This window comes from Oncorhynchus clarkii, chromosome 9 (assembly GCF_045791955.1).
Source record: "Oncorhynchus clarkii lewisi isolate Uvic-CL-2024 chromosome 9, UVic_Ocla_1.0, whole genome shotgun sequence".
NCBI lineage: Eukaryota > Metazoa > Chordata > Actinopteri > Salmoniformes > Salmonidae > Oncorhynchus > Oncorhynchus clarkii.
This window is the reverse complement of record NC_092155.1, coordinates 30817494-30889582: the sequence shown is the minus strand read 5'-3', so window position 1 is coordinate 30889582 and position 72089 is coordinate 30817494.

Genomic DNA, 72089 nt, shown 5'->3' with positions numbered 1-72089 from the left:
GAGTCGAAAGCCTTGGCCAGGTCGATGAACAGTACTGTCTTTTATCGATGGCGGTTATGATATTGTTTTGTACCTTGAGAGTGGCTGAGGTGCACCCATGAACAGCTCGGGAAACCGGATTGCACAGAGGAGAAGGTACGGTGGGATTTGACATGGTCAGTGATCTGTTTATTAACTTGGCTTTCAAAGACTTTAGAAAGGCAGGGCAGGGTGGATATAGGTCTATAAAAGTTTGCGTCTAGAGTGTCACCCCCTTTGAAGAGGGGGATATCCGCGGCAGCTTTCCAATCTTTAGGGATCTCGGACGATATGAAAGAGAGGTTGAACAGACTGGTAATAGGGCTTGCAACTATGGAGGCGGAAAATTGTAGAAAGAGAGTGTCCAGATTGTCTTGTATGGGTCCAGCATTTGCAGCTCTTTCAGAACATCTCCGATCTGGATTTGGGTTACGGAGAAGCTGGGGAGGCTTGGGCAAATAGCTGCGGGGGGTGCGGAGCTGTTGTCCGGGGTTGGGGAAGCCAGGAGGAAAGCATGGTCAGCCGTAGAGAGATGCTTATTGACATTTTCGATTATCATGGATTTATCGGTGGTGACCGTGTTACCTAGCTTCAGTGCAGTGGGCAGCTGGGAGGAGGTGCTCTTGTTCTCCATGTACCAAAACTTTTTGGAGTTAGAGCTACAGGATGCAAATTTCTGTTTGAAAAAGCTAGCCTTTGCTTTCCTGACTGACTGTGTGTATTGGTTCCTGACTTCCCTGAACAGTTGCATATCGCGGGGACTATTCGATGCTATTGCGGTCCCCCACAGGATGTTTTTGTGCTGGTCAAGGGCAGTCAGGTCTGGAGTGAACCAAGGGCTATATCTGTTCTCAGTTCTACATTTTTGAAAGGGGCATGCTCATTTAAGATGGTGAGGAAATTACTTTTAAAGACCAACCAGGCATCCTCGACTGACTGGATGAGGTCAATATCCTTCCAGGATACCCAGTCCAGGTCGATTAGAAAGGCCTGCTCGCAGAAGTGTTTTAGGGAGTGTTTGACAGCGATGAGGGGTGGTCAATGAGGCAATGATCGCTGAGATCCTGATTGAAAACAGCAGACGTGTATTTGGAGGGCAAGTTGGTCAGGATAATCTCTATTGGGGTGCCCATGTTGACGAATTTAGCATTATACCTGGTGTTTTCCTTGATAATTTGTGTGAGATTGAGGGCATCTAGTTTAGATTGTAGGACTGCTGGGGTGTTAAGCATATCCCAGTTTAGGTCACCTAACAGAACGAACTCTGGAGATAGATGGGAGGCAATCAATTCCCATATGGTGTCCAGGGCACAGCCGGGAGTTGAGGTGGGATTTTAACAGGCGGCAACAGTGAGAGACAAATTTTCGGAGAGATTCATTTTTTCAATTAGAAGCTCGAAATATTTGGGCATAGACCTGGAAATTATGACAGAACTTTGCAAGCTATCTCTTCAGTAGATTGCAACTCCTCCCCCTTTGACAGTTCTATCTTGATGGAAAATGTTGTTGTTGGGTATGGAAATCTCAGAATTTTTGGTGGCCTTCCTAAACCAGGATTCAGACATGGCAAGGACATCAGGGTTGGTGGAGTGTGCTAAAGCAGTGAGCAAAACAAACTTAGGGAGGAGGATTCTGATGTTAACATGCATGAAACCAAGGCTTTTTCGATTACAGAAGTCAACAAATGAGAGTGCCTGGAGACACGCAGGGCCTGGGTTAGCCTCCACATCAACCGTGGAACAGAGGAGGAGTAGGATGATGGTACGTCTAAAGGCTAGCAAAACTGGTCGTCTGGTACGTTGGGGACAGATAATTAAATGAGCAGATTTCTGGGCGTGGTAGAATAGATTCAGGGCATAATGTGCAGACAGAGGTATAGTGGGGTGCAGGTAGAGTGGAGGTAAACCCAGGCACTGAGTGATGATAAGAGAGGTCGCATCTCTGGACATGCTGGTTATACTGGGTGAGGTCACCGCATGTTTGGGAGGTGGGACAAAGGAGGAATCGAGGGCATGTACAGTGGGACCAGGGGCTCCGCCGTAAACTAAAACAATGAAAACTATCTTAAACAACAGTATACATGGCATATTGACATTTGAGAGAGACATAAAGTGAGGCATAAAGCAATCACAGGTGTTGATTGGGAAAGCTAGCTAAGACAACAATAGCTAATCAGCTAAGTAAACAACAACAGGTAAAATGGCGTTGAATGGGCAGAGAGGGTCGGTTAACTACACACAGGGCCTGAGTTCGGGGCTAGGGCCGACAAATAAACAAAGGTAAACAAGGAGGAGTACCGTGATAAATTAACAGTCCATTAGGCATCAGCTATGTAGCCAAGTTATCATAGAGTCCAGTGTACAGCATTAGATGGAACAGGGAAGCCGTGAGGTAGTAGTTGCTACGCTAGCACGCAGGAGACACGCCGTTTGAAGTTAGCAGGCCGTTGTAAGTAGAAGTGTCTGCTCCGACATCCTGCAAAGGCCGGTTGAAGGCACAGCTGATGGTATTACGTCTGCGGACCAGTCGTGGTGGTACGCCGGGGCGCCGTGTCGACGAAGGGACCGGGCCAGATGGTGAAAGAGGCATGGTAGTTGTGGTAATTTCGTTTGCTAGCCGGGAGATGCACCTGGCTCAGGGCTAGCTTCGTTGCTGCGTCACTCAGTGGCAGCTAGCTAGCTGTGATTATCAATGGTCCAAGGTTTACGGCAGGAATCCGGCGTTGTAGTGGAGAAAAATAGTCTTAGGCTGGCAGGTATTATCCAGGCAAAAAAAAACGGCTGGTGCCTGAGCAGAAGGTAAAGGCCGCTAGCAGTGGATAACAATGACTAAATAGCTAGTAGCTAATTAGCTGTCTAGCTTCTGATGAAAGTTTTGGCAACAAGGTCTAAAACTATTTTCTTCTCTTTATTTAACTAGGCAAGTCAGTTAACCTGTTGCGACGACCAAACCCGGATCCGGGATTCTATTTATAGACCTAAGCTCATTACCATAACGCAACGTTAACTATTCATGAAAATCGCAAATGAAATGAAATAAATATGCTAGCTCTCAAGCTTAGCCTTTTGTTAACAACACTGTCATCTCAGATTTTCAAAATATGCTTTTCAACCATAGGAAAACAATCATTTGTGTAACAGTAGCTAGCTAGCGTAGCATTTAGCGTTAGCATTAGCGTTAGCATTAGCGTTAGCATTTAGCAGGCAACTATCACAAAAACAAGTAAAGCCTTCAAATAAAATAACTTACCTTTGAAGAACTTCTGATGTTTTCAATGAGGAGACTCTCAGTTAGATAGCAGATGCTCCGTTTTTCCAAAAAGATTCTTTGTGTATTAGAAATAGCTCCGTTTTGTACATCACATTTGGCTACCAAAAAAAAAAAAAAAAAAAAAAAAAAAAACGAAAATTCAGCCCTCAAAACGCAAACTTTTTTCCAAATTAACTCCATAATATCGACTGAAACATGGCAAACGTGGTTTAGAATCAATCCTCAAGGTGTTTTTCCACATATCTCTTCAATGATATATCCTTCGTGGAAGCCTGGTTTCTCCTTGCTCTCAAATGGAAAAATAATTGCACCTGGCTTTACGCTCCAATTTCGACGCAGGGACACCAGGCGGACACTTGGAAAATGTAGTCTCTTATGGTCAATCTTCCAATGATATGCCTACAAATACGTCACAATGCTGCTAACACTTTGGGGGAACGACAGAAAGTGTAGGCTCATTCCTTGCGCAATCACAGCCATATAAGGAGACAATGGAAAACAGAGCTTCAGAAATTCTGCTCATTTCCTGGTTGATGCATCATCTTGGTTTCGCCTGTAGAATGAGTTCTGGGGCACTTACAGACAATATCTTTGCAGATTCTGAAACTTCAGAGTGTTTTCTTTCAAAAACTGTCAAGAATATGCATAGTCGAGCATCTTTTCGTGACAAAATATCGCGCTTAAAACGGGAACGTTTTTTATCCAAAAATGAAATAGCGCCCCTAGAGATCAAAGAGGTTAAGAACAAATTCTTTTTTTCAATGACGGCCTAGGAACAGTGGGTTAACTGCCTGTTCAGGGGCAGAACGACAGATTAGTGCCTTGTCAGTTTGGGGGTTTGAACTTGCAACCTTCCGGTTACTAGTCCAATGCTCTAACCACTAGGCTACCCTAGCGGATCCATGTCTCATTGAGTGAGGTGGGTTACCGGAAGGTGTATTTCATTTAAAAATGGAAAAAGAGATTGAAAAATAAATTGGAATATATACAAAAAATACAAAAAGTAAACAAGAGGACGACAAACCATGTCTGCACTGCTAAATCATCTTGGATTTTTTTTTTTTTTTAACTGCTCACCACATTTTATTCACTGCAGTGCTAGCTAGCTTTAGCTTGTAATTTTAGTGATAGATTCATTCTCTGATCCTTTGATTTGGTGGACAACATATCAATTCACTCTGCAAGAGCTCTGATAGGTTGGAGGATGATCTCCGGAAGTCTTCATATTTACTGTGTAAGTCTAGGGATGGGGGTGAGAACCAAGAGGCTCCTAGGTTTTGTATTGAAGCCAATGTACCAAGAGGAGGACAGAAGCTAGCTGTCCTCTGGCTACCCCATGGTGCTACCCTACCGAGTGCTGTTGATGCTACTGTAGAACGTCACTGCAAAACAGTGAGTTTTAATCAATTACTTGGTGACATGTGAATATATTTAGTCTAGTTTGTCAATGTTTTACCATTCTTTACTTTAAGAAATTCACTGAGGAGGATGGTCCTCCCCTTCCTCCTCTGAGGATCCTCCACTGGTTTTACGAGATTAGAGAACAGGTTCGGAGAGATCTTAGACCATTCCTCTGTACATAATCTTTCCAGATTCTTAATATCATTTGTCTGCTCCTATGGACTTCCCTCTTCAATTAAAACAACAGGCTTTCAATTGGGTTTAAGTCTGATGACTGAGATAGCCATTGCACAATTTCGATTTTGTGGTCAATTAACCATTGCTTTGTGTATTTTGTTTAGAGCTTGGGGTTATTGTCTTGCCTCAAGATTCACTCGTTGTCAGCCTCTCGTTTTTGTCTAAAATGTCCTCCTACTTGGTAACGTTTATGATGGTGTTGACCTTAACAAGAGCGTCAGTACCATCGGAAGCAAAATAGCCCCACAACATCAAAGATACATCACCATATTTAACAGTAGCTACATTACATTAACAAAAGTATGTGGACACCTGCTTGTCGAACATCTCATTCCAAAATCATGGGCATTAATATGGAGTTGATCCCCCCTTTGCTGCTATAACAGCCTCCAACCTTCTGGGTAGGCTGTCCACTAGACATTGGAACATTGCTGCGGGGACTTGCTTCCATTCAGCCACAAGCACATTAGTGAGGTCGGGCACTAATGTTGAGTGATTGGGCCTGGCTCGCAGTCGGCATTCCAATTCATCCCAAAGGTGTTAGATGGGGTTTAACTCAGGGCTCTGTGAAAGCCAGTCAAGTTCTTCCACACCGATCTCGACATACTATTTCTGTATGGACCTCACTTTGTGCATGGGGGCATTATCATGCTGAAACAGGAAAAGGCCTTCCCCAAATGTTGCCATAAATTTGGAAGCACAGAATTGTATAGAATGTCATTGTACAGTGTTTCCTTCTTTAAAAGTTGCGAGCTTACACCGCAGGACTGAGATGTACCCAGCTTCAAGGCTTCATTGCTCCAGACTACCACAAGGGAGAGTTAGAGCACTCATTATGCATTTGGGTCCCAAGGTTTTTATATGACCAATCATATCGAGTGGTTCCATTGACAAATTTGACGCGAGACACCCGTCCCTGGTGACTTTCTTCAGCAAAGATGGCTGACAAAACATTACGGGGAAAGCAAATGTAATGACATCATAACGAGTCAAGCTAAAAATGTACCTAGCCTATGGATAGAGTAGAATATAATGACTTTATTGTGCCAAGGATGCAAGTCCTACATACATGTACTTTTGTTATTACCACGCATGAGATCCCCACATTGTAGCCTGTATGTTGAATATATTCACTGATCATGTACTCTTCCTTGGAAAATAAAAGTGGGGTTCAGGTATGAATCTCTGAGACATTCTTTTTCAGGCATATCCATTGCCAGGTGCATCAAACTCAATTCACTGAAGTCGGAAGTTTACATACACTTATGTTGGAGCCATTAAACACTTTTTTCAATCACTCCACACATTTCTTGTTAACAAACTATAGTTTTGGCAAGTCGGTTATTAGGACATCTACTTTGTGCATGACACTATACATGTTTCCAATAATTGTTTACAGACAGATTATTTCATGTATAATTCAGTGGGTCAGAAGATTACTACATACACTAAACAGCTTGGAACATTCCAGAAAATTATGTCATGGCTTTAGAAACTTCTGATTGAGTCAATTGGAGGTGTACCTGTGGATGTATTTCAAGGCCTTCCTTCAAACTCAGTGCCTCTTTGTTTGACATCATCAGAAAATCAAATCAGCCAAGACCTCAGAAAAAAATTGTAGACCTCCACAAGTCTGGTTCATCCTTGAGAGCAATTTCCAAACGCCTGAAGATACCACGTTCATCTGTACAAACAATCGTATGCAAGTATAAACACCATGAGACCACACAGCCGTCATACTGCTCAGGAAGGAGCCGCGTTCTGTCTCCTAGAGATGAACGTACATTGGTGCGAAAAGTGCAAATCAATCCCAGAACAAAAGCAAAGGACCTTGCGAAGATACTGGAGGACACAGGTCCAAAAGTATGTATATTCACATGAGTCCTATATCGTCATAACCTGAAAGGCAGCTCAGCAAGGAAGAAGCCACTGCTCAAAAACCGCCATAAAAAAGCCAGACTACGGTTTGCAACTGCACATGGGGACAAAGATCGTACTTTTTGGAGAAATGTCCTCTGTCTGATGAAACAAAAATAGAACTGTTTGGCCATAATGACCATTGTTTTGTTTGGAGGAAAAATGAGGCTTGCAAGCCAAAGACACCATCCCAACCGTGAAGCATGGGGGTGGCAGCATCATGTTGTGGGGGTGCTTTACTGCAGGAGGGACTGATTCACTTCACAAAATAGATGGCTACATGAGGAAGCAAAATGATGTGGATATATTGAAGCAATATCTCAAGACAGCTTGGTCGCAAATGGGTCTTCCAATTGGAAAATGACCCCAAGCATACTTCCAAAGTTGTGACAAAATGCTTAAGGACAACAAAGTCAAGGTATTGGAGTGGCCATCACAAAGCCCAGACCTCAAGCCTATAGAAAATTTGTGGGCAGAAATGAAAAAGTGTGTGTGAGCAAGGCCTACAAACCTGACTCAGTTACACCAGCTCTGTCTGGAAGAATGGACCAAACTTATTGTGGGAAGCTTGTGGAAGGCTCCCTGAAACGTTTGACGCAAGTTTAACAATTTAAAGGCAACGCTACTAAATACTAATTGAGTTTATGTAAACTTCGGACCCACTGGGAATGCAATGAAAAAAATAAAAGCTGAAATAAATAATTGACTCTACTATTATTCTGACATTTCACATTCTTAAAATAAAGTGGTAATCTTAACTGACCTAAATCAGGGATTTTTTTCCCGGATTAAATGTCAGGAATTCTGAAAAACTGAGTTCAAATGTATTTGGCTAAGGTGTATGTAAACTTCCGACTTCAACTGTATGTATTAGCCATAGAAAAAGGAATCTGGTTGATATCTCATTCACTGCTCAATATGGACTCATAGGAACGCAGAGGTTTCTAAATAAGAGTCCCTTCCTGATTGGATTTTTCTCAGGCTTTCGCCTGCAATATCAGTTCTGTTATACTCACAGACAATGTTTTTACAGTTTTGGAAACTTTAGAGTGTTTTCTATCCTAACCCTAACCCTAATATATGCATATTCTAGCATCTTGTCCTGACAAAATAGCCCGTTTACTTTGGGAACTTTAATTTTCCAAAAATGAAAATAGTGGCACCTAGTTTCAAGAAGTTAATGCAACCGCTGTGTCAGATTCCAAAATAACTTTAAGGAAAAGGCAAACCATACAATAATCTGAGTACAGCATGCAGCCAAAAAGATATCTGCCATATTGTGTAGTCAAAATTAGTCGGAAATTGCATTATAAATATTCCTTTACCTTTGATGATCTTCATCAGAATGCACTCCCAGAAATCCCAGTTCCGTTCGATAATGTCCATAATTTATGTCCAAATAGCTTCTTTTGTTAGCGCGTTTGGTAAACAAATCCAAACGTGCGTTCAGGTCCAGTCGAACGTCGGAAAAAAAATTCAAAAAGTTATATTGTATATATATATGTCCGGGGGTGTCCTCGGATGGGGCCACAGTGTCTCCTGACCCCTCCTGTCTCAGCCTCCAGTATTTATGCTGCAGTAGTTTATGTGTCGGGGGGCTATGGTCAGTTTGTTATATCTGGAGTACTTCTCCTGTCCTATTCGGTGTCCTGTGTGAATCTAAGTGTGCGTTTTCTAATTCTCTCTCTCTTTCTCTCTCTCAGAGGACCTGAGCCCTAGGACCATGCCCCAGGACTACCTGACATGATGACTCCTTGCTGTCCCCAGTCCACCTGGCCGTGCTGCTGCTCCAGTTTCAACTGTTCTGCCTTATTATTATTCGACCATGCTGGTCATTTATGAACATTTGAACATCTTGGCCATGTTCTGTTATAATCTCCACCCGGCACAGCCAGAAGAGGACTGGCCATCCCACATATGCTCTCTCTAATTCTCTCTTTCTTTCTCTCTCTCGGAGGACCTGAGCCCTAGGACCACGCCCCAGGAATACCTGACATGATGACTCCTTGCTGTCCCCAGTCCACCTGACTGTGCTGCTGCTCCAGTTTCAACTGTTCTGCCTTATTATTATTCGATCATGCTGGTCATTTATGAACATTTGAACATCTTGGCCATGTTCTGTTATAATCTCCACCCGGCACAGCCAGAAGAAGACTGGCCATCCCACATATGCTCTCTCTAATTCTCTCTTTCTTTCTCTCTCTCGGAGGACCTGAGCCCTAGGATCATGCCCCAGGAATACCTGACATGATGACTCCTTGCTGTCCCCAGTCCACCTGACTGTGCTGCTGCTCCAGTTTCAACTGTTCTGCCTTATTATTATTCAACCATGCTGGTCATTTATGAACATTTGAACATCTTGACCATGTTCTGTTATAATCTCCACCCGGCACAGCCAGAAGAGGACTGGCCACCCCACATAGCCTGTTTCCTCTCTAGGTTTCTTCCTAGGTTTTGCCCTTTCTAGGGAGTTTTTCCTAGCCACCGTGCTTCTACACCTGCATTGCTTGCTGTTTGGGGTTTTAGGCTGGGTTTCTGTACAGCACTTTGAGATATCAGCTGATGTACGAAGGGCTAAATAAATACATTTGATTTGATATTACATCCCGTAGAAACTTGTCAAACTAAGTATAGAATCAATCTTTAGGATGTTTTAATCATAAATGTTCCAACCAGAGAATTCCATTGTCTGTAGACAAGCAATGGAACGAGAGCTAACTCACATAACGCTCACTCAGCTCTCATTCGCCCCCACTTCACAGTAGAAGCCTGAAACAACGTGCTAAAGACTGTTGACATCTAGTGGAAGCCATATGAAGTGCAATATGACCCCATTTACACTGTACATTGGAATGGCAAAGAGTTAAAAAACTACAAACCTCAGATTACCCACTTCTTGGTTGATTTTTCTCAGGTTTTCGCCTGCCATATGAGTTATGTTATACTCAAAGACATCATTCAAACTGTTTTAGAAACCTCAGAGTGTTTTCTATCCAATATTACTAATAATATGCATATATTAGCATCTGGGACAGAGTAGCAGGCAGTTTACTCTGGGCACCTTATTCATCCAAGCTTCTCAATACTGCCCCCCTGTCATCAAGAAGTTAAAGGAGGAACCACTGTATGCTGTAGCAATAAGATGTCCCTTCACTGGAACTTTACAGTTGACACTATGCAGTCGGGCAGGTAGAGCTCTTCTGGCATCCGCCAAACCCAGATTTGTCCGTCGGACTGCCAGATGGTGAACCATGATTCATCACAACAGAAAACGCGTTTCCACCACTCCAGAGTCCAATGGCGGCGAGCTTTACACCACTCCAGCCAACACTTGGCATTGTGAATTGTGATCTCTTGGCTTATTTGGCTGTTCGGACAAGAACCCATTTCATGAAGCTCCAGTTATTGTGCTGATATTGCTTTTCGGAGACAGTTTGGACCTCGATAGTGAGTGTTGCAACTGAGGACAGGGGAGTTTTACGCGCTACGTGCTTCAGCACTCGGCAGTCCCGTTCTGTGAGCTTGTGTGGCCTACCACTTTGCGGGCTGAGCCGTTGTTGCTCCTAGACGTTTCCACTTCACAATAACAGCAATTGCAGTTATCTGGGGCATCTCTAGCAGGGCAGAAATTATACGAACTGACTTGTTGTATGGCTGTCTGCTCGATTGCATAGCTGTGTGCTCGATTTTATACACTTGTCATCAACGGGTGTGGCTGAAATAGCCGAGTCCACATAGTTTTGTATATATATTGTATGAGGTACTTTCTGCATATGCTTTCGTTTCTCGACGCCTAATCACCATTGTTATGCTCGGCCAAATAGCTCTAATTTCATGTCATCTGACCATGGCACCTGTTATTTCCTGATAGTTACTGGATGAAAATACAATCTAAACAGGACCTTCTAATCAGCAGGTTTTGCATGGGTGGAGTTTTAGCATACCTAGTGACATCACCAGGTTGTAAATTAGTTTATAGACCAATAACAAAGAGTTCCAAACTTCTCTGCCAATAACAGCTAGTTTCCCCTTTTCACCTCCCCACCAATCCCAGTCAGTGCTAGCTAAATTCTTTGGGAAATAGGTTTTTGCCAAAAATGTATTTGTGTCCATTATAATGGAAAACGATTGCAGTTAGTCAGTTGTAGGTTGTAAATATCCTGTAAGCCTATCGTGTAACACGCGCACACACACACTTAATTAAGAAGGTCAACCCACTCCCCCCTTGGAAGATTCCTCAAGGAGCGTCACACACGTCACACACCACTTTATTCTGTCCACTCTCTACTCCCGCTTATATTGTTGCCAGGGCCACTCAATCAAACAACATTGTGAGGAGACACAAAGTACTGAGTATGTGATCTCTGATATGTGTGGGTGAGGGCCATACAGTCATAGATGCATAGATGTATAAAATAGACGTGATTCCAGCACCTGCTCATTACCACCTAGCACTGATCCCAGAAACCTCATCTTTCTATGATAGCACTGTTTTAATCACCTCCTCCAGATGTACCTATCCTTGGCCTTGGAGAGGTACAAGCCTCTGGGCTTCATACTGCTAAAATAGCAGTGTGATCCAACATTGTGTTAAGATAGAAGTAATGGGGAGAGAGAACAAAAAAAGGATTGATATTGGGAGATGGAGTGGCAGATTGTGCAAAAATTTTTCATTGAGCGAGGCTTTCTTGGATTTCACTGCAAAAACATTCTCTAATTTGAAGTCAGTCTGTTGGATCTGTGAGAGTTTGGATTGATGCTTTGGAAGACCTTGGTTCAGAGAGTGGGCTGTTGGGAGTGGGGTGTGCAAGATTTACTTAATTGGAAATGTTTGTATTATCTGTTCATATTCAGACACCCATCTATTTAAAATAGTTCCCACACAATCGGCATAACTGTTTTTTATTGTAATGGATCAAATTCAGCTAACCTTCACCACTTCTCAAGACCACAACCCCTGCAAATAATCCTGCATAAGTGTCCAATTGCTTCCTTTAGTCCTCTGAGAGATGCACTGACATTCTATTGGTATCATGCAAATGAAGGCACTGAATAAATTAATCAACCCCTTACACTCGTGGGATTTAGCCTATATGGATAGGTCTAAATTGAAATATTTCTAATTGAAGAAATATGGAAAGTATATGCATAACCATGGTAGCAATTAAAAGGGAACAGTTTGGAGATTATGGTAAAATTATTAGATTAAGGTGAGTGAGAGGTCTAACTGGTGTTTCCAAGTGGCCACACATCACTCAAGGAAGAGTCTTCAACTACACAGTAAGGTGCTTTTTTGAGCTCTCCTACCTTTTCCGTTGAAGAACTGGAGCAAGAACACTAGCAGTTGTTTTGTTTGGAACACAGCCCTGCATTCCACCTTTACACAAATAGTGTGGATGTTTATGCAATCCAGGCCATTATAAATTGTAATCTAAGTCAAATCAAATCAAGTTTATTTATCACGTGCGCTTACTTACAGGCTTACATACTTACTTACAGGCTCTAACCAATAGTGCAAAAAAATATATTAGGTGAACAATAGGTAAGTAAAGAAATAAAAACAACAGTAAAAAGACAGTGAAAAACAGTAGCGAGGCTATAAAAGTAGTGAGGCTACATACAGACACTGGTTAGTCAGGCTGATTGAGGTAGTATGTACATGTAGAAATGGTTCAAGTGACTATGCATATATGATGAACAGAGAGTAGCAGTAGCGTAAAGAGGAGTTGGCGGGTGGTGGGTGGCAGGACACAATGCAGATAGTCCGGTTAGCCAATGTGCAGGAGCACTGGTTAATCGGGCCAATTGAGGTAGTATGTACATGTGTACATGAATGCATAGTTAAAGTGAATGTGCATATATGATAAACAGAGAGTAGCAGCAGCGTAAAAGAGGGGTTGGGGGGGGGGGAACACAATGCAAATAGCCTGGGTAGCAATTAGATTACCTGTTCAGGAGTCTTATGGCTTGGGGGTAAAAATTGTTGAGAAGCATTTTTGTCCTAGACTTGGCACTCCGGTAGTAGAGACAACAGTCTATGACTTGGGTGGCTGGGGTCTTTGAACATTTTTAGGGTCTTCCTCTCACACCACCTGGTGTAGAGGTCTTGGATGGCAGGAAACTTAGCCCGAGTGATGTACTGGGCCGTACGCACTATTTTTTATTTTACCTTTATTTAACTAGGCAAGTCAGTTAAGAACAAATTCTTATTTTCAATGACGGCCTAGGAACAGTGGGTTAACTGCCTGTTCAGGGGCAGAACGACTCGGGGGTTTGAACTTGCAACCTTCTGGTTACTAGTCAAACGCTCCAACCACTAGGCTACCCTGCCGCCCTCTGTAGTGCCTTGCGGTCGGAGGCCAAGCAATTGCCGTACTAGGCAGTGATGCAACCAGTAACCATGCTCTCAATGTTGCAGCTGTAGAACCTTTTGAGGATCTCAGGACCGATGCCAAATCTTTTTAGTTTCCTGAGGGGGAATAGGCTTTGTCATGCCCTCTTCACAACTGTCTTGGTGTGATTGGACCATTCTAGTTTGTTGGTGATGTGGACACCAAGGAACTTGAAGCTCTCAACTTGCTCCACTACAGCCCTGTCGATGAATGGGGGGCGTGCTCGGTCCTCCTTTTCCTGTATTCCACAATCATCTTTTTGGGCATAATTTGAAAGCTTGTTCTATTGCCAACATGACTAGCTAAATTATAAAATATGATCTTACAGTGTTAGGCAATTTAGAGAATTAGATCATAGATCAGAATTAGATCATAATTTTGGTTTGCATATAATGAGTCATTAGTGCATCTAGATGCGTGGTACATGGCATATTTTCTTCACAATCAACATTCTATTCAGGACAATATCATGTAATCGTGTAACAGTACATCAAACATAGTGATCATAAATGTTGACACTGTATATTACCAGTTTTATGATGTGGAAATGTGACGCGCACATTTGGACGGATTTTTGCCTAGGCTGTATGACATCAAAGTGGTATTTATTGTAATCCTCAGCATCTCACCTTTCAAAATACATAGAGTCCTCATAATTTACAGAATTCTTCTCACTCAGACAACAAAACATTTGCAGAAGATGCCCAATTAGCAGGAGGGATGGGGTCAACATCTTGCTGCGCACACTTCTCAAGTTCAGAAAGGCTGTCAGTCAAAAACTATACAGATCTGTGAAGTGAAGACCCTGAGCTCTAACGTCATGTATAGCATGTTACTCTACAGCCACTGCATTCCAATTTAGGCGCTTATCAGTGTCCAAATCTGCCATTTTCAACCCGTATTCTGGGGCGAGTGTAAAGGGCTATAGGAAATGATAGCCCGGTAATGTGCTGTTACAATAGAAAATGTATCAGCTCAAAGGCCCCCTTTTGACACAGACGTGAGCTTTAATTGAAGAGGAAAAATTAACCTCGACCTATCAGAAATTGACCAATGGGAGAGCCCGAATAGAAATGTAAATGTTGGTCACTGTAAGCACGATATAAATAAGCTTATGGATTATTTCATAGTCATGTGAATGTAAATTGGTTACATCACCTGTATAAATATGTAAATACACACACCTAAGCACCAACAGGTAAAGGGGGACCAAACACACATCATGCTAGTCTCAACAAAGTACTATGCTTTCTGTCCAACTACTGTGCGTGTGTGTGGGCTTGTGGAATATTATTAGGTTCCCCCATTCTGCCCTACCAAGCAAAAAGGCAGTAACTGCTCATTTGGGGTCAATGAAATATATCCCTAGCATATCTACAGCGCTTTCACACCATGCTATGCAAGAGCTCATATTTAGGTGTCTTAATAGATGCAGTATTACAATGACAGCGTAGTGTTATCATTATGGCTGTTCTCAAAGTTGTGCTTCTGCCATACCTGTATTAGTGAATATGCCAAATGGCCAAAATTATGCTATTGGCCAGTATAGGCCCGTGACATCCTTTCTTCCTCTCGCTGAGGTCAATGGTGAATGAAAATCCTGACAGGGTTGAATCCTCAAGGTAGATTCTACAGATCAAAATGTATTGTTGAGGTTCATATCAAAACTCTTTCGTAACTCATTAACAGCCCTCCTCCACATCACAATTAAGTTGGTCATACTGGTTTATAATGCACATGTGAAAGGTCTATGTATAAATTATATGCAGTCAAAGTCAAGTTAAATCTATTCTCCCGTTCATAAAGCATTTATAGCTGAGCACTTCAATGTAATTAACTGTGCAGTTTGCCACTCTGACCTATAACAGTGGCGCAGTAGTCTAAGGCACTGCATCTCAGTGCTAGAGGCACCGACACCCTGGTATGTTTCTAGGCTGTATCACAATCGGCCGTGATTTAGAGTCCCATAGGGCGGCGCACAATTGGCCCAGTGTCTTCCGGGTTTGGCCGGTGTAGGCAGTCATCTTAAATAAGAATTTGTTCTTAACTGACTTGCCTATTTAAATAAAGATTAACATTTTTTTATTACACCAACATTACAGTTCTATGTCTGAATTCTATGTAGTCAATGTCATGTAATTTCTATGTTCCCATTCATAAAGCATTAAAACATGCCTCACTTATCAAAAATACTGTTTCCTGATGGAGCTGGAACATAAAACAATCGCTAAGGACATTGCCGAAGAATCCTACAATTGACATTTTTCAGTTAGATTTTCGATTTACAAGAATTCATATTCAAAGCATTAAAATTAAATTCCCCATTTCAGACTCATAGCAATAACTATCTATGTGAGTAAAACTTACTAACACCGTGTGGTAAAGCTAGCTAGCATTTCCCCATTACTCACTAGCAGCTAGCCCCTGGCAATGTCAACAGGTTTTCCAACTTGGTCAGTCAACTTGACAATATCAGGTAAAGCTTTACATTAAGGTGAAACTTTGCAGATATGAAACAAACAGACAATTGTAACATCAGTCAACAATATCAATATTCCCAGTTTATGCTACAAAACCAACTTCATAGGTTTTAAAAATAGCTTCTATTTGACTCAAATTCCCATTAAGTATAGTAAGGCATTGATGGCAGAATAGATTAATGCAATTCAATGCATGATTAATATACAGTATATTTGCCGAAATCCATTCAGGTGTATTTTGTGGCTTTTGGCGAATACTTTCCAATACTCTAAAGTTACGCTGTTGCTACTGCCTGTAAACACACAGTCCAGTTCAAAGTGAATGATGGCAGGCCCATGTGGTAAATAGGTTATTTGCACATAGGCCTACTGTAGCGCTGATTGGCTATGGTGCACCAGTCTTTGTAGAGTCCGGTCCTGATTACCCTTCTCCTAGCAGCACAATTGCAGAATTTCCCTGCAAACACATGCTTAACTTTGGAAATATCTATATATTTGTTTGCACTCTAGTGCAGTACATCTGTTTTTTACAGCATTGCAAGAACCTCTGGAAAAAAAATGTATGTGTAATTTGACATATTTTATATCAGCATTTATTTTGAATGTATTGTAACGACCCTGGGCTTATAAGCGTGGATATCGATTCTGCCGCTCGAGCATGCTTTTGGGGCACAGTCGACAGCGTGCTGGACTTCGGGCTAGAAGGTTGAGGGTTCGAGACCTGCTTCCTGCTGTTTCATTACATTGGTGTCAGAAGTGATCGGACCTTGCATCCACGACAGTGCGTGTTCTTGGCCGGTGAGCGCGATCCTATAAGATGTTGAGTCGCAAGCTAGAGCAAGGACGCGCTCTTAGAAAGGAGGGAGTAGTGTAACGACCCTGGGTTTATAAGTGTGGATATCCACTAGAGCATGCTTTTGCGGCACAGTCGATAGCGCGCTGGACTTCTGGCTAGAAGGTTGAGGGTTCGAGACCTGCTCCCTGCTTGTTTCATTACAGTATAGACAAATACTGGTTTGTTTCAGTGGTTGGGGGGACCACTGAAACTTACCTTGTGAGTTTCTATTGAATTATTTGTCCTCATTTAAGCCCAGCCGGCTGTGAAAAGGTATATGTGCTTAATGAGCAAGGCCATGTTTAAAGTAGTTCTTTCTCTCCCTCGCCTTTTCTCTTTCTCTCCCTCCCCATTTCCTCCCTCGCATTCTCTCCCAGTCCCCACCTCTCTCATTGCTGCTCTCTCCCTTTTTTACCTCTCCCTCCCTCCCTCCCTCCCTCCCTCCCTCCCTCCCTCCCTTCTATCTCTTTCTTTGTCATGTCGAGCAGGGCTTGTCTCCGGTTCCTGCTAGCTTGTTTGTTTTCCTATTTGGGTAAGGGACAGATTTAGAATGAGTTCACTCAGGTCACTGTTTGTCCTATTCCCCTTGGGAACATGCTCGCACACTCCCGTCCCAACTCTACACTCAGCTCCCCTCCTTTCAGTCAAGCTGAAATTGGGATATGGTGGTGGGTCTCTTAGCAGGCTGTAGACCTCCTCTAAATAGCATGGAACAGAGGTTAGAAACAGCTGGATCTAATACCTGGTCTTGGTTGACAGAAACTTTTATAATGTGAATGATACCCATAGAGAGGCTGGTGATTCCCTTAGATGGTGTGGGAGTATGAGTGCTGAATGGCTTTAAATGCTGGAAGGCACAAACATGTAACAGATGGTTGTTTCAGAAGCATCATAAAGCATAAATGCACACACTGATGGTGTACAATTATGAATAGCATTCAATATGCTCTTATCACTTATCATAAGATTGAAAACTGAAGTTAAAGCTTTCCACTATAGTATGGGAGGCAAATAATAATGCTTGAAGAATAGTGTAGATTTGAAGTTTGGTAACAAAATGACAGTCTGTGCCATCGGTCTTTTACCAAACTCTGCATCTGCACTTTTCAAGTAAATGTGTTTTTGTAAATGTTTAGTGGAAATTGTTCAATGTAATCTTTATGCACAGAGGTTTGACTTTACGTCATACATTTTAAAGTGAAAAATCTGAATCTCAGCATCACTGGAATTGCTAAAGTGTAAACACATAAATCAAACCAAAAGATACACAGTAGAACATCTGACAATAACAACAAAAACACAATAGGGGGGACAAATCAGTCAACACAAGGTGGTGTGCTTCTCTTTGCTCTTTCCTTTCTTTTGTCTCTCTCCTGATGCCAAGGACAGTGTGGACCTGATCCAGACTGGACGAAGCCCCCCAGTGGACACATAGTATTGCAGACATACACAGAACAAACCCTGAGTTCTTAGACAAGGCATCACAGAGAGCAAATAGATTTCCACTTCAAATGACCCACAACTGGTAAGGTAAGAAGGGCTTTATACAATCATTTTGTTTGATTCATTGATTAATTGTCCCAATGCAGAATGTGTCATTTCAAATACTCCTAACTGGATTGCTAGTCTCGCGTCTTCCTTACAAATCTTTTCAATGCTAGAAACCTGGGCACAGCGGAAACTGGAAAGCTAACTGTGTGTTGATTTGGCTGTGAGAGTTGACTTGGTTACGAAGCTAATATGAAGCTGTTTGTTATAAAAAATTGCCCTTCAAAATCCCATTCTTCCCTGTAGACTCCCTCCCACGACTTCTGGCTCTGGGGCCAGAGCAACACACACAAAATTGCAGGTGATGTGTTTTCTGCATTAAGTGGCTCAGACACACCCAATTCATCACCCCCCACACCCCCATACACACACACATGCACACACACACAGCCACATGCACACAAACACACCACACACATATATTCCTATCGCTCTCTCTACAGGTATGTCACACAGTTGTGCAATATTTAGTGCAAGGATGTTTCACAGTAATTTACACCTTGATACAGATAGGAGGAAGCTTCAGCTTAAAACTACAGCAACCTGCCTTTACACCTTCACACATTTTTATCTTCTCTCGTGTCAAGGTGAGGAACAGCATTTCCACTGTGAAATCGTATACAGTAAGACACTGTTAACTTCATCCTGATCTTTTCAACAAATGCCTCACGCTGGAGTGTACAGTGCCTTCATAAAGTATTCATAATCCTTGACTTATTCCACATGTTGTTGTGTTACAGCCTGAATTTGACATGGATGAAATGAATACAAAAATCTCACCCATCTACACACAATACCACATAATTTCAAAGTAAAAACATGTTTTTGATTTTTTTGCACATTTATTGAAAATGAAATACAGGAAAATAACCAAGACGACATGAGTCAATACATTTGGATCACAGTTGGAAGCGATTACAGCGGTGAGTCTTTCTGTGTAAGTCTGTAAGTGCTTTGCACTTCTAGAATGCACAATATTTGCAAATTATAATTTTTTTAAGTCTTCAAGCGCTATCAAATTGGTTGTTGATCATTGGTCGATAGCCATTTCAAGTCTTGCCATACATTATCAAGATGATATAAGTCAAAACTGTAGTTATGCCACACAGGAACATTCAATGTCATATTGGTAAGCAATTCTAGTGTATATATTGGCCTTGTGTTTTAAGTTATCGTCCTGCTGAAAGGTGAATTTGTGTCCCAGTGTCTGTTGGAAAGCAGTGTCTGTTTTCCTCTAGGATTATGCCTGTACTTAGCTCTTTTCCATTCACTTTTATCCTAAATAAACTTCCTAGTCCTTGCCAATGACAAGCATACCCATAACATGATGCAGCCACCACTATGCTTGAACATATGAGAAGTGGTACTCAGTGATGTAACGCATTGTATTCAGGACATACAGTTAATTTCTTTGCCACTTGTTTTGCAGTTTAACTTTAGTGCATTGTTGCAAACAGGATGCATGTTTTGGAATATTTGTATTATGTACAGGCTTCCTTGTTTTCACTCTGTCAGTTAGGATAATAGTTTGACATTATGCGGTATTGTTTGTAGGCCAGTGACACAAAATCTCTATTTAATCCTTTTTAAATTCAGTCTGTAACATAACAAAATGTGGAAAAAAATCAAGGGGTGTGAATTCTTTCGGAAGGTACTGTAGCTATATTGAGAGTTTCTGTTTGGCCTGTGTGGCTAAATTGGTAGAGCATGGTGCTTGCAATGCCAGGGTTGTGGGTTTGATTCCCATGGGGGACCAGGATGAAAATGTATTCCTTCACTACTTACTTTAAATCCCTCTGGGTAAGAGTGTCTGCTATATGATGTACAATGTCTGTCACCTTCCTGTGATTTTACTGTTCTCATTTCAAGCAGTGAATTTATGGCTGTTTAAATGCTTGCCGAAACCCTCTGATTTATAGTGTTTGCAGAGGAGAGAATAATATTTGCAGGGTATCATCCGATGTACAGTTGCGACCAAATATATTGGCACCTTGCAGATTTCTTGAATAAGTCCCTATTTCTACTAAATAAGCTTGTTATTCGATTTTCAAGATTGCAGAATTAACTGTATTTTTACTTAAGTTTAAAATTTTAATTGAGAAAATAAAGACAAATGGCATGCACTAAATTATTGGCACCCTGGAGCTAGTACTTATTTGCACAGCCTTTGGCCAAAATAACTGCATACTAACACTTCTTATAGATGTCAATGAGCTTGCTGCACCTTTCTACTGGCAATTTGTCCCATGCTACAGCAGCAAACTCCTCCAATTATTCAATGTTTGAGGGGCCTTCCACCAACTGCTGTTTTCAGCTTTCGCCATGGGCAATTCCACAGTAATTGAATTGTAGTGAGATTTTTACTTAAACAGTGTGCCAAACAAAAAACAATAACATCAAAGTTTAACAAACCACACAACAATATGACTACATTTAACAATTTACACTAAACATTTAACAAAAACAAATTTACTGGAAGAACTGTGCAGATGCCAAGTTTGGTAACAGATTTTTTTGTAAAATCTCACTCAGTTTATAATGACCACGTTTTTTCAAAACAATGTTCAATATCTGATCCCAATTAAGACTCAAACATGACTGTAGAAAGAATGGGTGTCAGCTATGACACGACACCTTGAGTTTAAAAAAAATCTATATTGGTTATTGAACTAAAGTAAGGGAAGTGGATTTACAGCTCTTAACAGAATTAAGGTATTTCATCATGGGTCCTTGATCTGCACTATACAGAAATGCATAAATATGCATATCAATGCCATTCTCTTCATGGTGATGTATCCTAAATAGGTACACAAAGGTATAAATGTGTAATATCCTCCTTTTTTGGCATATTTGGGTATTATTCTACACACTGGCAATTTTTTTTATGAGCTACGCCATCAAACAATACCAAATTTGGTTGGTCCGGACCAGACCAAATCTGAACCAATCATACACAACTACAGTATGTTTCACAAGTTTGGACATCGAAGTACAGCACATTAGAGCTCAGTAGAGTACGGTACAGTACAGTGTAGTATAGCACAGTACATTATTGTGTACTCAACTCTAGTTTGCTCTACTGTGTACTGAACTGTATTGCGCTCTATTCTACTGTACTGTACTGTACTATACTCTATTTTCTTTACTGTACTCTACTGTAATGTAAAATACCAAACAAAAAATGTATGAACGCATGACTGTAAATCGCTTTGGAGAAAAGTGTCTGCTAGATGTCATATTATATGTATAATGCCATTTGTGGTATCTTGTGAGCTCCCTGCTATTAATATCTGGGTGAAAGTATTCGGCCCCCTTGAACTTTGCAACCTTTTGCCACATTTCAGGCTTCAAACATAAAGATATAAAACTGTATTCTTTTGTGAAGAATCAACAACAAGTGGGACACAATCATGAAGTGGAACGACATTTATTCGATATTTCAAACTTTTTTAACAAATCAAAAACTGAAAAATTGGGCGTGCAAAATTATTCAGCCTCCTTAAGTTAATACTTTGTAGCGCCACCTTTTGCTGCGATTACAGCTGTAAGTCGCTTGGAGTATGTCTCTATCAGTTTTGCACATCGAGAGACTGACATTTTTTCCCATTCCTCCTTGCAAAACATCTCGAGCTCAGTGAGGTTGGATGGAGAGCATTTGTGAACAGCAGTTTTCAGTTCTTTCCACAGATTCTCGATTGGATTCAGGTCTGGACGTTGACTTGGCCATTCTAACACCTGGATATGTTTATTATTGAACCATTCCATTGTAGATTTTGCTTTATGTTTTGGATCATTGTCTTGTTGGAAGACAAATCTCCGTCCCAGTCTCAGGTCTTTTGCAGACTCCATCAGGTTTTCTTCCAGAATGGTACTGTATTTGGCTCCATCCATCTTCCCATCAATTTGAACCATCTTCCCTGTCCCTGCTGAAGAAAAGCAGGCCCAAACCATGATGCTGCCACCACCATGTTTGACAGTGGGGATGGTGTGTTCAGCTGTGTTGCTTTTACGCCAAACATAACGTTTTGCATTGTTGCCAAAAAGTTCAATTTTGGTTTCATCTGACCAGAGCACCTTCTTACACATGTTTGGTGTGTCTCCCAGGTGGCTTGTGGCAAACTTTAAACAACACTTTTTATGGATATCTTTAAGAAATGGCTTTCTTCTTGCCACTCTTTCATAAAGGCCAGATTTGTGCAATATACGACTGATTGTTGTCCTATGGACAGAGTCTCCCACCTCAGCTGTAGATCTCTGCAGTTCATCCAGAGTGATCATGGGCCTCTTGGCTGCATCTCTGATCAGTCTTCTCCTTGCATGAGCTGAAAGTTTAGAGGGACGGCCAGGTCTTGGTAGATTTGCAGTGGTCTGATACTCCTTCCATTTCAATATTATCGCTTGCACAGTGCTCCTTGGGATGTTTAAAGCTTGGGAAATATTTTTGTATCCAAATCCGGCTTTAAACTTCTTCACAACAGTATCTCGGACCTGCCTGGTGTGTTCCTTGTTCTTCATGATGCTCTCTGCGCATTTAACGGACCTCTGAGACAGTCACAGTGCAGGTGCATTTATACGGAGACTTGATTACACACAGGTGGATTGTATTTATCATCATTAGTCATTTAGGTCAACATTGGATCATTCAGAGATCCTCACTGAACTTCTGGAGAGAGTTTGCTGCACTGAAAGTAAAGGGGCTGAATAATTTTACACGCCCATTTTTTCAGTTTTTGATTTGTTAAAAAAGTTTGAAATATCCAATAAATGTCGTTCCACTTCATGATTGTGTCCCACTTGTTGTTGATTCTTCACAAAAAAAAAATACAGTTTTATATCTTTATGTTTGAAGCCTGAAATGTGGCAAAAGGTCGCAAAGTTCAAGGTGGGCGAATACTTTCGCAAGGCACTGTATATTTAACAAAGGCTCTTCAAGAGTCCGTCTGTAGAGTCAAGGGTGAAAGGTATTTATGGGTGGGGTCATAAACCTACCCCCAGGCCAACGTCATGACACCAGGCAAAGAGGGCATTAATCAGAGAGGCAACAAAGAGATACAAAATAACCCTGAAGGAGCTTCAAATCTCCACATCAGAGATTGGAGTATCTGTCCATAGGACCACTTTAAGCCGTACACACCACAGAACTGGGCTTTACGGAAGAGTGGACAGAAAAAATCCATTGCTTTTAATGAACAAAATAAGCAAACATGTTTGATGTGTGCCAAAAGGCATGTGGGAGACTTCCCAAACATATGGAAAAATATACTATTTTTGGCCATCAAGGTAAACACTATGTCTGGCACAAACCCAACACCTTTCATCACCCCGAGAATACCATCCCCACAGTGAAGGGGGTGGTGGCAGCATCATGCTGTGGGGATGTTTTTCATCGGCAGGGACTGGGAAACTGGTCAGAATTAAAGGAATGATGTATAGTGCTAAATACAGGGAAATTCTTGAGGGAAACCTGTTTCAGTCTTCCAGAGATTTGAGACTGGGATGTAGGTTCACCTTCCAACAGGACAATGACCCTAAGCATACTGCTAAAGCAACACACAAGTGGTTTAACTTCTTATGGTATAGGGGACGCCTGCGTCCCACTTGGCCAAAAACCAGGGAAAATGCAGCGTGGCAAATTCAAATAAATTGATATAAAAATCAAACTTTCATTAAATCACACATTTAAGATACTCAATTAAAGCTACACTCATTGTGAATCTAGCCGACATGTCAGATTTTAAAAAGGCTTTTCAGCGAAAGCATAAGAAGCTATTATCTTATGCCTAAAATCTTTGCCAAAATATTTGAAGCTACTTTTGTAATACAACTTTAGGTATTTTTAAACGTTAATAATTGATCAAATTGAAGACGGGTCTATCTTTTTTTAATAGAGGACGAGAGGAAACTACTAACTACTACGCTACTTTTCAAGTCTTGGCCAACTCTCAACAGTGTTACCCAGATCCTAGATGGCCGTACTGCTTCATTGCACAAATGAATAACCTACACCAAATTCCAAGGACTGGTGACATCCAGTGGAAGCAGTAGGAACTGAAAACAAGTTCCTAAGAAATATTGTTTGCCAATGAGAGCTCAGTGAACAGACAGACCTCAAAAAAGACAATTCTGAACGGTTAGTCCTCTGGGTTTTGCCTGCTACTGTCACATTCTGACCTTTATTTCCTTTGGTTTGTATTTATTTAGTTGGGTGGGCAGTCTATGTTTGTTTTTCTATGATTTGGGTATTTCTATGTTTCGGCCTAGTATGGTTCTCAATCAGAGGCTTTGATTGAGAATCATACTTAGGTAGCCTGGGTTTCACTGTGTGTTTGTCGGTGATTGTTCCTGTCTCTGTGTTTGCACCAGATAGGACTGTTTAGGTTTTCGCACATTTATTGTTTTGTTAGTTATTTCATGTCTAGTTCCTTTATTAAAGAACATGAATAACCACCATGCTGCATTTTGGTCCGCTTCTCCTTCACCACAGGAAAGCCGTTACAGCTACATAAGTTCTGTTATACTCACAGACATGATTCACAGTTTTAGAAACTTCAGTGTTTTCTATCCAAATCTACTAATAATATGCATATCTTAAATGCTTGGCATGAGTTGCAGGAAGTTGAAATTGGGCATGCTTTTTATCCAAAACTGAAAATGCTGCCCCCTATACCTTAAGAAGTTTTAAGGGATGTCACGACTTCTGCCGAAGTTGTTGCCTCTCCTTGTTCGGGCGGTGCTCGGCGTTCTACGTCACCGGTCTTCTAGCCGTCATTGATCCATTTTTCATTTTCCATTGGTTTTGTCTTGTCTTCCCATTCATTAGCTGTTATGTATTTTGCCCTCTGTTTCCCCTCATGTCTTTGTCAGAGATTGTTTTATTGTCAGTGTTGTTTCCTGTCTTTGTGTTTGCTGCACCAGATAGGGCTGTTTCGGTTTTGTCACATTTATTGTTTTGTAGTTTGTTCATGTTAAGTGTCTCTTATTAAAGAACCATGAACTTCAACCACGCTGCGTTTTGGTCCGCCTCTCCTTCCAGGAAAAAAGCCGTGACAGAATCTCTGACCAAAAAATATGAAGTCAGCAGGAGAGGACACTACGCTCATGGAGGTGGAGAAACGTGTCCGGGAACAAGCGGAGGCGATTGACTGTTTGAGCACTGTAATGGATCACATTGTCCAGAATATGGATCGCTGGGAGAGACAGGGAGTTTCTCCAGCGCCACCACCACCCCCACCGGAATCTCCCTTGAACGCTTTTTCCCCTCCGGAACCGAAGATCCATTTAGCCCTACCCACGGGACACAACGGAGATACTGCCGGCTGCCAGGGTTTCCTCCTTAAGCTGAACTTGTATCTGGCCACAGTCTCCCCAGTACCATTTGACCATGAGAAGAGTTGCGCCCTCGTCTCATGCCTCACCGGGAAAGCAATGGAGTGGGCCAGCGCTGTGTGTAGAGAGGAGGATACGGCATTGGACCATTTTCAGGAGTTCACCCGCCATTTCCGGATAGTATTCGACCATCCACCCGAAGGCAAAGCGGCGGGTGAGCGCCTCTATCATCTGAGGCAGGAGACAAGGAGTGCACAGGAGTTTGCTTTGGAGTTTAGGACCTTGGCTGCCGGCGCTGGATGGAGCGACAGGGCACTGATCAACCATTACCGTTGTAGTCTACGCGAGGACGTCCGTCAGGAGTTGGCCTGTAGAGACACCACCCTCACCTTCAACCAGCTGGTGGACATGTCCATCGGTCTGGACAACATGCTGGCTACTCGTGGATATCTAGATCGGGGTCTGGTTGTTCCATCCTCCCGCACCCTCTCTCCCAAACCTATGGAATTGGGAGGGATGGTGCGCAGGGAGACCGGAGGGGGTTCCCGCTCGAGCATCATTCATGGTCGCAGAGGGCACACTGCTGGTCGGTGCCGGGTTGGTTCCTCTGGGAATAGAGAAGGCAGGCAGGGCATTCTGGCATCACCCCAGGTGAGTAGGCACCATTCTCATCCAGAGCCCTCTGTTGCACTAATGTTTGTCTCGGGTCTCTTTTCCTGATTTTTCCCTGCATTCCCAGTATAAGGCGCTAGTAGATTCAGGTGCGGCTGGGAATTTCATTAATAAAAGTTTAGCTCATAGTTTAGGGATCCCTATTGTTTCTGTGGATATGCCTTTCCCTATTCATGCCTTAGATAGTCGACCATTAGGTTCAGGGTTTATCAGGGAGGTAACCGCACCTTTGTGTATGATAACGCAGGAGGGTCACAAGGAGAAGATTAGTATTTTCCTTATTCATTCTCCTGCGTATTCTGTGGTGCTAGGCCTACCCTGGTTAGCTTGTCATAACCCCACTGTTTCTTGGCCACAGAAGGCTCTCACAAGGTGTTCGCGAGAGTGCTCAGGTAGGTGTTTAGGGGTTTCCGTTGGTGCAAAGTCCAGACCAGGTCTCCACCGTGCGCATTCCCCCCGAATATGCCGATTTGGCTCTCGCCTTCTGTAGAAAGAAGGCGACTCAATTACCACCCCATCGACGGGGCGCCGACAGAGATGGCCGCCTCGCTTCGCGTTCCTAGGAAACTATGCAGTTTTTTGTTTTTTTACGTGTTATTTCTTACATTGGTACCCCAGGTCATCTTAGGTTTCATTACATACAGTCGAGAAGAACTACTGAATATAAGATCAGCGTCAACTCACCATCAGTACGACCAAGAATATGTTTTTCGCGACGCGGATCCTGTGTTCTGCCTTACAAACAGGACAAAGGAGTGGATTCCATGCAGCGACCCAAAAAAACGACTCCGAAAAAGAGGGAAACGAGGCGGTCTTCTGGTCAGACTCCGGAGACGGGCACACCGTGCACCACTCCCTAGCATACTTCTTGCCAATGTCCAGTCTCTTGACAACAAGGTTGATGAAATCCGAGCAAGGGTAGCATTCCAGAGGGACATCAGAGACTGCAACGTTCTTTGCTTCACGGAAACATGGCTCACTGGAGAGACGCTATCCGAGGCGGTGCAGCCAACGGGTTTCTCCACGCATCGCGCAGACAGAAACAAACATCTTTCTGGTAAGAAGAGGGGCGTATGCCTTATGGCTAACGTGACATGGTGTGATGAAAGAAACATACAGGAACTCAAATCCTTATGTTCACCTGTTTTATAATTCCTCAAAATCAAATGTAGACCGCATTATCTACCAAGAGAATTCTCTTTGATTATAATCACAGCCGTATATATCCCCCCCCTCAAGCAGACACATCGATGGCTCTGAACGAACTTTATTTAACTCTCTGCAAACTGGAAACGATTTATCCGGAGGCTGCATTCATTGTAGCTGGGGATTTTAACAAGGCTAATCTGAAAACAAGACTCCCTAAATTTTATCAGCATATCGATTGCGCAACCAGGGGTGGAAAGACCTTGGATCATTGTTACTCTAACTTCCGCGACGCATATAAGGCCCTGCCCCGCCCCCTTTCGGAAAAGCTGACCACGACTCCATTTTGTTGATCCCTGCCTACAGACAGAAACTAAAACAAGAGGCTCCCACGCTGAGGTCTGTCCAACGCTGGTCCGACCAAGCTGACTCCACACTCCAAGACTGCTTCCATCACGTGAACTGGGACATGTTTCGTATTGCGTCAGATAACATCATTGACGAATACGCTGATTCGGTGTGCGAGTTCATTAGAACGTGCGTTGAAGATGTCGTTCCCATAGCAACGATTAAAACATTCCCTAACCAGATTGATGGCAGCATTCGTGTGGAACTGAAAAACAGTTTCTATCTCAAGGCGATCAGACTGTTAAACAGCCACCACTAACATTGAGTGGCTGCTGCCAACACACTGACACTGACTCAACTCCAGCCACTTTAATAATGGGAATTGATGGGAAATTATGTAAATATATCACTAGCCACTTTAAACAATGCTACCTTATATAATGTTACTTACCCTACATTATTCATCTCATATGCATACGTATATACTGTAAAATTTGATTTGATTTGATTTGAAAGCGCGAACCACTGCTTTTAATCAGGGCAAGGTGTCTGGTAACATGACTGAATACAAACAGTGCAGCTATTCCCTCTGCAAGGCTATCAAACAAGCTAAGCGTCAGTACAGAGACAAAGTAGAATCTCAATTCAACGGCTCAGACACAAGAGGCATGTGGCAGGGTCTACAGTCAATCACGGACTACAGGAAGAAATCCAGCCCAGTCACGGACCAGGATGTCTTGCTCCCAGGCAGACTAAATAACTTTTTTGCCCGCTTTGAGGACAATACAGTGCCACTGACACGGCCTGCAACGAAAACATGCGGTCTCTCCTTCACTGCAGCCGAGGTGAGTAAAACATTTAAACGTGTTAACCCTCGCAAGGCTGCAGGCCCAGACGGCATCCCCAGCCGCGCCCTCAGAGCATGCGCAGACCAGCTGGCCGGTGTGTTTACAGACATATTCAATCAATCCCTATACCAGTCTGCTGTTCCCACATGCTTCAAGAGGGCCACCATTGTTCCTGTTCCCAAGAAAGCTAAGGTAACTGAGCTAAACGACTACCGCCCCGTAGCACTCACATCCGTCATCATGAAGTGCTTTGAGAGACTAGTCAAGGACCATATCACCTCCACCCTACCTGACACCCTAGACCCACTCCAATTTGCTTACCGCCCAAATAGGTCCACAGATGATGCAATCTCAACCACACTGCACACTGCCCTAACCCATCTGGACAAGAGGAATACCTATGTGAGAATGCTGTTCATCGACTACAGCTCGGCATTCAACACCATAGTACCCTCCAAGCTCGTCATCAAGCTTGAGACCCTGGGTCTCGACCCCGCCCTGTGCAACTGGGTACTGGACTTCCTGACGGGCCGCCCCCAGGTGGTGAGGGTAGGCAACAACATCTCCTCCCCGCTGATCCTCAACACTGGGGCCCCACAAGGGTGCGTTCTGAGCCCTCTCCTGTACTCCCTGTTCACCCACGACTGCGTGGCCACGCACGCCTCCAACTCAATCATCAAGTTTGCGGACGACACAACAGTGGTAGGCTTGATTACCAACAACGACGAGACGGCCTACAGGGAGGAGGTGAGGGCCCTCGGAGTGTGGTGTCAGGAAAATAACCTCACACTCAACGTCAACAAAACTAAGGAGATGATTGTGGACTTCAGGAAACAGCAGAGGGAACACCCCCCGATCCACATCGATGGAACAGTAGTGGAGAGGGTAGCAAGTTTTAAGTTCCTCGGCATACAGATCACAGACAAACTGAATTGGTCCACTCACACAGACAGCATCGTGAAGAAGGCGCAGCAGCGCCTCTTCAACCTCAGGAGGCTTTTGGCTTGTCACCAAAAGCACTCACAAACTTCTACAGATGCACAATCGAGAGCATCCTGTCGGGCTGTATCACCGCCTGGTACGGCAACTGCTCCGCCCTCAACCGTAAGGCTCTCCAGAGGGTAGTGAGGTCTGCACAACGCATCACCGGGGGCAAACTACCTGCCCTCCAGGACACCTACACCACCTGATGTTACAGGAAGGCCATAAAGATCATCAAGGACATCAACCACCCGAGCCACTGCCTGTTCACCCCGCTATCTTCCAGAAGGTGAGGTCAGTACAGGTGCATCAAAGCTGGGACCGAGAGACTGAAAAACAGCTTCTATCTCAAGGCCATCAGACTGTTAAACAGCCACGACTAACATTGAGTGGCTGCTGCCAACACACTGACAATGACACTGACTCACTCCAGCCACTTTAATAATGGGAATTGATAGGAAATGATGTAAATATATATCACTAGCCACTTTAAACAACGCTACCTTATATAATGTTACTTACCCTACATTATTTATCTCATATGCATATGTATATACTGTACTCTATATCATCGACTGTATCCTTATGTAATACATGTATCACTAGCCACTTTAACTATGCCACTTTGTTTACATACTCATCTCATATGTATATACTGTACTCGATACCATCTACTGTATCTGCCTATGCTGCTCTGTACCATCACTCATTCATATATCCTTATGTACATATTCTTTATCCCCTCACACTGTGTACAAGACAGTAGTTTTGGAATTGTTAGTTAGATTACTTGTTGGTTATTACTGCATTGTCGGAACTAGAAGCACAAGCATTTATCTACACTCGCATTAACATCTGCTAACCATGTGTATGTGAGAAATACAATTTGATTTGATTTGATTTTGTGCGATAGATCTCCTGGTAGACGCTGCATATCCCAGTAGTCACGTGTATCCCCTGTCGCAAGCGGAGACAATGGCTATGGAGACATATGTCTCTGAATCCCTGCATCAGGGGTTCATTCAGCCATCCATTTCACCGTCTCTTCGAGTTTCTTTTTTGTGAAAAAGAAGGATGGCGGTTTACGCCCGTGCATTGATTATCGAGGTCTAAATAAATTCACAGTGAAATATAGTTACCCGTTACCTCTGATAAATACGATTATTGAGTAAATGCAAGGGGGAAAGTTTTTTAACAAAATTAGATCTCAGGAGTGCGTACAATCTGGTGCGTATTTGGAAGGGTGATGAGCGGAAGACGGCATTTAGCACCACCTCAGGTCATTATGAGTACCTTGCCATGCCATATGGGTTGATGAATGTTCTATCAGTTCTCCAATCATTTGTAGATGAGATCTTCAGGGACCTGCACGGGCAGGGTGTAGTGGTGTATATCGATGATATTCTGATATACTCAGCTACACGCGCCAAACATGTGTCCCTGGTGCGCAGGGTGCTTGGTCGCCTGTTGGAGCATGATCTATACGTCAAGGCTGAGAAATGCTTGTTCTTCCAACAATCCATCTCCTTCCTAGGGCATCGGATTTCCACTTCAGGAGTAGAGATGGAGAGCGACCGCATTACAGCCGTGCGTAATTGGCGGACTCCAGCCACGGTAAAGGAGGTGCAGTGTTTTTTAGGGTTTGCCAATTACTTCCGGAGGTTTATCCGGGGTTTTGGTCAGGTGGCTGCTTCCATTACCTCACTGCTAAAGGGGGGTCTGCAGTGCGCTTGCAGTGGTCGGCTGAGGCGAACAAAGCTTTTGGAGACCTGAAGACTCTGTGTTGGCTCATCCGGACCCTCTTTGCCATTCATAGTGGAGGTTGACGCATCCAAAGCTGGGATAGGAGCAGTGCTCTCTCAGCGTTCGGGTGTGCCACTGAAGCTTCGCCCCTGTGCTTTCTTTTCGAAGAAGCTCAGCCCGGCGGAGCGAAACTATGATGTGGGTAACCGAGAGCTGTTAGCTGTTGTAGAAGCCTTGAAGGCGTGGAGGCATTTGCTTGAGGGGGCTAAACACCCTTTTCTCAGCTGGACTGACCACCGCAATCTGGAGTACATCCGGCAGGCGAAGAGACTGAATCCTTGCCAGGCAAGGTGGGCCATGTTTTTCACTCATTTTGTGTTTACTATTTCTTACAGACCAGGCTCCCAGAACGTTAAGGCAGATGCATTGTCTCGGCTGTATGACACAGAGGAGCGGTCCATGGATCCCACTCCCATACTCCCAGCTTCGTGTTTGGTGGCGCCAGTAGTGTGGGAGCTGGACATTGAGCGGGCGTCACGTGCAGAGCCCTCTCCTCCTGAGTGTCCAGCTGGTCGTCTGTACGTTCCGTCTGCTGTCCGCGACCGATTGATCTATTGGGCTCACACGTCACCCTCCTCTGGTCATCCTGGGATAGGTCGGACGATGCGCTGTGTTGATGGGAGTTACGGGTGGCCCACTTTAGCTAAGGACGTGAGGATTTATGTTTCCTCCTGCTCGGTGTGCGCACAGTGCAAGGCTCCTAGACACCTGCCCAGAGGTAAGCTTCAACCTCTACCCGTTCCTCAACGGCCGTGGTCGCACCTGTCGGTGGATTTTTTGACTGATCTTCCACCTTCACAGGGTTACACCACGATCCTGGTCGTTGTGGATCGGTTTTCGAAGTCCTGTCGTCTCATCCCTTTGCCCGGTCTCCCTACGGCCTTACAAACTGTAGAGTCCCTGTTTACACACGTTTTCCAGCACTATGGGGTGCCTGAGGATATAGTGTCTGATCGGCGTCCCCAGTTCACATCAAGGGTCTGGAAGGCGTTCATGGAGCGTCTGGGGATCTCGGTTAGTCTTACCTCAGGTTTTCACCCCGAGTGTAATGGTCAGGTGGAGAGAGTTAACCAGGATGTGGGTAGGTTTCTGCGGACTTATTGCCAGGATCGGCCGGGGGAGTGGGCGAAGTTCATGCCCTGGTCAGAGATGGCTCAGAAGTCGCTACGTCACTCCTCCACTAACCTTACCCCTTTTCAATGTGTATTAGGGTATCAGCCGGTTCTGGCTCCTTGGCATCAGAGCCAGACCGAGGCTCCTGCGGTGGACAATTGGTTTCGGCGAGCTGAGGAAACCTGGGAGGCAGCCCACATCCACCTTCAGCGTGCCATAAGGCGCCAGAAAATTGGCGCAGACTGTCCTCGCAGTGAGGCCCCGGTGTTCGCAACAGGGGACAGGGTCTGGCTCTCGACCCGAAACCTGCCCCTCCGCCTGCTCTGCCGGAAGCTGGGTCCGCGGTTTGTGGGGCCGTTTAAAGTCCTGAGGAGAGTGAACGAGGTATGTTATAGGTTACAACTGCCCACTAATTACCGTATTAACCCCTCGTTCCATGTGTCTCTCCTCAGGCAGGTGGTGACTGGCCCGCTCCAGGAGGCTGAAGTGCGTGATGTTCCTCCGCCTTCTCTAGACATCGAGGGGGTCCCGGCGTACTCTGTTCGATCCATTTTGGATTCGAGACATCGGGCGAGGGGCCTTCAGTATCTCGTGGACTGGGAGGGGTACGGGAGATGCTGGGTTCCGGTGGAGGACGTGTTAGATCCTTCCATGTTATCAGAATTTCACCGTGCTGCCCCCTATACCTTAAGAAGTTTTAAGGGATGTCACGACTTCTGCCGAAGTCGTTGCCTCTCCTTGTTCGGGCGGTGCCTGGCGTTCGACGTCACCGGTCTTCTAGCCATCATTGATTCATTTTTCATTTTCCATTGGTTTTCTTTCTATTATTTCTTCTTGGTTGTCTTCCCACACACCTGTTTCAATCCCATTCATTACCTGTTGTGTATTTAACCCTCTGTTTCCCCTCATGTTTTTGTCAGAGATTGTTTTATTGTCAGTGTTGTTTATTTGTTGTCTTGGTGCGCGACGGGTCCTCGTACCCATGTTTGTTCATGTCTGTACTTTTAGTGTTATGGAGCATGTTCCGTGGACATTTATTAAAAGACTCCAATTACACTCCATTCTGACTCTCCTGCGCCTGACTTCCCTGCCACCTATACACACGGCGCTGACAAGGGAAAACATTTGAATGTCTTGGAATGGCCTAGTCAAAGCCCAGACCTCAATCCAATTGAGAATCTATGGTATGATTTAAAGATTGCTGTACACCAGCAGGAACCCATCCAACTTGAAGGAGCTGGAGTAGTTTTGTCTTGAAGAATGGTCAAAAATCCCAGTGGCTAGATTTGCCAAGCTTATAGAGACACACCCCAAGAGACTTGCAGCTGTAATTGCTGCAAAAAGTTGCTCTACATAGTACTGACTTTGGGGGGGGTGAATAGTTATTTAATTATTCAATTCGGTTAACAAATGCTTATTTACAATGACGACCTACCGGGGAACCGTGGCTTAACTGCCTTGTTCAGGGGCAGAATGATATATTTTTACCTTGTCAGCTCAGGGATTCAATCCAGCAACCTTTCAGTTACTGGCCCAATTCTAACCACTAGGCTACCTGCTGCCCCAGGTTGCCTATTGACTAGTGACTTTGTTTCCCAGACATATTTCCCGCCTAACACGGTCAAAAGTGGATACGGGAACAATATTTTGACCATAACAATGTGGGGAATGTTCAGTGGGGAGCTATAGAAAACCAATGTCATATGGGTTTTCATTTTGTGATGTCATTAAAAATTGTATGTAAGAAATACTGTAAAATATTTACACTACAGCTATGAAGTCTCCATCTTTAAAGTTGTGCATATAATATGACAAATTCTGAAAGTATTTTTGTTAGGTTCTACGGGATTGGTGTCCCCCCCATGGCACGGTTGAGCTAACATATGCTAATGTGATTAGCATGAGGTTGCAAGTAACAAGAATATTTCCCAGGACATACTGTATCTGATATGGGCAGAAAGCTTACATTCTTGGTAATCTAACTGCACAGTCTAATTTACTGTAGCTATTACAGTGAATTAATACCAGGAGAGTGCACAATTATTAAATTGAAAATGTATTAATAAACCAATTAGACACATTTGGGCATTCTTGATTCAACAGATAGACAATGGTTAATTGGATCAAGGTAAAATGTGTACATACACTGCTGCCATCTAGTGACCATTCTAAACTGTGCCTGTACTGCAATAATACATTATGGCCTTTCTCTTGCATTTCAAAGATGGTAAAAAAACAAATGCATGTTTTTTTGTATTATCTTTTACCGGATCTAATGTGTTATATTCTCCTACATTAATTTCACATTAATTCCACAAACTTCAATGTGTTTCCTTTCAAATGGTATCAAAAATAAACATATCCTTTCTTCAGGTCCTGAGCTACAGGCAGTTAGATTTGGGTATGTCATTTTAGGCGAAAATTGGAAAAAAAGGTGAGATCCTAATGAGAGGATGTGAACAATGCTGAATGGGTGTAGACTAAGAAGAGATCTCCAGTAGTTGTACCAAAACATTCAAAGGCCATTTTCTCAAAAGGTGGGTTACAACTTTCAAAACAGAATAACTTTCCCATTGTTCCTCAACTGCAGTGTATGATATACCATTTTCTAGTCCTGAGTCTCTACTTTTATCCAATGTAAAAAACACAGTTTAAAATTTTGCTACATAAGACTGAAATGAGGCAGTCTGTCACATACGCACGCTGCTGCAACGGCTTGTTGCCCAGTCACTTTACCTCTACCTACAGTATATCTACATATCTACCTCAATTACCTATTACCCATGCACATCGACTCAGTACTGGTACCTCATGTATATAGCCAAGTTATCATTACTCATTGTGTATTTATTCCTTGCATTATCATCTTTCTATTCTTAAAAAAAAGCTCTATCTGCATTGTTGGGAAGGACCCGCAAGTAAGCATTTTACTGTTAGTCTACCCCTGTTGTTTACGAAGCTTGTGACAAATAACATCTGATTTGATGTTTGATCAACACTCCTTCCAGTGTCTCTTGGCTATCAACCAGCTTGTTGATTGCTCTCCAGTCCACATTCAACTCTGTATTCCATCCTCGCCCCAGCAGGTTTGGTCCTGACCCTGGCACCATGACTGTTGTCCGACTTTTGACTATTCTACCGCTACCTAGGCTACACCTAGAATGTCCACTTTCCCCCCTATATACGTTTCAGAATGATGGGACAGGTACTTAGCTCAGGTACCTTAACTTTCCCCCATAACTTGGAATACTCGGACTTAAACATTAGTGTTATGCTATAGCCAGTATCAATCTCAAAGTTCACTTTACCTCCGTTTATTGTTACGACCTGTCTGAGGGGTGGCACGTTAGTAATGGTTTTGTCTGACATGCTGTAGATTTGAAAACTTCATCATCACAAACCTCTTCCTCCTCCTGTAAGAAATGCGCAACCCTTTCCCATCGTAAGTCTTTTTAGCTCCCATGAGAGCTCCTTTTGCCATTGGTTTTACCCTGTAGGCATTTTTATGTGTCCCATTTTTCTGCAGTTGTGGCCACTGCACTCAATTGAAAAATGGCTGCTCTGAAACATTTCCCGGGCTGCTTCTGTGTTGTACGGCTGTCCTCCATCTTGCTAACCAACCCCACAGCAGGCCTACCCCATTTTTTCCATTAACGTTGCTCATGTTCAAGTCCCTTATGTCTTTGTTTGCGGCTTTCAGTCCTGCAATCTTTTTAGCGCTGTTTCAAAGTTAACTCATCCTATGACAGTAACATGTGCTGTATCCTATCATAAGTGATTCCATACACTAATTTGTCTCTTAGCCCTGAAATTGCAGTCCTGTGCAAACCTCCTTAACCTTGCCACATATTCCGACACACTTTCCTCCTGATTTCTATTCCTATTCCATCTTCGTACGATTTCACTGGGTTTTGGATTCAATTGCATTTTCAGCAGACACACCAAATCTTCCAAAGGCTTTTCCTCTGGCACTCATCAACGTGTAGGTTTTAGTGTCTACACCACTCAGTAGAATGGCCCTCTTCTTTTAAACATACAATCCACCTGCAGTGAAGCTGCACAACTATCCAAGACCCCCCCCCCCGAAAACCTCCCCCTTCATCCTCCCTCCCAAAACCCCCCCATCTCCACCCCCTCTGAGCCACCATTCCCGCCCAACCCAACCAAACAACTACAGTGCCTTGCGAAAGTATTCACCCCCTTGAAAAGGGCAACCAGTGAAGAACAAAGGACATTGTATACACAACGCATATTTATGTTTATTTATTTTCCATTTTGTACAGTGGCTTGTTAAAGTATTCACCCCCCTTGGCATTTTTCCTATTTTGTTTCCTTACAACCTGGAATTAAAATAGATTTTGGGGGGGGGGGTGTATCATTTGATTTGCACAACATGCCTGCCACTTTGAAGATGCAAAATATTTTTTTTATTGTGAAACAAACAGGAAAAAGACAGAAAAACTGAAAACTGCAAGCATCTTGGGTTATTTCTCTATAAGCTTGGCACATCTAGCCACTGGGATGTTTGCCCATTCTTCAAGGCAAAACTGCTCCAGCTCCCTCAAGTTGGATGGGTTCCTGCTGGTGTACAGCAATTTTTAAGTCATACCACCGATTCTCAGTTGGATTGAGGTCTGGGCTTTGACTAGGCCATTCCACGACATTGAAATGTTTTCCTTTAAACCACTCAAGTGTTGATTTAGCAGTATGCTTAGGGTCATAGTTCTGCTGGAAGGTGAACCTCCATCCCAGTCTCAAATCTCTAGACTGAAAAAAAAATCCTGTAGACTGAAACAGGTTTCCCTCAATAATTTCCCTGTATTGAGCGCCATCCATCATTCATTCAGTTTTTAATAGTTTCCTAGTCCCTGCCGATGAAAAACATCGCCACAGCATGATACTGCCACAACCATGCATCACCGTGGAGATGGTGTTCTCGGGGTGATGAGAGCTGTTGGGTTTGCCCCAGACATAGCATTTTCATTGAAGGCCAAAAAGCTCAATTTTAGTCTCATCTGACCAGAGTACCTTCTTCCATATGTTTGGGGAGTCTCCCACACGCCTTTTGGTGAACACCAAATGTATTTGCTTATTTTTTTCTTTAAGTAATGGCTTTTTCTGTCCCCTCTTCCATAAAGCCCAGCTCTGTGGAATATAGCTTAAAGTGTTCCTATGGACAGATACTCCAATCTCCGCTGTGGAGCTTTGCAGCTTCTTCAGGGTTATTTTTGGTCTCTTTGTTGCCTCTCTGATTAATGCCCTCTTTGCCTGGTCTGTGAGTTTTGGTGGGCAGGTTTCTTGTGGTGCCATATTCTTTCCATTTTTGAATAATGGATTTAATGGTGCTCGGTGGGATGTTCAATGTTTTTTTTATTAACCATCCCTGATCTGTACTTCTCCACAACTTTATCCCTGACCTGTTTGGAGAGCTCGTTGGTCTTCATGGTGCCTTCCTAAGTGGTGCCCCTTGCTTAGTGGTGTTGCAGACTCTGGGGCCTTTCAGAACAGGTGTATACGCACTGAGATCATGTGACACTTAGATTGCACACAGGTGGACTTCATTGAACTAATTTTGTGACTTCTGAAGGTAAATGGTTGCACCAGATCTTATTTAGGAGCTTCATAGCAAAGGGGGTGAATACGTATGCACGCACCACTTTTCCCTTTTTTATTATTTCTACTTTTTTGAAACAAGTTCTTTTTTAATTTCACTTCACCAATTTGGACTATTTTGTGTATGTCCATTACATGAAATTCATATAAAAATCATTTTAAATTACAGGTTGTAATGCAACAAAATATGAAAAATGCCAAGGGGGATAATTCATTTTGTAAGGCACTGCACTAACCCAATGTGCCAATGACCAATATCATAAAAAAATGACACAAAAACAAAGGAAAACAACAAAATAACATCAAACACAATAACGTTTAAACAGCAAGGTCAACTTTGTGTGTTTTGCATGCATGTGTTGCACTATTTAGATGTGTGTGTTTGCATGTGTGCAGTTGAATGAGAGTGCGTATGCTTGCGACCACTCGTGTGGCATAAGTCCCAGGCAAACAGGCATTGGATGTAACAACAACCTTCCTTTTTTGTTTAATTTGTTTATTTTTGATTATTTTTTACCCCTCACTCAGCAACAAACCCTCAGTTTCCCTCAGCCCATCCCACCTATCTCTGCTGGCCACCCTCTATGAATTTCTACACCACATATATCTTTAAACTATGCTGTGATATTTAACATAGAATTAGAATATATCTAACTGAATAGAATCCACTGATTGCAAGTTCAAGATAAATACTTTTGCTATGAGTATTAATATAGTATCGATTGACTGACCTAAACATATTAACCTGGAAAAGAAAAGGGTTCATATTGAAACAAAAAGGATTGAATTCTTTGAATTCATTCTTTGGTCTCTCCAAATTTCCCAAAAATGCAATTTCAAGGGTTCATTTTAGGTTAATGTTATGCTTTTCCAGCCATTCATGAACCTGAGACCAGAAGCAGGCTACCTGAGGGCAATACCAAAACAAATGATCTACTGATTCTGTATCCCCACAACAAAATATGCAGAACTGCGATGGTTGTACAGTATGCCTCAAATATTCAATATTTTGTTGGTGGCAAGATTTCTGTCTAATAATTTGAGCTGGAAAGCATGCAGTGTTGAATCATGTCATTTTATATATCAGCTCACACACCCTATGCACAGTGGCAATTTTAGCATGTAAATCTTGGTGGGGCAAAATAAACTAATGTGGGATGCATGCCACCAAAGCCACTACACAACACAACACTAAATAATACATGACTTGCTCTATAACTGTCACACACTGATCAGTTTCACCTGTCCTAGTTATTGTCTCGACCCCCTCCAGGTGTCGCTTGTTTTCCCCAGTGTATTTATCCCTGTGTTTCCTGTCTCTCTGTGCCAGTTCATCGTGTATGTTTCCAAGTCAACCAGCATTTCTCCTGTTCTCTTGATTTTTGCATTCTCCTTTTTCTAGTCCTCCTGGTTTTGACCATTGCCTGTTTCTGGACTTTGTACCCGCCTGCCTGACCATTCTGCCTGCCTTGACCATGAGCCTGTCTGACCATGAGCCTCATATGCAGTCACACCCCTAAAAACAAAAACAATTTATCATAAGAAACTAGCTCCCTAGTATACAGACAATACCCGAGCTCTGAAGCAAGCTTCCAGAAAATTGGAATGGAAATGGTGCTAATAGCCTGTAGCTCAGGCACAGAACCAAGGATATGCATATTCTTGGTCCCATTTGAAAGAAAACACTCTGAAGTGTATGTGAATTGAATATATGAGAATATAACACTGTAGATCTGGTTTAGATAAAACAATGAAAAAAACGTTATTCTTTTTATTGTTGTATCATCATCTTTAAAATGAACAAGATAAAAACAAACATTCACATAGGATGATGGGGACAATTTCAGTGAAAAACATAAGAGGGCAACAGTACTTGTGCAAAGTTTCAGAATGATAACTTCCAAAATGAGTGTGCTACATGACATTTATCATGAAGTGACCCAGGTGTCCCACACAAGTAGCCCAAATTTACCCAAGTGACCAAATTGGTGAAGTTAAACATTTTGAATGGAATACCTACACTGCTCAAAAAAATAAAGGGAGTCATGGAGTCTGTTTCTGACCATTTGAGCAGACACATGCACATTTGTGGCCTGCTGGAGGTCATTTTGCATGGCTCTGGCAGTGCTCCTCCTGCTCCTCCTTGCACAAAGGCTGAGGTAGCGTTCCTGCTGCTGGGTTGTTGCCCTCCTACGTCCTCCTCCATGTCTCCTGATGTACTGGCCTGTCTCCTGGTAGCGCCTCCATGCTCTGGACACTACGCTGACAGACACAGCAAACCTTCTTGCCACAGCTCGCATTGATGTGTCATCCTGGATGAGCTGCACTACCTGAGCCACTTGTGTGGGTTGTAGACTCCGTCTCATGCTACCACTAGAGTGAAAGCACCGCCAGCATTCAAAAGTGACCAAAACATCAGCCAGGAAGCATAGGAACTGAGAAGTGGTCTGTGGTTATCACCTGCAGAACCACTCCTTTATTGGGGGTGTCTTGCTAATTGCCTATAATTTCCACCTGTTTTCTATTCCATTTGCACAACAGCATGTGAAATGTATTGTCAATCAGTGTTGCTTCTTAAGTGGACAGTTTGATTTCACAGAAGTGTGATTGACTTGGAGTTACATTGTGTTATTTAAGTGTTCCCTTTATTTTTTTAAGCAGTGTATATAAGCAGTGTATATATATATATATATATATATAAGCACACATTATCTTAGCGCCAAAGATAAAGCTTAATATTTCTACAAATCTTCTAATGAAATTCATGGTTTATATATTTTGTGACCAAGTATGTCTACTACAGTGGCAGCCCATTTTATAGGTAAACTTCAGGGTATTGTAAAAGGTGTCCAGTACGCAATATAGAACACTTTCCATAATTGGGTTTTAGTCCAGAGGCCAGAAAATGTGTCTAGATCTTCAATGAGACATTGCAGTGATTTAGCTTGCGGACAACATAAAGCGTTAATCATTAGCATTCATGGATACCTTTGTTTTTACACCTGGGATTTCTCATCCCTATTGTTCTTATTTGACCTTATTTAACCGGCTGTAGCTCACTGTATGTATGGAGCATAACATGTTTGTGTATATTCCTTATACCCGCGGACACGAGGTAACGTTACTCATTTCATAACCTTTATGGTGTTATATTCAATCGTGTTAATGTAGCTAGATACATTCTTCAATTAGCACTGTAAAACAATGCTAATTGCGTCAGTGAAGTATGTGCTTGTGTTGTATTTTGAAGCTACCCTGGCCTTATGACTACCAAGTGGCGCAGCGGTCTACGGCACTGCAGCTCAGTGCTAGAGGCATCACTACAGACAACACTGGTTCGAATCCAGACTGTATCACAACCAGCCATGATTGGGAGTCCCATAGGGTGGCGCACAATTGGCCTAGCGTCATCCGAGTTTGGCCGGTGTAGGCCATCATTGTAAATAATATTTTTTTTGTTAAATGACTTGCCTAGTTAAATAATGGTTAAATAAAAAGAAATATGACCATGGTTTGTTTTCATTTGGCCTATTTAGCATAGCCCTGTTTTGCCCTGCCTTGCCCCCTTGTGGAGCTCCAAAGTTACTGTTATAATTAAAATTGGTGATTTTGTCAATGCAAAATACTATTTTTATAGCAGTGTTTATGTTACTTCTTTGTAATATTGTTTTATTGCTATATCCTGATATTGTATTCTAATTACTAATAATTCCTCTTTATTCTGTACTTTCAGTAACCATAAACAGTATTTTCCAGTATCATAACTAGAGCTGGACATCTATCGAGCTGAAGATTGAGGCCAGCTTTTGTATGCTAGTGTACACTCAACAGATTTACTGGATGAAAACACAGCAAGAAAACACATAGATGACTATTACATATTGGCCTATTTTATTGCAGTATTGGTGGTGGTTTGTTGAACAACAACAAAAACTTGTTTTACTAGAGGAAAAAAAACTGAATATGCATGCAGTGACTGAACAACAACTGCATTTACACCCCCGCCTCTAATGGCAAGTCACCTGTCAGGTAAGTCAGTTACTAATTGCTGCAGATGTGCTCAATAGTGCTTGAACTTCCTCTGCTTCCTTCTCCTGGTGTCAGACAGACAGACTTTGCAGTGCCTCCGTGTGTGACCTTGAGCAGCAGCTTGAGGGACAGCAGCAGCTTGTTCCCTGGAAAATACCGTGCAGTGAGGATTGTCCGCAGCAGGACGACCCCCAGTGGATGGGTGCCGAGGTGTTTGGTGCTCTTCCAGCAGCTCTCTCATGAGGTTCTCTCTGTACTTTTGGTAGGTAATTACTTTACCTATGAGTGAGTGGGGAGGATGAGGGAAGGGAAAAGTTGATGAGACAATGGGTAGGTGGGTGAGATATTGTTACTATAATTGCATAATGGAACTGTGTGTAATTTGTATGTGAACTGTACGTCCAATTGTAAAAAATACCTTGTTCAGTAATCATCTCACCTGTTAGTTGGCGGTGAACTATGTGGCCATTGACGGCAGCAGTGTCGATCAGATGGAAAAATATATTCTTATACGACTTAGTTGTTTTCTTAGTGCATTCCACAAAGCTGTTTATCATGTCCGCCTTATTCAATGCCCCCATTTTGAGGTTATAGTTAAGCACACAGTCTATTTAGATTTTTCTCTCTCCCATCAGGTGGTCCACCTTTCCTGTGGCCAACATGGTTGCTGTTTGGACAGTGGAGAGGACATGGACATCTCGTTTGCCATGCCACTTTACTGCCAGCTGTTGACCGTTCTCCTTGAACTCCACCTCAGCTCTGCATCTTCCTGTGACTGTGCCACAGGCCCCTGTGCTGTTGGAGAGCTGATGCTGGAAGAGTGTGCGACAGCTGTACCAATTGTCCACGTACAAAGTTTGTCCCTTGCAGAGATGAGGAGCCAGTATGGTCATCACCACCGACCCAGACACCCCAAGCCCCTTATAATGTTGGATGTCAGTGGTGGACCCTGTGTAAACTATAATGTTGTGGACAACTCCTGTCTTCAAGTCGCACATGACAAAGAACTTGACCCCAAACTTTTGCCTTTTGGAGGGAATATATTGATGGAACGCCAGCCTAACTTTCCATAACATCAGGGACTCATCAATAGATAGGTCATTGTATGACACAAATACCCAACCAAATGCTGATGTCTAGCTAGTAAGAACATCTCCTATTTTGTATAATGGGTCATTTAGGTTGGCAGTAGCATTGTTGATGAAATGCAGGCATCACAATAGAACTAGCAAGCAGTCTTGGGAAAAGAGGGTGGCAAACAGAATCTGTGCTCCAGTATTCTCTTAAAGAGTTCTTCTTTACTATCCCCATGAGAAGGACTGTCACCAGGAAGGTTTACATTTCACTAATTGTGGTTGTCACTCATTTAGCGAGTTTTCTCCCCACTCCTTGCTCTCTCTCTTCTCCTGTAGCTCCAAGGCATAGTGATTGGTCTCCTCTACTATGTCTCCCACCAGCTCCTCTGTCAGAAACAACTTGAAGCACTCTGCCTCAGATGGAAATGGCAAGGGGTGTCATCAAAGCACACAGCAGGGCCAGGAGGGGTGAAATGGCTGGCGGCCTTCCAGCTACCACAGAACTCCTGTACTTCATCCACTGTTGGTCTGCCTCCATCACCACCAGCATCTTCAAAAGGGACCTGGGACTTCGTCAGTGGACAAGGGGTCCTCAGATTCAGGGTTCTCAATGGCTACAAGGTTGGGGGGCAGCTCCTCACTGTCAGACTTTCATGCTCACTCACTGTCAGAATTTTTTTTAAATCCAGAATTTATTCATTTGTGAGCTGTCTCCTTTTGATAGACTTTGCTAATGTTTCAGCTTAGCTCACAAGCAACATACATAACAACACTGAATCTCTCAGAGTGGGAGTGAGAGGTTACGTGATTTACTGCCGGCACGCGCCATTTGTATCAATAAATCACTATAAGAATATGTTTTGTGTGGTAATTATTTATGTATATGTTTTCAATTTCTGGTGACAAATCATGCATTCTTGCATAGACTGTAATGGGCAGATATGTGTATAAAATACTTTTTTGAAGGTTGCACTGATTATTATGAGCTAAGCTAATTCCAGCTGTGTGTGGAGCGATGTTTATTGACATACAATGCATTCTGGGTTTCACGTAATATTCTGTCGGACCAAAGATGTTATAACCTTAATGAGGTGAGGAAGGGCTCACTTATTTTTTGAGAACTTCCGGAAGTGAATGGTGGGATGTGATCGATGGTAGACATTACACCCCATTCAACATGCATATATTGTTACTATAAACAGACCAAACTCATCTTGGTTTCTGTCAGCAAAAAAGCATGGCAGTGCGCAGAAACTCCCCATCTTCAGATTACTTTCGATTACTATAAAGTGCTTTACTCAATTATTTAGATCAATGGTGAGCTCACCTGTGATGTGATTAGTTATAAATAATAATTGCAATTAGCTAATTCCTAGTAGTTTCTGTCAGCCGAGAGTCATAAAAATATGACCACTTGCGTTACGTCAAACTTTCCTCAGTTAGTGCTAGGACAAATGTAGCCTACATTTGTCCGGTTTGGATGATTGTGTTATGCTGTAGATACTTCTGTGAATGTCTGAACATTGCATCCAACAATAAACCACTCACATTCTGGACTTAACTTTGTAAGGACTGTGTTGGTGCAAAATGTTTCTGAAAACAGTGTGGCCAGCTCAAATGCTGATTGTTGCGTCATGCGAAACTGGTCGTTCTAATCACACCAGTTTGTTCGTATGCTACAGGGACCACTGTAGAAGGATCACACCCGTGTGTTGGTACGTGTGAAAAGGATAATAGCTAGCATTTTGATTGCCATAACAAATAGAAAACGTGACACCCTTGTTTTAACTCCCTTGACAGTTTAAAACTCTGAGAAATAGCAATTTTTTACTGTATTTCACCCATTGAAGAGACTCATCCGACATTTTGAAAATCCAGGCATTTATATATACACATCCCAGTCGTACTTTATCAAATGCCTTTTCAAAATCCACAATTAATAAAATCTGCTATTCTAGTGTCTTAAACGTACAATCCATGTCAAAAACCTATATGATCAGGATGAACAATACCTGGTAAAATTATTTTTCATTCTGAGTCCTATGCATTTTGCATCACACCATTGATGTGTAAGGCCTCCATTTGTTTTTAGATGGACTGTGTCTTTATATTTGCCATCTGGGTCTTGTTTCTATTAATAGTGAAATCAGACCTTCAGTCTGAGTACCTGACAGACTACCATTTTTAAAGGAGTATAAAATAAGCTAATCATGGATTATTGAGTACATCAAAAAAGGTTTGATAGACACTGAAAAAAATATGTAAGTGCAACATGTAAAGTGTTGGTCCCATGTTTCATGAGCTGAAATAGAAGATCCTAGAAATGTTCCATAAGCAGAAAAAGCTTATTTCTCTGAAATTGTGTGCACAAATTTGTTTACATCCCTGTTAGCGAGCATTTCTCCTTTGCCAAGATAATTCATCTACCTGACAGGTATGGAATATCAAGAAGCTTATTAACCTGTTGCGACGAGCAAACCCGGATCCGGGATCCTATTTATAGCCTCAAGCTCATTACCATAACGCAACGTTAACTATTCATGAAAATCGCAAATGAAATGAAATAAATATATTAGCTCTCAAGCTTAGCCTTTTGTTAACAACACTGTCATCTCAGATTTTCAAAATATGCTTTTGAACCATAGCTAAACAAGCATTTGTGTAACAGTATTGATAGCCTAGCATAGCATTCAGCCTGGCATTAAGCGTGCAACATTTTCACAAAAACAAGAAAAGCATTCAAATAAAATAATTTACCTTTGAAGAACTTCAGATGTTTTCAATGAGGAGACTCAGTTAGATAGCAAATGTTCAGTTTTTCCAAAAATATTATTTGTGTAGGAGAAATCGCTCCGTTTTGTTCTTCACCTTTGGCTGAGAAAAACCCCCGAAAATTCAGTCATAACAACGCAAACTTTTTTCCAAATTAACTCCATAATATCGACAGAAACATGGCAAACGTTGTTTAGAATCAATCCTCAAGGTGTTTTTCACATATCTATTCGATGATAAGTCACTCCTGGCAGTTTGGTTTCTCCTCTGTTCAAAATGGAAAAAATGTGCGCACCTGGAGATTGCGCAATAATTTCGACGGAGGACACCCAGCGGACACCTGGTAAATGTAGTCTCTTATGGTCAATTTTCCAATGATATGCCTACAAATACGTCACAATGCTGCAAACACCTTGGGGAAACGACAGAAAGTGTAGGCTCTCTCCTTGCGCATTCACAGCCATATAAGGAGACATTGGTACACAGCGCCTCAAAAATCTGGCTGACTTCCTGTATGAAATTTCATCTTGGTTTCGCCTGTAGCATTAGTTCTGTGGCACTCACAGACAATATCTTTGCAGTTTTGGAAACGTCAGTGTTTTCTTTCCAAAGCTGTCAATTATATGCATAGTCGAGCATCTTTTCGTGACAAAATATCTTGTTTAAAACGGGAACATCTTTTATCCAAAAATTAAAAGAGCGCCCCCTATCTCGAAGAAGTTAAACAGCATGATCTTTTCACAGGTTCACCTTGTGCTGGGGACAATAGAAGACCACTACAATGTGAAGTTTTGTCACACAGCAAAGTTTTGAGGGAGTGTGCAATTGGCATGCTGAGTGTGGGAATGTCCAGCTGAGCTGTTGCCAGAGAATTTAATGTTAATTTCTCTACCATAAGCAGAGAGAATTTGGTAGTACATCCAAACAGCATCAGAACTGCAGACCAAGTGTAACCATGCCAGCCCAGGTCCTACACATCCAGCTTCTTCACCAGCAGGATTGTCTGAGGCCAGCCACCTGGGCAGCTGATGAAACTGTGGGTTTGCACAAACGTGGGTTAGCAGAAACCGTCTCAGGGAAGCTCATCTGTGTGACCGTCATGCTTAACAGGGTTTTGACCTGACTGCAGTTCAGCGTCGCAACCAACTTCAGTGGACAATTGCTCACCTTTGATGGGCACTGGCATGCAAGATATGTGTGCTCTTCACGGATGAATCCCGGTTTCAACTGTACCGGGCAGATAGTGTTATGTGGGCGAGCGGTTTGCTGATGTCAACATTGTGAACAGAGGGGTTATGGTATGGGCAGGCATAAGTTTTAAAGGACAAACAATTGCATTTTATCGATAGCAATTTTAATGCACAGAGATACCGTGACAAGATCCTGAGGCTCATTGTCGTGACATTCATCAGCCGTCTTCACCTCATGTTTCAGCATGATAATGCAAGGCCCCATGTCACAAGGATCTGTTCACAATTCCTGGAAGCTGAAAAAGACCCATATGACTTTTTACACATTTTGTTAATTTACAGCCTTATTCTAAAATGAAATAAATGGTTTGTTTTCCTCATATCTACACACAATACAAAAACAGGTTATTCGATTGTTTTGCACTCAGTACTTTGATGAATCACCTTTGGCAGCGATTACAGCCTTGAGTATTCGTGGGTATAACTCTTCAAGTTTAGCACACCTGAATTTTGTGGACTTTTGCCCATACTTCTCTGCAGAACCTTTCAAGCTCCTTCAGGTTTGATGGGGAGAGTCGCTGCATAGGTATTTTCAGGTCTCTCCAGAAATGTTCAATCTGGATCAAGTCCAAGCTCTGGCTGGACCACTCAAGTACATTCAGAGACTTGTCCCGAAGCCACTCATGCGTTGTCTTCGCTATATGCTTAGGGTAGTTGTCCTGTTGGAAGGTGAACCTTCGCCCCCGTCTAAAGTCCTGAACACTCTGGAGCAGGTTGTCATCAAGGATCTCTGTACTTTGCGCCATCCATCTTTTCCTAGATCCTGACTGGTCTCCCAGTCCATACCGCTGACAAACATCCCCACAGCATGATGCTGCCACCATAATGCTTCACCGTAGGGATGGTGTCAGGTTTCCTCCAGATGTGATGCCTGGCATTCAGGCTAAAGAGTTAAATCTTGGTTTCATCAGACCAGAGAATCCTTTAGGTGCCTTTTGGCAAACTCCAAGTGGGCTGTCATGTGCCTTTCACTGAGGAGTGGCTTCCGTCTGGGCACTCATCAAAGGCCTGATTGGTGGAGTGCTGCAGAGATGGGAGAATCTTGCAAAAGGACAACCATCTCTGCAGCTTCGTCAGAGTCACCTTCCTGACCAAGGCCCTTCTCCGACGATTGCTCAGTTTGGCCAGGCAGCCAGCTGTAGGAAGAGTCTTGGTTGGTTCCAAACTTCTTCCTTTAAGAATGATGGAGACCAATTTGTTCTTGGGGACCTTCAATGCTGCAGAAATATTGTCGTACCCTTCCCCAGACCTTTGCCTTGACACAATCCTGTCTTGGAGCTCTATGGACAATTCTTTTGACCTCATGGCTTGTTTTTTTTTATCTGACATGCACTGGCAACTATGGTACCTTATATAGACAGGTGTGTGCTGTTCCTAATCCGGTCCATTCAATTGAATTTACCACAGGTGGACTCTGATAAGTTGTAGAAACAGGATGTAGCTAAGCTCAATTTCAAGTCTCATTGCAAAGTATCTGAATACTTATGTAAAACAGGTATTTCTGTTCATGTTTAATACATTTGCAAAAAAAATCTAAAAACCTATTTTTGCTTTGTCATTATGAAGTAGTGTGTGTAGATTGATGAGGCTTTAATGTAACAAACTTGAAATTCAAGGGGTCTGAATACTTTCCTATGCACTGCTTACAAAGACAGGGCAGACAGACGGACGAGGTGGTCACCAATATGTTTGCGAAGCACTGCCCCAATCATGAACTGGACACAGCATCCAGATGCAAACCTAAGGAGAATTGGACAGTGGGCGAAATTCAGGAATTGATAGACAGCTGCCAAAAGAATAAAGAAAAAAAATCTAAAACAGTAGAAAGCTCTAAAAGCTCTGTCCTTACCTTAAGGAGATCAGAGTGGCAATGATCAGGTAACAATTGCAAAACTCAGTAACACTGCTAGAACCGTTTCTCATAAACCAAAACTCTGCCGGACCCCACCAGAAGAGGGCCATGCAGAACTGCACCGTCATCAACCTCCTTCCCATGTGCTATATGTAAAAGTGTGGCTCACTCCACTCAGTCTCACTGTCTTAATGATCACTTGTGTGTGCTTAAAATGGCACAATCCTGGCCATGAAACCGAAGACTCGCCATAAAAGCAGGAGTTTAGAATAGAGGCCAGTCAATAAATCAGCCACAAAATCAAAGTCTTTCAATCAAAAACTTTAAAGGAATAGGTACAGTATGCTCCTTAAGAGGGCGGGTGCTGTTACATACACCTCTTGGAGAAGGGAACGCAACACCCTGCTACAACTCAACTACCAGTGGAGTGAAAGAGGTATGTGTTCGTAGGTGTGGGGAAGGACAGCAGAGGCTGAGAAAAGTTACTGTTTACAGGGAATGTATTCTTCCGTCACAATGTAAGGTGGGGAAAACGGGCTGGATGGAACCAAAGCAAGTAAAAGTTCCCCCTTTCCTACCTTACACGCCTACCCACGGAGAGGGCGGAGTCAGGTTACCTATTCTTAACACCACCTTGTGCACTAACCAAAATATAGTTTAATGCTAGCTAGCAACTTACCTTGGCTTACTGCATTCGCGTAACATGCAGTCTACTTGTGGAGTGCACTGAGAGAGAGGCAGGTCGTTATTTCAATTTCAATATTATCGCTTGCACAGTGCTCCTTGGGATGTTTAAAGCTTGGGAAATCTTTTTGTATCCAAATCCGGCATTAAACTTCTTCACAACAGTATCTCGGACCTGCCTGGTGTGTTCCTTGTTCTTCGTGATGCTCTCTGCGCTTTTGACGGACCTCTGAGACTATCACAGTGCAGGTGCATTTATACGGAGACTTGATTACACACAGGTGGATTGTATTTATCATCATTAGTCATTTAGGTCAACATTGGATCATGCAGAGATCCTCACTGAACTTCTGGAGAGAGTTTGCTGCACTGAAAGTAAAGGGGCTGAATAATTTTGCACGCCCAATTTTTCAGTTTTTGATTTGTTAAAAAAGTTTGAAATATCCAATAAATGTCGTTCCACTTCATGATTGTGTCCCACTTGTTGTTGATTCTTCACAAAAAAAATACAGTTTTATATCTTTATGTTTGAAGCCTGAAATGTGGCAAAAGTTCGCAAAGTTCAAGGGGGCCGAATACTTTCGCAAGGCACTGTACCTCTACCGGAGAAGCTACAAAACCACTTTCAACAAATTTACCAGACCAACACAGAAAATACAAAGAAGCTCCTTCCTAACACAAGAACACCGGCTTTTCAAGCTGCAGAAGGAGTCGGTAATAGAAGACAGCTGTATCCCCTGATGAGAGGGCGGAGTCAGAGCTCCATTTAGGGACGGGCCGACCAATCAGCTACTTTGGAATCCAGGAAGCCATTCCCTGAAATACTCACACACACACATACAAACCCACAGCACAGATACTGGGGAACGTAACAGTGCCATTAAAAACTATAGTAAGTCCCCCCTGTCTTCATAGAAAGACAAATGTGATATACCATATGGTGTCCAATCAAAACACATATTTTGACCAATGGGAAAAATAATATGTTTGTGTAGATAATCCTTTAAACCAAAGGTCCAGATCAAATCAAATCCAAGTTTGTCACGTGCACCGAATACAACACCTTACAGTGAAATGCTTACTTACAGGCTCTAACCAATAGTGCAAAAAAGGTATAAGGGGAAAAATAGGTAAGTAAAGAAATAAAACAACAGTAAAAATACAGGATATATAAAGTAGCGTGGCTGCATACAGACACTAGCTAGTCAGGCTGATTGAGGTAGTATGTACATGTAGATATGGTTAAAGTGACTATGCATATATGATGAACAGAGAGTAGCAGTAGCGTAAAAGAGGTGTTGGCGGGCGGTGGGTGGCGGGACCCAATGCAGTCAGCCCGGTTAGCCAATGTGCGGGAGCAATGGTAGGTCGGCCCAATTGAGGTAGTATGTACATGAATATATAGTTAAAGTAACTATGCATATATGATAAACAGAGAGTAGCAGCAACGTAAAAAGAGGAGTGGGATGGGGGGTTGAGGAGGCACACAATGCAAGTAGTCCCGGTAGCCATTTGATTATCTGTTCAGGAGTCTTATGGCTTGGGGGTAAATACTGTTGAGAAGCCTTTTTGTCCTAGACTTGGCTCTCCGGTACCGCTTGCCATGCGGTAGTAGAGAGAACAGTCTATGACTGGGGTGGCTGGGGACTTTGGCCATTTTTAGGACTTTCCTCTGACACCGCCTGGTGTAGAGGTCCTGGATGGCAGGCAGCTTAGCCCCAGTGATGTACTGGGCCATACGCACTGCCCTCTGTAGTGCTTTGCGGTCAGAGGCCGAGCAATTGCCTTACCAGTCGATATTGCGGCTGTAGAACCTTTTGAGGATCTCAGGACCCATGCCAAATCTTTTTAGTTTCTTGAGGGGGAATAGGCTTTGTCGTGCCCTCTTCACGACTGTCTTGGTGTGATTGGACCATTCTAGTTTGTTGTTGATGTGGACACCAAGGACTTGAAGCTCTCAACCTGCTCCACTGCAGCCCTGTCGATGAGAATGGGGGCATGCTCGGTCCTCCTTTTCCTGTTGTCCACAATCATCTCCTTAGTCTTGGTTACATTGAGGGATAGGTTGTTTTTCTGGCACCACCCGGCCAGGTCTCTGACCTCCTCCCTATAGGTTGGCTCATCGTTTTCGGTGATCAGGCCACTTTTGTGTCATCTGCAAACTTAATGATGGTGTTGGAGTCGTGCCTGGCCATGCAGTCGTGGGTGAACAGGGAGTACAGGTGGGGACTGAGCACGCACCCCTGGGGAGCTCCAGTGTTGAGGATCAGCGTGGCAGAGGTGTTGCTACCTACACTCACCACCTTGGGGCGGCCCGTCAGGAAGTCCAGGATCCGGTTGCAGAGGGAGTTGTTTAGTCCCAGGATCCTTAGCTTAGTGATGAGCTTTGAGGGTACTATGGTGTTGAATGCTGAGCTGTAGTCAATGAATAGAATTCTCACATAATTGTTCCTTTTCCCCAGGTGGGAAAGGGCAGTGTGGAGTGCAATAGAGATTGCATCATCTGTGGATCTATTTGGGCGGTATGCAAATTGGGGTGGGTCTAGGGTTTCTTGGATAATGGTGTTGATGTGAGCCAATATCAACATTTCAAAGCACTTCTTGGCTATGGGACGTGAGTGCTATGGATCTGTAGTCATTTAGGCAGGTTGCCTTTATGTTCTTGGGCACAGGGACTATGATGGTCTGCTTGAAACATGTTGGTATTGCAGACTCAATCAGGGACATGTTGAAAATGTCCGTGAAGACACCACATGCCTGGAGCACACGTCCTGGAAATCCATCTGGCCCCTCAGCCTTGTGTATGTTGACCTGTTTAAAGGTCTTACTCACTTCGGCTATGGAGAGCGTGATCACACAGTCGTCCAGAACATCTAATGCTCTCATGCATGCCTCAGTGTTACTTTCCTCTGAGAGAGCATAGACATGATTTAGCTGAGTTGGGGAGTGTGTTGGGGAGTAGTGAGCACTTTGGGGTAGAGGTCAGGTCAGATTAAGTGAGGAAGTGAGGAAGAACAGATATCACTAAGGTTCTGTCTAGCAACAGAGATGCATTTGCTGTTCAGATGTGTAGGAGGAGACTCGGCCTAGGAGGTAGCGTTAAATATATGTGCTTGTGTGCAATGTTGTTGTCTAATGCAGCTGTATTGATCCTCTGGGAAGAATAAACTTGCTTGAGCTTTCATAGTGTCCATTGAGTTTTTTACTCTGAGAATTACAACCTAACACAGCAAAACGCACATATGCTGATGTGTTGTAAGAAATGGGCATCTGATGTTGGCATTGCCTCATATGAAGTATCAGTTGAATGGAAAAACAAGACGACTGATCTGGTCATGAATATCCCACATATTAAAACATATATATATATATATACATATTTAACCAGTTAGGCCAGTTGAGAACAAGTTCTCATTTACAACTGCGACCTGGTCAAGATAAAGCAAAGCAGTGCAACAAAAACAACACAGTGTTACAGATAAACAAACATGCAGTCAATAACAATATAGAATAAATCTATGTACAGTGTCTGCACATGTAGAAGAGTAGGGAGGTAAGGCAATAAATAGGCCATAGAGGTGAAATAATTACAATTTAGCATTAACACTGGAGTGATATATGTGCAGATGATGATGTGCAAGTAGAAATACTGGGGTGCAAAAAAGCAAGAAGATAAATAACAATATGGGGATGAGGTTGTTGGGTGTGCTATTTACAGATTAGCTGTGTACAGGTACATTGAATGGTAAGCTTCTCTGGCAGCTGATGCTTAAAGTTAGAGAGTGAGATATAAGTTTACAGCTTCAGTGATTTTTGAAATTCGTTCAAATCATTGACAGCAGAGAACTGGAAGGAATGGCGGCTAAAGTAAGTGTTGGCTTTGGGGATGACCAGTGAAATACACCAGCTGGAGCGTGTGCTACGGGTAGGTGTTGCGATGGTGACCAGTGAGCTGAGTTAAGGCGGGGCTTTACCTAGCAAAGACTTATAGATGACCTGGAGCCAGTGGGTTTGGTGATGAATATGTGGCGAGGGCCAGCCAACGAGAGCATACAGGTCACAGTGGTGGGTAGTATATGGGGCTTTGGTGACAAAATGGATTGCACTTTGATAGACAACATCCAGTTTGCCGAGTAGAGTGCTGGAGACAATTTTGTAAATGACATCGCCGAAGGCAAGGATAGGTAGTATAGTCAGTTTTACGAGGGTATGTTTAGCAGCATGAGTGAAGGAGTCTTTGTTGTGAAATAGGAATCCGATTCTAGATTTAATTTTGGATTAGAAATGCTTAATAACTTCTTATGGCTGGGGGGCAGTATTGAGTAGCTTGTAAACTACCTGCTACTCAGGCCCAGAAGCTAAGATATGCATATTATTAATCGATTTGGATAGAAAACACTCTGAAGTTTCTAAAACTGTTTGAATGATGTCTGTGAGTATAACACAACTCATTTGGCAGGCAAAAACCCAATAAAAAATCCAACCAGGAAGTGGGAAATCTGAGGTTTGTAGTTTTTCAAATCTTTGCCTCTTCAAGATACAGTTTAAATTTGGTCCAATTGCACTTCCTAGAGCTTCCACTAGTAGTCAACAGTCTTTAGAACCTTGTTTGAGGCTTCTACTGTGAAGGAGGAGAGAATGAGAGCTGTTTCAAACAGATGTCTGGCAGAAGGCCATGAGCTGATCACACCTGCGCCCGTGAGAGGTAGCTGCGTTCCATTGCATTTCTAACATTATTGAAGATTTATGTTTTTAACATCCTAAAGATTGATTCTATACGTCGTTTGACATGTTTCTACAAATTGTAACGGAACTTTTTGACTTTTCGGGACCTAGTGCTCGTGCCTCATGAATTTGGATTTGTGAACTAAACGCGAGAACAAAAGGAGGTATTTGGACATAAATAATGGACTTTATCGAACAAAACAAACTTTTATTGTGGAACTGGGATTCCTGGGAGTGCATTCTGATGAAGATCATCAAAGGTAAGTGAATATTTATAATGGTATTTCTGACTTCTGTTGACTCCACAACATGGCGGGTTTTCGTGTCTGAGCACTCTACTCAGATTATTGCATGGTGTGCTTTTTCCTCAAAGTTTAAAAAAAATCTGACACAGCGGTTGCATTAAGGAGAAGTATATTTATAATTCCACGCATAACACTTGTATCTTTTATCTATGTTTATTATGAGTATTTCTGTAAATTGATGTGGCTCTCTGCAAAATCACCGGATGTTTTGGAAGCATAATATTACTGAACATAACACGCCAATGTATAGTGAGATTTCTGGATATAAATATGAACTTTGTCGAACAAAACATACATGTATTGTGTAACATGAAGTCCTATAAGTGTCATCTGATGAAGATCATCAAAGGTTAGTGATTAATGCAGGTATTGACCGAGCTGAGGCTTGCTGGTGTCAGAGTTAACGGTGTAAGCGAAAGCAGAGGCTAACTGACTACTAGCTAGTAGCTAGTTTACTGGCTAGCTCCTGATGTAGGTTCCAGTTCTAAAGTATAAAAATAGCAGATCTGTACCACATTGGGTGAGGCGGGTTGTAGGAGAGTATTTTCAGCCCGTAGATGGAAAGTGAGATTAAAATATATACAAAATATACACGAAAAAACAAGGGGAAAAAAACGACACTTACACGTTACATGACAAAACACACGTCTGACTGCTACCCCATCTTGGAAACAGTCCATTCAAAAAGCTCTAAGAATCCTACAGGGGAAGGTAATGTGACGTGTAAGATACGGGACGATTAGACCAGTCAAGATAATCATTGAAGTCATGAAAATGCTTCAATAGTTAGAGAGCCTGACCTGTCAGAGAGCATAGCAACACATATGTCATGTTTAGAGTTATTGGTGTCAGTGATGCTGAGTTGAGTGCACGAGACAGTTCAGGATACGGGCAAGATAGTGTAAAAGGCACGTTATTTTTTTCTACAGTTCTATGGACTGTCCATGGATTAGGTTTACTCTTCAGGAATGTATTCAACAATTTCAGTGCCTGTCGTAGTAATCTGTCTTTAAGGTCTTTAGTAGGTAGCCTAGTGGTTAGCACGTTGAGCCAGTAACTGAATGGTTGCTAGTTTGAATCCCTGCGCCGACAATAGGAAAAATCTGCCAATCTGCCCTGTTGCAAGGCACTTAACCCTAATTGCTCCAGGGTTGCTGTCAATAATTGCTGTGACCCCACTCTCAGGGTGAGTTGGAATATGCAAAAAAATACATTTCCATTTCACATTTATAGTGGTTACCCACCTTTGAAATGGGTTGATGGAATTCTGAGGGGGTGATTGGAACAGAGTGAATCTCACTTGCGCTGTATGTAGTGTCATGTCTCACCCGTGCAGTGTAATATCAAAGAACACCCCTGTTCAATGGCAGAGTAGTGGAAAAATTGTGTGATATTAAATAAGGTTTCATTATGTGTTGTCGAATTAAAAAAAATATGTATTGCCATTGTAGAAGGGCTGACAATATGAGGTGTGTCTTCCTACTTACCTTTTAATATTATTTTCCCTGAAAGAACATCTAATCGGGTTTGAGTGTGTCTCCCCTATTTGGAGTTGGTCCGCCTGCTCAACAGTCCGAGAGAGATTGTGAGAACAGGTTCATTTATGCCTTTCTCTGTACATAAAACATGCTTTTAAGTGTTTACCACAATAGTATATTTTGAAAACTGGTTGATGTATCCCAAAGTCAATAGCGAATGTGACTATGTATATTTTTATGTTGCCGTTACTGTTTTTAAAGCCTATTTTGTCAAGTTAACCAAGTGTTTGATGGCTTAGCTAGCAATGTCAAAAACAAGTTAACTAGCTCCGTCAGCCAGTGCACTACTATGTCACTCTAGTTATTGGCAGCAGGTGATTTATTGGTAATCCAAGGGTTCTTGAAATATTAATAAATTAACGTTTATTTTCTTACCATCTTAAATGTTAAATAAAAACAGTTGTATTTGTGCTCTGTATTTATGGATTATGTCACTTCATATTGGGATTGTATGTATGGCATGTATCCAGTGGTGTAAAATACTTTAAAGTACTACTTAAGTAGTTTTTGAGGGGATCGGTACTTTACTCTTTATATTTTTAGCAACTTTGACTTCACTACATTCCTAAAGAAAATAATGTACTTTTACTCCAAACATTTTCCCTGACACCCAAAATAACTTGTTACATTTTGACAGGAAAATTGTTAAATTCACACACTAATCAAGAGGACATCCCTGCTCATCCCTACTGCCTCTGATCTGGCAGACTCACTAACCACAAATGCTTCTTCGTAAATTATGTCTGAGTGTTGGAGTGTGCCCCTAGCTATCCATCAAAAAAATAAAATTGTGCCATCTGGTTTGCTAAATATAAGACATTTGAAGTTATTTATACTCTTACTTTCGATACTTAATTACATTTTAGAAATTCCAATTACATTTGATACTTAAGTATATTTAAAACCAAATACTTTTAGACTTTTACTCAAGTGGTATTTTACTGGGTGACTTTTACTTGAGTCATTTTCAATTATGGTATCTTTACTCTTACTCAAGTATGACAATTGAATCATTTTTCCACCACTGCATGTATCGTTACTATTGCTCCTATATAAAAGATATCTTGTGTTTCATCCAACCAATGAAAGTGTGGCTGTGACCACCCTGTCAATGCCTGTCATCACTGTTTGATATATTTTACTGCAGATTAATCAAGTCTACCTGAAGTGTGGGAGTCTGTGTGTCATTCTTCTGGGGTGCTATCTGAAGTTGGCTTTACTACAATCAAACATGGGGGATGTTTGATAATGTCGTGGGGTTGCTTTGCTGCTTATGGTATGCCTAGAATGTGTGCAAGACATCACATAATCAGCAGATTATCAAGGTGTTTTGGAGTGCAATGTTCAACGCAGTGTCCAAAAACTATCTCTGCTATAGGTTGTGGGTCTTCCAGCAGGACAACAACCCCAAACAGACATCAAAAGCACCCTGGAATGGTTCAAGAAGAAACATTGTACTCTTCTGTAGTGGCCGGGGAAGAGTCGAGATCTCTATGGTGAGAACTGAAAGCAGTAGATAGTGGAGGGAATTAGAGCAATTTGCTGCTGAAGAGTAGACCAATTTGCTAGTAGAAAGGTGCAGCAAGCTCATTGATGGCTACAGTAAGTATTAGTAAGTGTTAGTCAGCAGTTATCTTGGCCAAAGGCTGTGCAACGAAGTACTAGCTCCGGTGTTCCAATAAGTTTGTCCATGCCTTTTGTCTTTATTTTCTCAATTAAAATTGTAAACCTAAGTTTACAAAATAACATTGGTTCTGCAACAAGGTGTGGAGATAAAAATATTTTTTACATTTCAACTTATTTTTGAAGAAATAGGGAATGAAAGATATTTGGCTGCAACTGTATGTTGTATATCTTGTGCCAGGGCCTTTTATAAAGAGAGAAGGCTGTATGATGAGTGTGCTTACAGTGAAACTTTAGCTGAGTTTGGATCTGTTTGCCCTTTATGTGGCAGACTTTGGAGGGAATACATCTAGTGGAATTAGAGCAACTTCTTGTGACTCCCAAACCCGCATGCGGGAGCGTAGTCATCGACTGACACTAATTAGCATAAAGCAAAGGACATAAATATCCCTAGAAAGTATTCCTATTCATGAAAATCACAAATGAAATATATTTAGACACAGCTTAGCCTTTTGTTAATCACCCTGTCATCTCAGATTTTCAAAATATGCTTTACAGCCAAAGCTAGACAAACATTTGTGTAAATTTATTGATAGCCTAGCATAGCATTTTGTCCAGCTAGCAGCAGGTAACATGGTCACGGAAATCAGAAAAACAATCACATGAAATCGTTTACCTTTGATGAGCTTCGGATGTTTTCACTCACGAGCCTCCCAGGTAGATAGCCAAATGTTCATTTTTTCCCAATAGATTATTTTTGTAGGCGAAATAGCTCCGTTTGTTCCTCACTTTTGGCTAAGAAATCGCCTGGAAATTGCAGTCACGAAAACGGCAAAAAATATTCCAAATTAGCTCCATAATATCGACAGAAACAGGGCAAACGTTGTTTAGAATCCATCCTCAAGGTGTTTTTCTAAAATCTATTCGATAATATATCCATCTGGATAATTCGTTTTTCAGTAGGACCGATTGGAGTAATGGCTACCTCTGTATTTTACGCGAGAGTCACCATGGGAGGCACTTCCGGATTGGATTTTTCTCAGGCTTTCGTCTGCAACATCAGTTCTGTTATACTCACAGACAATATCTTTACAGTTTTGGAAACGTTAGAGTGTTTTCTATCCAAAGCTGTCAATTATATGCATATTATAGCATCTTGTCCTGACAAAATATCCTGTTTAAAACGGGAACATTTTCTTTCCAAAAATGAAAATACTGCCCCTAGAGTCGCAACAAAAATGACGCTAAATGTGATAAGATGGAGGTTTTGCCAGTGTATGCCTTTTCTTTGTGACTTGTTCAAGAAGAGATCAGCCACTTTTTGTCACTTTGTGGAGTGTTTGGACGATGGGTGGTTGTAACTCCAGTGTTAGGGTCGTTACTACAAAAACATGATATATTACCTATTACTCGTTACATCTTTCAACAATAACAAATATCTGTACTTATTACTCCCTGAGAAAAGTAATTTGCTACACTACACATTATATTACTTTTGCATTACACCCCAAAATGTTGCACGTCCTCACTCAATGGATTCCCTCTACTACGTACTGAGCCACAAGCTTGTTCAGCTCTCCCTGGGTTATAGCCTGTCCTCCTGAACAATTAAAATCTAGCTTTGGTTGGATAGATGAGGTAGGTCTGCTCTCATCTTCAGCAGCAGTGGTCAGCAGTGGTCAGTAGTGGTCAGGTCTTTTGCTATGAGTTTTGTGTTGGCTTGTTGCCTTTGCAGGTGCTTCAAGAGATTGGGAAGTCATGTGGAGAGGTGTTTCCCGCCTGGGCACAGTTTACATTTTACAATTACAGTTGTCGGAAGTTTACATACACTTAGGTTGGAGTCATTAAAACTCGTTTTTCAACAACTCCACAAATTTCTTGTTAACAAACTATAGTTTTGGCAAGTCAGTTAGGACATCTACTTTGTGCATAACACAAGTAATTTTTCCAACAATTGTTTGCAGACAGATTATTTCACGTAATCAAATTTCCAGTGGTTCAGAAGATTACAGAAGATTATTGACTGTGCCTTTAAACAGCTTGGAAAATTCCTGAAAATGATGTCATGGCTTTAGAAGCTTCTGATAGGCTAATTGACATAATTTGAGTTAATTGGATATGTATCTGTGGCTGTATTTCAAGGTCTACCTTGAAACTCAGTGCATCTTTGCTTGAAATCATGGGAAAATCTAAAGAAATCAGCTAAAACCTCAGAAATAAATATTGTACCCCTCCACAGGTCTGGCTCATCCTTGGGAGCAATTTTCAAACACCTGAAGGTACCACGTTCATCTGTACAAACAATAGTACACAGTATAAACACCATGGGACTACGCAACTGTCATACCGCTCAGGAAGGAGACGCGTTCTGTCTCCTTGACATGAATGTACTTTGGTGCGAAAAGTGCAAATAAATCCCAGAACAACAGCAAAGGTCCTTGTGAAGTTGCTGTAGGAAACAGGTACAAAAGTATCTATATCCACAGTAAAACAAGTCCTATATCGACATAACCTGAAAGGCCACTCAGCACAGAAGAAGCCACTGCTCCAAAACCGCCATAAAAAAGCCAGACTACGGTTTGCAACTGCACATGGGGACAAAGATCATACTTTTTGGAGAAATGTCCTCTGGTCTGATGGAACATAAATAGAAATGTTTGGCCATAATGACCATCGTTATGTTTGGAGGAAAAAGGGGGAGGCTTGCAAGTTGAAGAACACCATCCCAACCTTGAAGCACCTTGGTGGCAGCATCATGTTGTGGGGGTGCTTTGCTGCAGGGGGGACTGGTGCACTTCACCAAATAGATGGCTTCATGAGGGAGGAAAAGTATTTGTACATATTGAAGCAAAATCTCAAGACATCAGTCAGGAAATTAAAGCTTTTTCACTAATGGGTCTTCCAAATGGACAATGACCCCAAGCATACTTCCAAAGTTGTGGTAAAATGGCTTAAGGACAACAAAGTCAAGGTATTGGAGTGGACATCACAAAGCCCTGACTTCAATCCTATAGAACATTTCTGGGCAGAACTGAAAAAGCATGTGCGAGCAAGGAGGCCTACAAACCTGACTCAGTTACACCAGCTCTGTCAGGAGGAATGGGCCAAAATTCATCCAACTTATTGGGGGAAGCTTGTGGAAGGCTACATGAAATGTTTGACCCAAGTTGCACTCTTAAAGGCAATGCTACCAAATACTAATTGAATGTATGTAAAATTCTGACCCACTGGGAATGTCCTGAAATAAATTAAGCTGAAATAAATCATTCTACTATTATTCTGACATTTCACATTCTTAAAATAAAGTGGTGATCCAAACTGACCTAAGAGAGGGAATTTTTACTAGGATTAAATGTCAAGAATTGTGAAAAACTGAGATTAAATGTATTTGGCTAAGGTGTATGTAAAATTCTGACTTCAACTGTGTATTCTTATCCTTTTGTCCTACCAAATCAAAGAAATGGGGGTACTTCCACACTGATTTTCATCTCCCTCACTAAATCAGTTAGTAGTAGTGTGTGCATAAACAGGAACTTGGTGAGAGGACAAAAATAAATAGAATCTGTGGCAGTGTGATATTTTTTATATTACACCAATAGAGAGGGAATTAATTATTTGGATCTGTTATATGAACGATTTAAAAAGTAACAACCTATTTCTTTGACCAGTAACTGTAAAAATACTTTAAAGTCCTACTTATGTCACGATCGTCGTACGGAGTAGACCAAAGCGCAGCATGGTTAGAATACATTCTTCTTTATTTAATGAAGAACACTTAAACAAAAACAACAAAATGAATAAGACAAACGTGACCGCTGTATAAACAATGTGCCAATATGTACAACATAACATAGACAATAACCCACGAAATACCCAAAGAAGATGGCTGCCTAAATATGGTTCCCAATCAGTGACAACAAAAAACACCTGCCTCTAATTGAGAACCAATCTAGGCAACCATAGACCTACATAAACACCTAGATGGAAAAAACCCCATAAATCTACAAAACCCCTAGACAGTACAAACACCCTAGATGAGACAAAAAACACACATATCACCCATGTCACACTCTGACCTAACCAAAATAACAAAGAATACTAAGGTCAGGGCGTGACAACTTAAGTATTTTAATGGTGCATCTGTACTGTACTATTTATATTTTTGACAGCTTTTACTTTTATTTCACTACATTCCTAAATAAAATAATGTACTTTTTACGCCATCCATTTTCTCAGACACTCAAAATACTCATTACATTTAGAATGCTTAACAGGACAGGAAAATGGTCCAATTCATGTACTCATCAAGACAACATCCCAGATAATCCCCACTGACTCTGATCTGGAGGACTCACTAAACACAAATGCTTTATTTGTAAATGATGTCTGAGTGGTTGTGTTTGCCCCTGGCTACCCTTAATTGAAAAAAAAATATATATATATATATATATTTAAATGATACTGTCTGATTTGAAGATGTTACTACACAGAAAAGAGACGGCAGTGATTCTCTTCACAACCTCACATGATAGCAAAACTGAATGAGTGTCTATGTGTCAGTACCGTATAGTACGTCTCGGCGACACGGGTAGCTAGCTACAGTATACACAGCCAATATGGATATATTTCACTCCCTGTTGATTATTTTAATCGAATCCCCTCTCTAAGGGGATTTCACATGAGCTTATCAGGAGGGAGACTGACTGTGAACGTCTCGCTTGCAGAGGTGTCGAGGCTCGGAGACGACACCTTTTGGAGCGGCCAAACAAAGCCAGCTGGGTCTGCTGAGAGTGGCAGATATCACTGCACTCCGCCGCTCCCACAATCACAAATACATACAGTACATTTTGTTAAATGTACAAGGAATTTCAATGTTGGGCAGATTCTGCATATGCTAGTCAATGAATTAGAAGCGAAATAGCAAGGCCAAAAAGGAGGGGGGAAATAACCAAGGTTGGAGGGGATGGGATATGGTGTTGACTGAAAAAGTTTATATGCGTGGGTGTTATGTAAAAAGTATTTTTTATATCCCCATCATGACCCAGCAGAACTCACATTATTCATATGAATAGGCTTAACCTTGATATGAAGTCATCTGGTACATTATCCCGACTCATCAAAAAAAGATGTGACTTTTGAGGAGCAGAGCAATTGATTTTTGTGTCCTGACAGTTTTGCTGATGGTGAAAGAGAGAACCAGAGAAAGGGAAAAAGTGACAGGGAACTCAGATGGTCTCCATGAGTGGTAAAGTGGGACATGGGGAATGAAGTTTTGCTGAGACAGTGAAGTGGAGGACAGGAGCGCTTGAGTAATTGAAAATTTACCAGACATGATGTGGTTACCTTCCACTGGGCACACACTGGTTGAACTAACGTGGAATAGACATTCAATAGACATCTGTGCCCAATGGGATAGGAGAGAGATTATACCAAACAGGAAGGAGAGAAGAACATTAAACTAATGAGCCTGCTTTTTCCTTTGGAAGTCCACAGCTAATAACATAAAAGACTCAGGAACGGCAGATAAAGGGGTAAGATGTAAAGAATCAACCTTTCCAAGGGACTTGGTATGTAAATACATGAGAAAGCTCTGTAAAGCAGTGGAGGCTGCATGGAAACCATGTGTTTGCTGTATTTGATACCATTCCACTCATTCCTCTCCAGCCATTACCACAAGCATATCTTCCACAATTAAGGTGTCACCAACCTCTTGTGCTTTAAAAGTTACAGAACTTATCACATCCGAATGATATGGGCTGGTAATAAGAAACCGCAACTGGTACAGAGAGCCTACACTTTAGAGCCCAAATCCATAGAATTGTATGATGTAGGTAGGAGATTTAAAGTACAGGGATGTGTGCACAGAATGTGATTACTGAAGAACAGTATGTGTTTTGTAACACCTTGGTCACGACAGGAACTTCACGACTCCAGTACCCCTCAAGAGCGGGAAATAAGTCGTTTTGGTCCAATGGTGAAAATTAAGAGATAAATCAGGAAACTGTAATGGAAGCCAGTTAGAAGTCAGGTTCTGCCAGCAGCAGTCATTGACACATTCACATCCTTACAGGATGGATTAAATACTGAAATGTGAAATACACCCGGCTACCCCCGTCATAACCTTTATGCATTCCATCGTTAGTTAGTCTTCGGGAAACTGACATTTTGAGAAGGTCTTCGCCCTCTAAAATTATTATTATTTTTTGTTATGCAAGTAACGGACATTATGACGCTTGTTAAACAAGAACCATACAGAACCACTGAAAGGTCAAACTGCTTGAGAATCCAATCATCAGCGTCATTGGGAAATATTTACTGCCAAGGAATGGGGCAAAATGTTATGAATAGTTCACTGGGTTCAACATTACATTGGTTTGTGACAAAACGTACTTCACCATACCTGGGATTTTTTATGAATTCATATTTGTTATCCTATATTCATTCAGTTAATTTAAAATGAATTTTGTTCCTTAGAATGTTATCCCTCAAAACTGCATGGACGTCCAGCGAAGTTCCCAAAAGTAGAGATGCATGACCAAGCTTGTGGACAAAGCCTAACTTTCCTATGCGAGCAAATTATCCATTCAAAATGTATGCAAAGGTTAGCCAGGTCAGAGAGGGGTGGCCAAAGTCCAGCATCATGAATATTATTAATATTATGCCTGATAAATCATCTGTGAGACTATCCTCTGACAAAACCACAGACGTGCCAGCAAGGACTTGCCCTCAAATAAAGACAAATGTTGACTACAAGGTCACTCTGAATGATAGAAACGTAAGCACTGAGAAAAGAAGATGCAGATGGTGTGTGTATGTGTGTGTCTCTCGCTCGATTATGACATTTAATCTCTAGCAACACCTGGTGCCGGGCTGAATAGCACATCTGCATTGTCTTGGAACTTGGAGCAAAAATGTTCCCCACACACGTCTTTCACAATCAATAAAACATCCTTTCATGTGTGCAAACCTTGAGGAAAGAAAAAAAAAGTGCTCTCCCACCTCGAGTTAACTACAAAAATTTGGTAAGCACCAATCGCTCATCAATAATGGAATGTCTATGAAAGGGTGTGTTGGTCAAATGTTTCATTCATAGCAATCAATATACTGTAAACACTCTTTCATGAACCAAGGGCAGACAATCATATTGACCTTCTGTTAAGACTGGTATAGTATTGGACACCCGTAATGTTGTCTATACTGAACATAGGCTAGACATCGGACTGAACAGTGACTGTATTCAGCCACAACTCATTAGGAGGTTTGAAGATAGATCCATAAAGCAGTGGTCTTTAGCTCTGAACTCTGTGAGTTGCACTACTGGCCTAAATCGCATCAGGATGGGAAACTAATAACACACTCAGTAATATCACACCTTAGATTGCAAATGAACTGGACCAATATGTTCTGTTATACTGTTAATACTTAAAAATGTCTAACTGACTTGGCTGCTTAAGGATTTCTCTAATGTCTTGCTCTTTTTGACATCCTGTAATGATATTATTGGGTAACAGTTAGTTACCTCTCTCTCTCTCTGAAACACACACACTACCCCCCCACACACCTCCGGATTATAAAAGTAGAGGATATCAGTGATGAGAAGAGCAGCTGGAGACAATAAACTGGAAGAAGAGGCAATTACCAAGTGGGTGACAAGGCAGTGTCTCGGAGTCTTTCAACATGTCATTATCTCCCCATCGACATATCCAAAGAGCCTGACAGGCCATTTCTGAGGCAGCCTTGGCCAGCCACCGTGAAAAAACCACCGGCAAGAAAATATAAACCCCCTCTCTTTCCCCACCACACACACCTTTGTCACACTCTCTCCTGGTAAACCTTAGCACATTTGAATTTCCTGTGAAATTCAACCTCCTACCGATATGAACCACCTCGAGCCACCTCTCCCCGCCCCCTCTCCTCCTTTCTGTTTCCTCTGTGTTGAAGCTTCTCAAAGATTATTCCCCTTAACTCTGAAATGGTAATTGTATTTTTCTAATCCAATCCTGTTAGAGCCCATACATCCTCTGCAAACTGCCCCGGGGCAATTACACAAAATGTCAATGAATTAAGTAATAGCTGGACGCCAAAACCAGTGGTGCTCACCGTGCTCACAGTCAGCAGAAAAATCTGTCACCAGCACACACACACTCTCACACACTTCCACCGCCGGTACAAACATAATTTAGCATCTGTGCACAGAGCACACACACAGACGGGCATCATGCACCCATTATTTTAGAGGGGGTATGGAGTAAATGAGGATGAAGGGAAGTGGTCTGGAGGGGACCTCCGGAAGTTGGAGGATTTTGCCTTTTACAAATAGCTGAAACAGCTTTTTCTGTAATCTAGAGCCATAATCATTATGACCAATTTTATAAAATATATATTATGGTTAGGTTACTTGTTCAATTGTCATTTTAATGACAGTGTCATTCTGTTGTAAGTCATACGTCTCAATATACTGCACAAACATGCCTAGGATATTACATCCATCACCAATACAGGCACATATCATGCCATCATACATATTACACAATATCATGATATTATCATAAGTATTTTCCTGTATGTCTAAGCATTTAACTTGAGCTGTCTGTATATGACTAACTGATGTTTCTAAGTATGCTTCTCTGCCCCTCTGATAAAATATGGGTAAAAGATAGAAAGACATTTCAGTCTTATTCAGTACATTTAGTAATTACTTGCTTTTCTAGCAAAGTCTAGCAAACTTTCCAGCAGGCATTCCAGCTAAGATAATATGACAAGCTACTCTAACTTGATTGATAGCCTAAAATGGCTTGGTATAGCTTGTTGTGAGGTTGGGAAGCTATCTACTGTAGCTGGCTAGCTAAAGCCAAAATATGCTAGGTGGCTAGTATTAAAGAGAAAAAACAAAACATTTTTGTTTCATTTATTAATCAAGAAGGAATCAATAGGCTACGTACAGTAGCGTGATTAAATTAATTTACAAACATACCTCCTGCAAGTACTGCCCATCATCGGCAGAAAAAAATTGAATCAAACACTATGTGTGTCACACTACACTTTCTCCTTCACTGTCGATAATGTCTGCGTGCAATAGAGTATCTAGCATATTTGTGACTGACTGACTCCAATTGGTCTTACTGTATGTAGAAACATTTGAAATTGTGTTTTTTACATTGGATAAAAGTAGAGACTCAGACCTACATAATGGTTTATCATATACTACATTTGGGAAAGTAATTCTGCTTTGAAAGTTGATCAACTTGTTAACTCACTATTGAGAAAATGGCCTTTGGATGTTTTAGTACTACTACTGGAGAACCCTCTTTGTCTACACCCATTCAGCATCGTTCACACCCTCTTAAGCTTTAGCCCCACCCATCTTTTTAAAACCTCTTGAGGATAGGGGAGACGCTAGAGTCTCAACTGGCCAATTGCCTGGGGAAATGCAGAGCGCCAGATTCAAATAAAATGCTATAAAATTCAAACTTTCGTTAAATCACACATGTAAGATACTCAATTAAAGCTACACTTGTTGTGAATCCAGCCAACATGTCAGATTTTAAAAATGCTTTTCGGCGACAGCCTAAGAAGCTATTATCTGATAGCCTGCACCCATCTGCACCAGCAGTAAACAAAGGAGCTAGCGTAGCTGGCGCTACACAAAACGTTGAAATAAAATATAAAATATGCATTACCTTTGACGAGCTTCTTTACTTGGCACTCCAATATGTCCCATAAACATCACAATTGGTCCTTTGTTTGATTAATTCCGTCCATATATATCGAAAATTTCCATTTATAAAGCGCGTTTGATCCAGAAAAAAACAGCTTACAAAAACACAACATCACTACAAAATATTTCAAAAGTTGCCTATAAACTTTGCCAAAATATTTCAATCTGCTTTTGTAATACAACGTTAGGTATTTTTAAGCGTTAATAATTGATCAAATTGTAGACGGGGCAATCTGTATTCAATACATGAACGAAAAGAAACTAGCTCTGCTTTTCACGTATTGCGCAACTCACAAAAGTGTCCCCAGTTCCGAGTTGGCCTACTTCTTCAAAGCACAAAGGAATTAACCTCAACCATATTCCAAAGACTGGCGACATCGTGTGGAAGCGGTAGGAACTGAAAATTGGTTCCTATTAAATATCGAATGGCAAAGACAATATAGTGAACAGAGGGGGGGGGGGGGGGGGGGGGGGGGGGGTAATAATCTGAACAGTTAGTCCTCTGGGTTTTGCCTGCTACATAAGTTATGTTTTACTCACAGACATGATTCAAACAGTTTTAGAAACTCCAGAGTGTTTTCTATCCACATATATGAATAATATGCATATCTTCTATTCTTGGCATGAGTGGCAGGAAGTTGAAATTGGGCACGCTATTTATCCAAAAGTGAAAATTCTGCCCCCTAGCTTTAAGCGGTTTTAAGGGTTGATCCGAGCATTCTGTGCTAACTTGCTAGCTACTTCCAGCCACAAATGAGAGAAGAGCTCACTGAACATTACTCACCCTAGCAGAGCTGGCTAGGCTGTTATGTTATCCAGAGCATTGGTGACTGCAACTGTACTGTCAGATTGTCCGTTTGTAAATTCAAAGCGTTTCACTCACAGAGCGTTCAGTGTGTTTTGCTCTCAGAGCGTTCAGAGCTCACACTGGACGCTCTGGCTGATGAGTAGGGTTGATCCGAGCGTTCTGACCTCACAACGGCAGCCAAGCACCCAAGCTAACTAGCTAACATTGGCTAGTTTGCTAGCTACTTCCAGACACAAATGAAAGAACACTCCACTCTGACCATTTTACTCATCCTAGCAGAGCTGGTTAGACTGTTTTCATGTTATCCAGAGCGTTGGTGACTGTATTTGTGCTGATGGCAACAATTTAATTGCGCTTTTTGCCAACGTTTACTGACAAAGACCATATTCAACGGGTGTTGAGCGTTCGTAAATTCATCAGTTATTCTGCGCTCTGGCACACTCAGACGAGAGTGCTCTGAAATCGAAGTAGATGGCCAAACTGAATTTAGGAACACACCCGAAATGGTTACTTGCATAGTGTAGTCTTTTATTAAGACATGTAGCTAGCTAACTAGCTAGGTAAACAATGAACCATAATCCCAACTCATGACGTCACTACTCTACATATACAGTGCCTTGCGAAAGTATTCGGCCCCCTTGAACTTTGCGACCTTTTGCCACATTTCAGGCTTCAAACATAAAGATATAAAACTGTATTTTTTTGTGAAGAATCAACAACAAGTGGGACACAATCATGAAGTGGAACGACATTTATTGGATATTTCAAACTTTTTTAACAAATCAAAAACTGAAAAATTGGGCGTGCAAAATTATTCAGCCCCTTTACTTTCAGTGCAGCAATCTCTCTCCAGAAGTTCAGTGAGGATCTCTGAATGATCCAATGTTGACCTAAATGACTAATGATGATAAATACAATCCACCTGTGTGTAATCAAGTCTCCGTATAAATGCACCTGCACTGTGATAGTCTCAGAGGTCCGTTAAAAGCGCAGAGAGCATCATGAAGAACAAGGAACACACCAGGCAGGTCCGAGATACTGTTGTGAAGAAGTTTTAAGCCGGATTTGGATACAAAAAGATTTCCCAAGCTTTAAACATCCCAAGGATCACTGTGCAAGCGATTACATTGAAATAGAAGGAGTATCAGACCACTGCAAATCTACCAAGACCTGGCCGTCCCTCTAAACTTTCAGCTCATGCAAGGAGAAGACTGATCAGAGATGCAGCCAAGAGGCCCATGATCACTCTGGATGAACTGCAGAGATCTACAGCTGAGGTGGGAGACTCTGTCCATAGGACAACAATCAGTCGTATATTGCACAAATCTGGCCTTTATGGAAGAGTGGCACGAAGAAAGCCATTTCTTAAAGATATCCATAAAAAGTGTTGTTTAAAGTTTGCCACAAGCCACCTGGGAGACACACCAAACATGTGGAAGAAGGTGCTCTGGTCAGATGAAACCAAAATTGAACTTTTTGGCAACAATGCAAAACGTTATGTTTGGCGTAAAAGCAACACAGCTGAACACACCATCCCCACTGTCAAACATGGTGGTGGCAGCATCATGGTTTGGGCCTGCTTTTCTTCAGCAGGGACAGGGAAGATGGTTAAAATTGATGGGAAGATGGATGGAGCCAAATACAGGACCATTCTGGAAGAAAACCTGATGGAGTCTGCAAAAGACCTGAGACTGGGACGGAGATTTGTCTTCCAACAAGACAATGATCCAAAACATAAAGCAAAATCTTCAATGGAATGGTTAAAAAATAAACATATCCAGGTGTTAGAATGGCCAAGTCAAAGTCCAGACCTGAATCCAATCGAGAATCTGTGGAAAGAACTGAAAACTGCTGTTTGAAATAGTTTGAAATATCCAATAAATGTCGTTCCACTTCATGATTGTGTCCCACTTGTTGTTGATTCTTCACAAAAAAATACAGTTTTTTATATCTTTATGTTTGAAGCCTGAAATGTAGCAAAAGGTTGCAAAGTTCAAGGGGGCCGAATACTTTCGCAAGGCACTGTATATGCAGGTAGCTAACCAATCAGGTTCAGTGTTAGCTAGCTAACATTAGACCAAAGCTAGCCAAGCAAATGGCTCTGAGATACGAGTAATAAGATCATGCACATAATGTTAGCTAGCGAGCCAGCCAGCTAGCTAAATAAACAATTAACCATAATCCCACCTCATGATGTTACTACCCTGCATGAATAAGCAGGTAGTTAAACAACCAGGTTCAATGTTAACTAGCTAACATTACATGGTTCTTTCAGTCAAAATTAGAAACGTGTAATATCTGAAAATGTAGCTAGCTAGACAATCTTACCCATATACATCATTCATGGATGGACGTGTCTCCTGCCGGATGCCATGGTTGCCCTTAGTTTGAAGATGTAATCCGGAGACAGGTGTTTTCTCCAGCTCCTTAGCTATCAATTCCACTGATTTCAAAACTCGTCCTCCAGAAAGTGGTGAGCAACACTTATGCGATACATAACACTTACACGATACATAAAAAAAAGACATTAGACAGGATTACCTAGACCAGCTCAAATAGACAGAAGCGTGCTATATGGCATATCAATCAAAACTTTATCTCAGCCAATAAAACAGGTTTATGTTCAAACGGCTCTCCTATGAAGTAGTGACCCACGACATTTCCTGAAACGGGTCACATTTTTGCTCTGTGGTGCACCTTGGAAGGAACCAATTACTAGAGAGAATAAAGGGGAGAGAGGAAAGAAAAAGGGCTTAATGCAAGTTTCTGGAGTTCTTTGTGTGTGGGGGAATATGCTCTCACCTGGAGCAGCCAGAAGTTTTGATTGTGTGTAGATTAAAATACAGCACACTGTGGAAAATAGACTGTGCTGCCTTGTTTTAAAGCACACACATCCCTGGGTAGCTCCTCTTTTCAGTTCGCTGCAGCTAGCGACTGGAACGAGTTGTAAAAAACACTCAGACTAAACAGTTTTATTACCATCTCTTCATTCAAAGACTCAGTCATGGACACCCTTCCTGACAGTTGTGGCTGCTTTGCGTGATGTGTTTTGTCTCTACCTTCTTGCCTTTGTGCCGTTGTCTGTGCCCTATAATGTTTGTACCATGTTGTGTGCTGCTACCATGTCGTGCTGCTGACGTGTTGTGTTGCTACTATGTCGTTGTAATATGGTGTTGTTACCATGCTGTCTTGTCATGTGTTGCTGCCATGCTATGATGTGGTTCTAGGTCTCTCTTTATGTAGTCTCTCATGTCGTGATGCGTGTTCTGTAATATCTATTTTTTTTAAATCCCATCCCCAGTCCCTGCAGGAGTCCTTTTTCAGGCCGTTATTGTATATAATAATTTGTTCTTAAACTAACTTGCCTAGTTTAATAAAGGTTCAAAAAAATAAATAAATAGATGTAGCCATGGAATACTAATGCCTGTAATCTGTGTTCAACCACTTTATTGCCCACACTGTGGGATCCTGGCTACTTTACCCACAGTTGAACATACTGTAGATCATGTTTTACCAAGTACATACGGTACCTGTGCAGAGAAAGATTTGCATAAATTATTTATCATCAGTGCTCGTATTGTGGCAATTGCTTGTTTTGGGTAAAGCAGGCTATTCTATACAGTCGTGAAAATACATTATTAGTGCTATACTCAGACATTTGTTTTCCCTGATTTCACAACATACTTTATAGCATTTAATCCATATCTTATTTTACGTTTTTCAAACCCAGAAGGTAGTCTAAATAGTTTAGACATTTTTAG